Genomic DNA, 66838 nt, shown 5'->3' on the forward strand with positions numbered 1-66838 from the left:
TTAATGTTAGGGTTAGGGTTAGATTAGGGTTACGGTTTGTTTTAGGGTTAGGGTCAGGGATAAGTTTAGGGATAGCATTAGGTTTAGGGTTGGGGATACGGTTAGGGGTTAGTGTGAGAGTTAGGGTTAGGTTTACAGTTCAGGTGAGGGTTTAGGGTAAGTGTTAGGGTTAGGGTTAGAGTTAGAGTTAGGGTTAGGGTTAGGGTGAAGTTTCAGTTAATAGTGAGGGTTAGGTTTAGTTTTAGGGTTAAGGTTAGGCTGGGTTTAGGGTGAAGTTTAGGTTAAGGATGTGTTAGAGTTAGCGTTAGGGTTAGGTGTTTGGGTTAAGGTTAGGGTCTGGTTTAGGGTTAGATTTAGGGTGAGGGTTCAGTTTAGGGTTAGGGTTAGGGTGAAGTTGAAGTTAAGGGGGAGGGTTGAGCTTAGGGTTAGGGTTAGGGTTTAGGGGTTAGTTTTAGGTTTAAGGTTAGGATTAGGTATAGAATTGAGGTTAGATTGAGGGTTTGGTTTAGGGTAAGTGTTAGGGTTAAGTCATGGTTAGGGTTTGGGCTAGGTTAACGTTAGAGAGAGGGTTAGGTTAAGGGTTGAGGTTAGGTTTAGAAGTTACGGTGAGGGCTAGTGCTAGGTTTTCATTTAACCTGAGAGTTTAGGGTAAGTTTTAGCATTAGGATTAGGGTTAGAGTAAGAGTTAAGGTCAGGGTTAGGGTTAAGGTTCGGGTTAGGGTTAGGTTTATGGTTAGGATTAGGGTTAGGGTCAGGGTTAGGGGGAGATTTAGTGTTATGTTTAGTGTTAGGGTTAGGATGAAGTTTATGTTAAGTGTGAGGGTTAGGGTTAGGGGTTAGGGTTCAGGTTAAGGTCAGGGTTAGGGTTAGGTTTAGGATTAGGATCAGTGTTAGGGGTCGAGTTAGGTGTTGGGTTAGTTTTAGTTTTGGTTAGGATTAGAGTTTGAATGAAGTTAGGGTAGGTTTAGGGTTATGTTTCGGGTGAAATTTTGGTTAAGAGTGAGGGTTCGGGTTAGGGTTAGGGTTAGAGTTAGGGAAAGTGGTTAGGGTTAGGTTTAGGCTTAAGGTTAGGTTTAGGCTAAGGATTAGTGTTAGACTTAGGGTTCGGGGTTAGTGTTTCAGTTAGGTTTAGGGCAGGGTTATATTTAGGATTAAGTTTAGGGTTAGGGTAAGATTTAGAGTTACGTTTGCAGTTAAGGTGAGGGTTTTGTGCAAGTGTTACGGTTAGGGTTAGGGTTAGGTTTACGTTTATGGTAGCGTTAAAGTTAGGGTAAAGGTAAGGTTAGGGTTAGGGTCAGGGTTAGGATTAGTATTAGGTTGAGGTTGAGGGTTAGGGTCAGAGTTATTTTAAGGGTTAGGCTTAGGGTTCCAGGTGCGCCAAGGTTAAGGTTAGGGTTAGGTTTAGGGGTAGGGTTAAGCTTATAGGTAGTGTTTGCTTTAGGTTAGGGATAGCGTGAAGTTTAAAATAGGGTGAGGGTTAGGGTTAGTGTTATGGCGAAGGTTTAGGTTAGTTTTCAGGTTAGTGTTAAGGTTATGTTTCGGGTTAAGTTTACGGGTTCCGTTTAGTTTTAGGGTTAGGGTTCGATTTTAGGTCAGGGTTAAGTTTAGTGTTACGGTTAGGGTTAGGGTTCCGGTTTGTGTTAGGCATTGTGGTTGGGCTGAGGGTTAGATTTAGGGTGAGGGTTGGGTAGGGTTAGGATTATGGTTATGGTAAGGTGTTAGGGGTTAGAGGTGTAGTTTAGGGTTAGGATTTGGGTGAGGATTCTGGTTAGGCATTGTGGTTTGGGTCATGGTTAGGTTTGGTTTAGGGTTAGGGTTAGGTTTATGATTAGGTTTAGGGTTTAGTGTTAGAGTTAGGGTGAAATTTTGGGTTAAGGTTTGGGTTAGGTTTTGGTGTAAGGGGTTAGGGTTTGGGTTAGGGTTATTGTTAGGGCTTAGGGGTGCAGGTTAGTGTTAGGGTTAGGGTTAGGGATAGCATTAGGGTTAGGGTTATGGTTGGCGATTAGTTTTACAGTTAAGGTCAGAGTTTAGTGTAAGTATTATGATTAGGGTTAGAGTTAGAGTTAGGGTTAGGGTTAGGTGTAGGGTAAGATTTAGGTTTAGGTTCAGGTTTAGGGTTAGAGTTAGTGTTCTATTTAGGGTCGAGGTTAGAGTTAGGGTTATGGTTACGATTAGGTCTAGGGTTAGGATTAGGATTAGGATTAGGTTTAGGGTTAGGTTCAGGGCTATTGTATGAGTTAGGTTCAGGGTTCTTGTGGACTAGCATTAAGGTTAGAGATAGGTTTAGGGTTAGGTTTTGGGTTTGGTGTAGGTTTAGGGTTAAGGTTAGGGTTAGGGTGTGGATGAAGTTTAGGATAGGGTGAGGGTTATTTTTTGGGTTAGGGCTACAGTTTGGGTTTGTGTTCAGGTTAGTGTTCAGGTTAGTTTTAGGGTTCGGGTTAGGATTAGGGTTTATGTTTAAGGTTGGGGTAGGTTTAGGGTTAGTGTGAAGTTTAGGTTAAGGGTGAGGGTTAGGATAAGAGTTAGGATTAGTTGTAGGTTTATAGTTAGTGGTAGAGGTTAGGTTTAGGGTGTTAGGTTTAGGTTTATGGTTAGGGTAGGGTTAAGTTTAGGTTAATGTTAGGGTTAGGGTTAGATTAGGGTTACGGTTTGTTTTAGGGTTAGGGTCAGGGATAAGTTTAGGGATAGCATTAGGTTTAGGGTTGGGGATACGGTTAGGGGTTAGTGTGAGAGTTAGGGTTAGGTTTACAGTTCAGGTGAGGGTTTAGGGTAAGTGTTAGGGTTAGGGTTAGAGTTAGAGTTAGGGTTAGGGTTAGGGTGAAGTTTCAGTTAATAGTGAGGGTTAGGTTTAGTTTTAGGGTTAAGGTTAGGCTGGGTTTAGGGTGAAGTTTAGGTTAAGGATGTGTTAGAGTTAGCGTTAGGGTTAGGTGTTTGGGTTAAGGTTAGGGTCTGGTTTAGGGTTAGATTTAGGGTGAGGGTTCAGTTTAGGGTTAGGGTTAGGGTGAAGTTGAAGTTAAGGGGGAGGGTTGAGCTTAGGGTTAGGGTTAGGGTTTAGGGGTTAGTTTTAGGTTTAAGGTTAGGATTAGGTATAGAATTGAGGTTAGATTGAGGGTTTGGTTTAGGGTAAGTGTTAGGGTTAAGTCATGGTTAGGGTTTGGGCTAGGTTAACGTTAGAGAGAGGGTTAGGTTAAGGGTTGAGGTTAGGTTTAGAAGTTACGGTGAGGGCTAGTGCTAGGTTTTCATTTAACCTGAGAGTTTAGGGTAAGTTTTAGCATTAGGATTAGGGTTAGAGTAAGAGTTAGGGTCAGGGTTAGGGTTAAGGTTCGGGTTAGGGTTAGGTTTATGGTTAGGATTAGGGTTAGGGTCAGGGTTAGGGGGAGATTTAGTGTTATGTTTAGTGTTAGGGTTAGGATGAAGTTTATGTTAAGTGTGAGGGTTAGGGTTAGGGGTTAGGGTTCAGGTTAAGGTCAGGGTTAGGGTTAGGTTTAGGATTAGGATCAGTGTTAGGGGTCGAGTTAGGTGTTGGGTTAGTTTTAGTTTTGGTTAGGATTAGAGTTTGAATGAAGTTAGGGTAGGTTTAGGGTTATGTTTCGGGTGAAATTTTGGTTAAGAGTGAGGGTTCGGGTTAGGGTTAGGGTTAGAGTTAGGGAAAGTGGTTAGGGTTAGGTTTAGGCTTAAGGTTAGGTTTAGGCTAAGGATTAGTGTTAGACTTAGGGTTCGGGGTTAGTGTTTCAGTTAGGTTTAGGGCAGGGTTATATTTAGGATTAAGTTTAGGGTTAGGGTAAGATTTAGAGTTACGTTTGCAGTTAAGGTGAGGGTTTTGTGCAAGTGTTACGGTTAGGGTTAGGGTTAGGTTTACGTTTATGGTAGCGTTAAAGTTAGGGTAAAGGTAAGGTTAGGGTTAGGGTCAGGGTTAGGATTAGTATTAGGTTGAGGTTGAGGGTTAGGGTCAGAGTTATTTTAAGGGTTAGGCTTAGGGTTCCAGGTGCGCCAAGGTTAAGGTTAGGGTTAGGTTTAGGGGTAGGGTTAAGCTTATAGGTAGTGTTTGCTTTAGGTTAGGGATAGCGTGAAGTTTAAAATAGGGTGAGGGTTAGGGTTAGTGTTATGGCGAAGGTTTAGGTTAGTTTTCAGGTTAGTGTTAAGGTTATGTTTCGGGTTAAGTTTACGGGTTCCGTTTAGTTTTAGGGTTAGGGTTCGATTTTAGGTCAGGGTTAAGTTTAGTGTTACGGTTAGGGTTAGGGTTCCGGTTTGTGTTAGGCATTGTGGTTGGGCTGAGGGTTAGATTTAGGGTGAGGGTTGGGTAGGGTTAGGATTATGGTTATGGTAAGGTGTTAGGGGTTAGAGGTGTAGTTTAGGGTTAGGATTTGGGTGAGGATTCTGGTTAGGCATTGTGGTTTGGGTCATGGTTAGGTTTGGTTTAGGGTTAGGGTTAGGTTTATGATTAGGTTTAGGGTTTAGTGTTAGAGTTAGGGTGAAATTTTGGGTTAAGGTTTGGGTTAGGTTTTGGTGTAAGGGGTTAGGGTTTGGGTTAGGGTTATTGTTAGGGCTTAGGGGTGCAGGTTAGTGTTAGGGTTAGGGTTAGGGATAGCATTAGGGTTAGGGTTATGGTTGGCGATTAGTTTTACAGTTAAGGTCAGAGTTTAGTGTAAGTATTATGATTAGGGTTAGAGTTAGAGTTAGGGTTAGGGTTAGGTGTAGGGTAAGATTTAGGTTTAGGATCAGGTTTAGGGTTAGAGTTAGTGTTCTATTTAGGGTCGAGGTTAGAGTTAGGGTTATGGTTACGATTAGGTCTAGGGTTAGGATTAGGATTAGGATTAGGTTTAGGGTTAGGTTCAGGGCTATTGTATGAGTTAGGTTCAGGGTTCTTGTGGACTAGCATTAAGGTTAGAGATAGGTTTAGGGTTAGGTTTTGGGTTTGGTGTAGGTTTAGGGTTAAGGTTAGGGTTAGGGTGTGGATGAAGTTTAGGATAGGGTGAGGGTTATTTTTTGGGTTAGGGCTACAGTTTGGGTTTGTGTTCAGGTTAGTGTTCAGGTTAGTTTTAGGGTTCGGGTTAGGATTAGGGTTTATGTTTAAGGTTGGGGTAGGTTTAGGGTTAGTGTGAAGTTTAGGTTAAGGGTGAGGGTTAGGATAAGAGTTAGGATTAGTTGTAGGTTTATAGTTAGTGGTAGAGGTTAGGTTTAGGGTGTTAGGTTTAGGTTTATGGTTAGGGTAGGGTTAAGTTTAGGTTAATGTTAGGGTTAGGGTTAGATTAGGGTTACGGTTTGTTTTAGGGTTAGGGTCAGGGATAAGTTTAGGGATAGCATTAGGTTTAGGGTTGGGGATACGGTTAGGGGTTAGTGTGAGAGTTAGGGTTAGGTTTACAGTTCAGGTGAGGGTTTAGGGTAAGTGTTAGGGTTAGGGTTAGAGTTAGAGTTAGGGTTAGGGTTAGGGTGAAGTTTCAGTTAATAGTGAGGGTTAGGTTTAGTTTTAGGGTTAAGGTTAGGCTGGGTTTAGGGTGAAGTTTAGGTTAAGGATGTGTTAGAGTTAGCGTTAGGGTTAGGTGTTTGGGGTAAGGTTAGGGTCTGGTTTAGGGTTAGATTTAGGGTGAGGGTTCAGTTTAGGGTTAGGGTTAGGGTGAAGTTGAAGTTAAGGGGGAGGGTTGAGCTTAGGGTTAGGGTTAGGGTTTAGGGGTTAGTTTTAGGTTTAAGGTTAGGATTAGGTATAGAATTGAGGTTAGATTGAGGGTTTGGTTTAGGGTAAGTGTTAGGGTTAAGTCATGGTTAGGGTTTGGGCTAGGTTAACGTTAGAGAGAGGGTTAGGTTAAGGGTTGAGGTTAGGTTTAGAAGTTACGGTGAGGGCTAGTGCTAGGTTTTCATTTAACCTGAGAGTTTAGGGTAAGTTTTAGCATTAGGATTAGGGTTAGAGTAAGAGTTAGGGTCAGGGTTAGGGTTAAGGTTCGGGTTAGGGTTAGGTTTATGGTTAGGATTAGGGTTAGGGTCAGGGTTAGGGGGAGATTTAGTGTTATGTTTAGTGTTAGGGTTAGGATGAAGTTTATGTTAAGTGTGAGGGTTAGGGTTAGGGGTTAGGGTTCAGGTTAAGGTCAGGGTTAGGGTTAGGTTTAGGATTAGGATCAGTGTTAGGGGTCGAGTTAGGTGTTGGGTTAGTTTTAGTTTTGGTTAGGATTAGAGTTTGAATGAAGTTAGGGTAGGTTTAGGGTTATGTTTCGGGTGAAATTTTGGTTAAGAGTGAGGGTTCGGGTTAGGGTTAGGGTTAGAGTTAGGGAAAGTGGTTAGGGTTAGGTTTAGGCTTAAGGTTAGGTTTAGGCTAAGGATTAGTGTTAGACTTAGGGTTCGGGGTTAGTGTTTCAGTTAGGTTTAGGGCAGGGTTATATTTAGGATTAAGTTTAGGGTTAGGGTAAGATTTAGAGTTACGTTTGCAGTTAAGGTGAGGGTTTTGTGCAAGTGTTACGGTTAGGGTTAGGGTTAGGTTTACGTTTATGGTAGCGTTAAAGTTAGGGTAAAGGTAAGGTTAGGGTTAGGGTCAGGGTTAGGATTAGTATTAGGTTGAGGTTGAGGGTTAGGGTCAGAGTTATTTTAAGGGTTAGGCTTAGGGTTCCAGGTGCGCCAAGGTTAAGGTTAGGGTTAGGTTTAGGGGTAGGGTTAAGCTTATAGGTAGTGTTTGCTTTAGGTTAGGGATAGCGTGAAGTTTAAAATAGGGTGAGGGTTAGGGTTAGTGTTATGGCGAAGGTTTAGGTTAGTTTTCAGGTTAGTGTTAAGGTTATGTTTCGGGTTAAGTTTACGGGTTCCGTTTAGTTTTAGGGTTAGGGTTCGATTTTAGGTCAGGGTTAAGTTTAGTGTTACGGTTAGGGTTAGGGTTCCGGTTTGTGTTAGGCATTGTGGTTGGGCTGAGGGTTAGATTTAGGGTGAGGGTTGGGTAGGGTTAGGATTATGGTTATGGTAAGGTGTTAGGGGTTAGAGGTGTAGTTTAGGGTTAGGATTTGGGTGAGGATTCTGGTTAGGCATTGTGGTTTGGGTCATGGTTAGGTTTGGTTTAGGGTTAGGGTTAGGTTTATGATTAGGTTTAGGGTTTAGTGTTAGAGTTAGGGTGAAATTTTGGGTTAAGGTTTGGGTTAGGTTTTGGTGTAAGGGGTTAGGGTTTGGGTTAGGGTTATTGTTAGGGCTTAGGGGTGCAGGTTAGTGTTAGGGTTAGGGTTAGGGATAGCATTAGGGTTAGGGTTATGGTTGGCGATTAGTTTTACAGTTAAGGTCAGAGTTTAGTGTAAGTATTATGATTAGGGTTAGAGTTAGAGTTAGGGTTAGGGTTAGGTGTAGGGTAAGATTTAGGTTTAGGTTCAGGTTTAGGGTTAGAGTTAGTGTTCTATTTAGGGTCGAGGTTAGAGTTAGGGTTATGGTTACGATTAGGTCTAGGGTTAGGATTAGGATTAGGATTAGGTTTAGGGTTAGGTTCAGGGCTATTGTATGAGTTAGGTTCAGGGTTCTTGTGGACTAGCATTAAGGTTAGAGATAGGTTTAGGGTTAGGTTTTGGGTTTGGTGTAGGTTTAGGGTTAAGGTTAGGGTTAGGGTGTGGATGAAGTTTAGGATAGGGTGAGGGTTATTTTTTGGGTTAGGGCTACAGTTTGGGTTTGTGTTCAGGTTAGTGTTCAGGTTAGTTTTAGGGTTCGGGTTAGGATTAGGGTTTATGTTTAAGGTTGGGGTAGGTTTAGGGTTAGTGTGAAGTTTAGGTTAAGGGTGAGGGTTAGGATAAGAGTTAGGATTAGTTGTAGGTTTATAGTTAGTGGTAGAGGTTAGGTTTAGGGTGTTAGGTTTAGGTTTATGGTTAGGGTAGGGTTAAGTTTAGGTTAATGTTAGGGTTAGGGTTAGATTAGGGTTACGGTTTGTTTTAGGGTTAGGGTCAGGGATAAGTTTAGGGATAGCATTAGGTTTAGGGTTGGGGATACGGTTAGGGGTTAGTGTGAGAGTTAGGGTTAGGTTTACAGTTCAGGTGAGGGTTTAGGGTAAGTGTTAGGGTGAGGGTTAGAGTTAGAGTTAGGGTTAGGGTTAGGGTGAAGTTTCAGTTAATAGTGAGGGTTAGGTTTAGTTTTAGGGTTAAGGTTAGGCTGGGTTTAGGGTGAAGTTTAGGTTAAGGATGTGTTAGAGTTAGCGTTAGGGTTAGGTGTTTGGGTTAAGGTTAGGGTCTGGTTTAGGGTTAGATTTAGGGTGAGGGTTCAGTTTAGGGTTAGGGTTAGGGTGAAGTTGAAGTTAAGGGGGAGGGTTGAGCTTAGGGTTAGGGTTAGGGTTTAGGGGTTAGTTTTAGGTTTAAGGTTAGGATTAGGTATAGAATTGAGGTTAGATTGAGGGTTTGGTTTAGGGTAAGTGTTAGGGTTAAGTCATGGTTAGGGTTTGGGCTAGGTTAACGTTAGAGAGAGGGTTAGGTTAAGGGTTGAGGTTAGGTTTAGAAGTTACGGTGAGGGCTAGTGCTAGGTTTTCATTTAACCTGAGAGTTTAGGGTAAGTTTTAGCATTAGGATTAGGGTTAGAGTAAGAGTTAAGGTCAGGGTTAGGGTTAAGGTTCGGGTTAGGGTTAGGTTTATGGTTAGGATTAGGGTTAGGGTCAGGGTTAGGGGGAGATTTAGTGTTATGTTTAGTGTTAGGGTTAGGATGAAGTTTATGTTAAGTGTGAGGGTTAGGGTTAGGGGTTAGGGTTCAGGTTAAGGTCAGGGTTAGGGTTAGGTTTAGGATTAGGATCAGTGTTAGGGGTCGAGTTAGGTGTTGGGTTAGTTTTAGTTTTGGTTAGGATTAGAGTTTGAATGAAGTTAGGGTAGGTTTAGGGTTATGTTTCGGGTGAAATTTTGGTTAAGAGTGAGGGTTCGGGTTAGGGTTAGGGTTAGAGTTAGGGAAAGTGGTTAGGGTTAGGTTTAGGCTTAAGGTTAGGTTTAGGCTAAGGATTAGTGTTAGACTTAGGGTTCGGGGTTAGTGTTTCAGTTAGGTTTAGGGCAGGGTTATATTTAGGATTAAGTTTAGGGTTAGGGTAAGATTTAGAGTTACGTTTGCAGTTAAGGTGAGGGTTTTGTGCAAGTGTTACGGTTAGGGTTAGGGTTAGGTTTACGTTTATGGTAGCGTTAAAGTTAGGGTAAAGGTAAGGTTAGGGTTAGGGTCAGGGTTAGGATTAGTATTAGGTTGAGGTTGAGGGTTAGGGTCAGAGTTATTTTAAGGGTTAGGCTTAGGGTTCCAGGTGCGCCAAGGTTAAGGTTAGGGTTAGGTTTAGGGGTAGGGTTCAGCTTATAGGTAGTGTTTGCTTTAGGTTAGGGATAGCGTGAAGTTTAAAATAGGGTGAGGGTTAGGGTTAGTGTTATGGCGAAGGTTTAGGTTAGTTTTCAGGTTAGTGTTAAGGTTATGTTTCGGGTTAAGTTTACGGGTTCCGTTTAGTTTTAGGGTTAGGGTTCGATTTTAGGTCAGGGTTAAGTTTAGTGTTACGGTTAGGGTTAGGGTTCCGGTTTGTGTTAGGCATTGTGGTTGGGCTGAGGGTTAGATTTAGGGTGAGGGTTGGGTAGGGTTAGGATTATGGTTATGGTAAGGTGTTAGGGGTTAGAGGTGTAGTTTAGGGTTAGGATTTGGGTGAGGATTCTGGTTAGGCATTGTGGTTTGGGTCATGGTTAGGTTTGGTTTAGGGTTAGGGTTAGGTTTATGATTAGGTTTAGGGTTTAGTGTTAGAGTTAGGGTGAAATTTTGGGTTAAGGTTTGGGTTAGGTTTTGGTGTAAGGGGTTAGGGTTTGGGTTAGGGTTATTGTTAGGGCTTAGGGGTGCAGGTTAGTGTTAGGGTTAGGGTTAGGGATAGCATTAGGGTTAGGGTTATGGTTGGCGATTAGTTTTACAGTTAAGGTCAGAGTTTAGTGTAAGTATTATGATTAGGGTTAGAGTTAGAGTTAGGGTTAGGGTTAGGTGTAGGGTAAGATTTAGGTTTAGGTTCAGGTTTAGGGTTAGAGTTAGTGTTCTATTTAGGGTCGAGGTTAGAGTTAGGGTTATGGTTACGATTAGGTCTAGGGTTAGGATTAGGATTAGGATTAGGTTTAGGGTTAGGTTCAGGGCTATTGTATGAGTTAGGTTCAGGGTTCTTGTGGACTAGCATTAAGGTTAGAGATAGGTTTAGGGTTAGGTTTTGGGTTTGGTGTAGGTTTAGGGTTAAGGTTAGGGTTAGGGTGTGGATGAAGTTTAGGATAGGGTGAGGGTTATTTTTTGGGTTAGGGCTACAGTTTGGGTTTGTGTTCAGGTTAGTGTTCAGGTTAGTTTTAGGGTTCGGGTTAGGATTAGGGTTTATGTTTAAGGTTGGGGTAGGTTTAGGGTTAGTGTGAAGTTTAGGTTAAGGGTGAGGGTTAGGATAAGAGTTAGGATTAGTTGTAGGTTTATAGTTAGTGGTAGAGGTTAGGTTTAGGGTGTTAGGTTTAGGTTTATGGTTAGGGTAGGGTTAAGTTTAGGTTAATGTTAGGGTTAGGGTTAGATTAGGGTTACGGTTTGTTTTAGGGTTAGGGTCAGGGATAAGTTTAGGGATAGCATTAGGTTTAGGGTTGGGGATACGGTTAGGGGTTAGTGTGAGAGTTAGGGTTAGGTTTACAGTTCAGGTGAGGGTTTAGGGTAAGTGTTAGGGTTAGGGTTAGAGTTAGAGTTAGGGTTAGGGTTAGGGTGAAGTTTCAGTTAATAGTGAGGGTTAGGTTTAGTTTTAGGGTTAAGGTTAGGCTGGGTTTAGGGTGAAGTTTAGGTTAAGGATGTGTTAGAGTTAGCGTTAGGGTTAGGTGTTTGGGTTAAGGTTAGGGTCTGGTTTAGGGTTAGATTTAGGGTGAGGGTTCAGTTTAGGGTTAGGGTTAGGGTGAAGTTGAAGTTAAGGGGGAGGGTTGAGCTTAGGGTTAGGGTTAGGGTTTAGGGGTTAGTTTTAGGTTTAAGGTTAGGATTAGGTATAGAATTGAGGTTAGATTGAGGGTTTGGTTTAGGGTAAGTGTTAGGGTTAAGTCATGGTTAGGGTTTGGGCTAGGTTAACGTTAGAGAGAGGGTTAGGTTAAGGGTTGAGGTTAGGTTTAGAAGTTACGGTGAGGGCTAGTGCTAGGTTTTCATTTAACCTGAGAGTTTAGGGTAAGTTTTAGCATTAGGATTAGGGTTAGAGTAAGAGTTAGGGTCAGGGTTAGGGTTAAGGTTCGGGTTAGGGTTAGGTTTATGGTTAGGATTAGGGTTAGGGTCAGGGTTAGGGGGAGATTTAGTGTTATGTTTAGTGTTAGGGTTAGGATGAAGTTTATGTTAAGTGTGAGGGTTAGGGTTAGGGGTTAGGGTTCAGGTTAAGGTCAGGGTTAGGGTTAGGTTTAGGATTAGGATCAGTGTTAGGGGTCGAGTTAGGTGTTGGGTTAGTTTTAGTTTTGGTTAGGATTAGAGTTTGAATGAAGTTAGGGTAGGTTTAGGGTTATGTTTCGGGTGAAATTTTGGTTAAGAGTGAGGGTTCGGGTTAGGGTTAGGGTTAGAGTTAGGGAAAGTGGTTAGGGTTAGGTTTAGGCTTAAGGTTAGGTTTAGGCTAAGGATTAGTGTTAGACTTAGGGTTCGGGGTTAGTGTTTCAGTTAGGTTTAGGGCAGGGTTATATTTAGGATTAAGTTTAGGGTTAGGGTAAGATTTAGAGTTACGTTTGCAGTTAAGGTGAGGGTTTTGTGCAAGTGTTACGGTTAGGGTTAGGGTTAGGTTTACGTTTATGGTAGCGTTAAAGTTAGGGTAAAGGTAAGGTTAGGGTTAGGGTCAGGGTTAGGATTAGTATTAGGTTGAGGTTGAGGGTTAGGGTCAGAGTTATTTTAAGGGTTAGGCTTAGGGTTCCAGGTGCGCCAAGGTTAAGGTTAGGGTTAGGTTTAGGGGTAGGGTTAAGCTTATAGGTAGTGTTTGCTTTAGGTTAGGGATAGCGTGAAGTTTAAAATAGGGTGAGGGTTAGGGTTAGTGTTATGGCGAAGGTTTAGGTTAGTTTTCAGGTTAGTGTTAAGGTTATGTTTCGGGTTAAGTTTACGGGTTCCGTTTAGTTTTAGGGTTAGGGTTCGATTTTAGGTCAGGGTTAAGTTTAGTGTTACGGTTAGGGTTAGGGTTCCGGTTTGTGTTAGGCATTGTGGTTGGGCTGAGGGTTAGATTTAGGGTGAGGGTTGGGTAGGGTTAGGATTATGGTTATGGTAAGGTGTTAGGGGTTAGAGGTGTAGTTTAGGGTTAGGATTTGGGTGAGGATTCTGGTTAGGCATTGTGGTTTGGGTCATGGTTAGGTTTGGTTTAGGGTTAGGGTTAGGTTTATGATTAGGTTTAGGGTTTAGTGTTAGAGTTAGGGTGAAATTTTGGGTTAAGGTTTGGGTTAGGTTTTGGTGTAAGGGGTTAGGGTTTGGGTTAGGGTTATTGTTAGGGCTTAGGGGTGCAGGTTAGTGTTAGGGTTAGGGTTAGGGATAGCATTAGGGTTAGGGTTATGGTTGGCGATTAGTTTTACAGTTAAGGTCAGAGTTTAGTGTAAGTATTATGATTAGGGTTAGAGTTAGAGTTAGGGTTAGGGTTAGGTGTAGGGTAAGATTTAGGTTTAGGTTCAGGTTTAGGGTTAGAGTTAGTGTTCTATTTAGGGTCGAGGTTAGAGTTAGGGTTATGGTTACGATAAGGTCTAGGGTTAGGATTAGGATTAGGATTAGGTTTTGGGTTAGGTTCAGGGCTATTGTATGAGTTAGGTTCAGGGTTCTTGTGGACTAGCATTAAGGTTAGAGATAGGTTTAGGGTTAGGTTTTGGGTTTGGTGTAGGTTTAGGGTTAAGGTTAGGGTTAGGGTGTGGATGAAGTTTAGGATAGGGTGAGGGTTATTTTTTGGGTTAGGGCTACAGTTTGGGTTTGTGTTCAGGTTAGTGTTCAGGTTAGTTTCAGGGTTCGGGTTAGGATTAGGGTTTATGTTTAAGGTTGGGGTAGGTTTAGGGTTAGTGTGAAGTTTAGGTTAAGGGTGAGGGTTAGGATAAGAGTTAGGATTAGTTGTAGGTTTATAGTTAGTGGTAGAGGTTAGGTTTAGGGTGTTAGGTTTAGGTTTATGGTTAGGGTAGGGTTAAGTTTAGGTTAATGTTAGGGTTAGGGTTAGATTAGGGTTACGGTTTGTTTTAGGGTTAGGGTCAGGGATAAGTTTAGGGATAGCATTAGGTTTAGGGTTGGGGATACGGTTAGGGGTTAGTGTGAGAGTTAGGGTTAGGTTTACAGTTCAGGTGAGGGTTTAGGGTAAGTGTTAGGGTTAGGGTTAGAGTTAGAGTTAGGGTTAGGGTTAGGGTGAAGTTTCAGTTAATAGTGAGGGTTAGGTTTAGTTTTAGGGTTAAGGTTAGGCTGGGTTTAGGGTGAAGTTTAGGTTAAGGATGTGTTAGAGTTAGCGTTAGGGTTAGGTGTGTGGGTTAAGGTTAGGGTCTGGTTTAGGGTTAGATTTAGGGTGAGGGTTCAGTTTAGGGTTAGGGTTAGGGTGAAGTTGAAGTTAAGGGGGAGGGTTGAGCTTAGGGTTAGGGTTAGGGTTTAGGGGTTAGTTTTAGGTTTAAGGTTAGGATTAGGTATAGAATTGAGGTTAGATTGAGGGTTTGGTTTAGGGTAAGTGTTAGGGTTAAGTCATGGTTAGGGTTTGGGCTAGGTTAACGTTAGAGAGAGGGTTAGGTTAAGGGTTGAGGTTAGGTTTAGAAGTTACGGTGAGGGCTAGTGCTAGGTTTTCATTTAACCTGAGAGTTTAGGGTAAGTTTTAGCATTAGGATTAGGGTTAGAGTAAGAGTTAGGGTCAGGGTTAGGGTTAAGGTTCGGGTTAGGGTTAGGTTTATGGTTAGGATTAGGGTTAGGGTCAGGGTTAGGGGGAGATTTAGTGTTATGTTTAGTGTTAGGGTTAGGATGAAGTTTATGTTAAGTGCGAGGGTTAGGGTTAGGGGTTAGGGTTCAGGTTAAGGTCAGGGTTAGGGTTAGGTTTAGGATTAGGATCAGTGTTAGGGGTCGAGTTAGGTGTTGGGTTAGTTTTAGTTTTGGTTAGGATTAGAGTTTGAATGAAGTTAGGGTAGGTTTAGGGTTATGTTTCGGGTGAAATTTTGGTTAAGAGTGAGGGTTCGGGTTAGGGTTAGGGTTAGAGTTAGGGAAAGTGGTTAGGGTTAGGTTTAGGCTTAAGGTTAGGTTTAGGCTAAGGATTAGTGTTAGACTTAGGGTTCGGGGTTAGTGTTTCAGTTAGGTTTAGGGCAGGGTTATATTTAGGATTAAGTTTAGGGTTAGGGTAAGATTTAGAGTTACGTTTGCAGTTAAGGTGAGGGTTTTGTGCAAGTGTTACGGTTAGGGTTAGGGTTAGGTTTACGTTTATGGTAGCGTTAAAGTTAGGGTAAAGGTAAGGTTAGGGTTAGGGTCAGGGTTAGGATTAGTATTAGGTTGAGGTTGAGGGTTAGGGTCAGAGTTATTTTAAGGGTTAGGCTTAGGGTTCCAGGTGCGCCAAGGTTAAGGTTAGGGTTAGGTTTAGGGGTAGGGTTAAGCTTATAGGTAGTGTTTGCTTTAGGTTAGGGATAGCGTGAAGTTTAAAATAGGGTGAGGGTTAGGGTTAGTGTTATGGCGAAGGTTTAGGTTAGTTTTCAGGTTAGTGTTAAGGTTATGTTTCGGGTTAAGTTTACGGGTTCCGTTTAGTTTTAGGGTTAGGGTTCGATTTTAGGTCAGGGTTAAGTTTAGTGTTACGGTTAGGGTTAGGGTTCCGGTTTGTGTTAGGCATTGTGGTTGGGCTGAGGGTTAGATTTAGGGTGAGGGTTGGGTAGGGTTAGGATTATGGTTATGGTAAGGTGTTAGGGGTTAGAGGTGTAGTTTAGGGTTAGGATTTGGGTGAGGATTCTGGTTAGGCATTGTGGTTTGGGTCATGGTTAGGTTTGGTTTAGGGTTAGGGTTAGGTTTATGATTAGGTTTAGGGTTTAGTGTTAGAGTTAGGGTGAAATTTTGGGTTAAGGTTTGGGTTAGGTTTTGGTGTAAGGGGTTAGGGTTTGGGTTAGGGTTATTGTTAGGGCTTAGGGGTGCAGGTTAGTGTTAGGGTTAGGGTTAGGGATAGCATTAGGGTTAGGGTTATGGTTGGCGATTAGTTTTACAGTTAAGGTCAGAGTTTAGTGTAAGTATTATGATTAGGGTTAGAGTTAGAGTTAGGGTTAGGGTTAGGTGTAGGGTAAGATTTAGGTTTAGGTTCAGGTTTAGGGTTAGAGTTAGTGTTCTATTTAGGGTCGAGGTTAGAGTTAGGGTTATGGTTACGATTAGGTCTAGGGTTAGGATTAGGATTAGGATTAGGTTTAGGGTTAGGTTCAGGGCTATTGTATGAGTTAGGTTCAGGGTTCTTGTGGACTAGCATTAAGGTTAGAGATAGGTTTAGGGTTAGGTTTTGGGTTTGGTGTAGGTTTAGGGTTAAGGTTAGGGTTAGGGTGTGGATGAAGTTTAGGATAGGGTGAGGGTTATTTTTTGGGTTAGGGCTACAGTTTGGGTTTGTGTTCAGGTTAGTGTTCAGGTTAGTTTCAGGGTTCGGGTTAGGATTAGGGTTTATGTTTAAGGTTGGGGTAGGTTTAGGGTTAGTGTGAAGTTTAGGTTAAGGGTGAGGGTTAGGATAAGAGTTAGGATTAGTTGTAGGTTTATAGTTAGTGGTAGAGGTTAGGTTTAGGGTGTTAGGTTTAGGTTTATGGTTAGGGTAGGGTTAAGTTTAGGTTAATGTTAGGGTTAGGGTTAGATTAGGGTTACGGTTTGTTTTAGGGTTAGGGTCAGGGATAAGTTTAGGGATAGCATTAGGTTTAGGGTTGGGGATACGGTTAGGGGTTAGTGTGAGAGTTAGGGTTAGGTTTACAGTTCAGGTGAGGGTTTAGGGTAAGTGTTAGGGTTAGGGTTAGAGTTAGAGTTAGGGTTAGGGTTAGGGTGAAGTTTCAGTTAATAGTGAGGGTTAGGTTTAGTTTTAGGGTTAAGGTTAGGCTGGGTTTAGGGTGAAGTTTAGGTTAAGGATGTGTTAGAGTTAGCGTTAGGGTTAGGTGTGTGGGTTAAGGTTAGGGTCTGGTTTAGGGTTAGATTTAGGGTGAGGGTTCAGTTTAGGGTTAGGGTTAGGGTGAAGTTGAAGTTAAGGGGGAGGGTTGAGCTTAGGGTTAGGGTTAGGGTTTAGGGGTTAGTTTTAGGTTTAAGGTTAGGATTAGGTATAGAATTGAGGTTAGATTGAGGGTTTGGTTTAGGGTAAGTGTTAGGGTTAAGTCATGGTTAGGGTTTGGGCTAGGTTAACGTTAGAGAGAGGGTTAGGTTAAGGGTTGAGGTTAGGTTTAGAAGTTACGGTGAGGGCTAGTGCTAGGTTTTCATTTAACCTGAGAGTTTAGGGTAAGTTTTAGCATTAGGATTAGGGTTAGAGTAAGAGTTAGGGTCAGGGTTAGGGTTAAGGTTCGGGTTAGGGTTAGGTTTATGGTTAGGATTAGGGTTAGGGTCAGGGTTAGGGGGAGATTTAGTGTTATGTTTAGTGTTAGGGTTAGGATGAAGTTTATGTTAAGTGCGAGGGTTAGGGTTAGGGGTTAGGGTTCAGGTTAAGGTCAGGGTTAGGGTTAGGTTTAGGATTAGGATCAGTGTTAGGGGTCGAGTTAGGTGTTGGGTTAGTTTTAGTTTTGGTTAGGATTAGAGTTTGAATGAAGTTAGGGTAGGTTTAGGGTTATGTTTCGGGTGAAATTTTGGTTAAGAGTGAGGGTTCGGGTTAGGGTTAGGGTTAGAGTTAGGGAAAGTGGTTAGGGTTAGGTTTAGGCTTAAGGTTAGGTTTAGGCTAAGGATTAGTGTTAGACTTAGGGTTCGGGGTTAGTGTTTCAGTTAGGTTTAGGGCAGGGTTATATTTAGGATTAAGTTTAGGGTTAGGGTAAGATTTAGAGTTACGTTTGCAGTTAAGGTGAGGGTTTTGTGCAAGTGTTACGGTTAGGGTTAGGGTTAGGTTTACGTTTATGGTAGCGTTAAAGTTAGGGTAAAGGTAAGGTTAGGGTTAGGGTCAGGGTTAGGATTAGTATTAGGTTGAGGTTGAGGGTTAGGGTCAGAGTTATTTTAAGGGTTAGGCTTAGGGTTCCAGGTGCGCCAAGGTTAAGGTTAGGGTTAGGTTTAGGGGTAGGGTTCAGCTTATAGGTAGTGTTTGCTTTAGGTTAGGGATAGCGTGAAGTTTAAAATAGGGTGAGGGTTAGGGTTAGTGTTATGGCGAAGGTTTAGGTTAGTTTTCAGGTTAGTGTTAAGGTTATGTTTCGGGTTAAGTTTACGGGTTCCGTTTAGTTTTAGGGTTAGGGTTCGATTTTAGGTCAGGGTTAAGTTTAGTGTTACGGTTAGGGTTAGGGTTCCGGTTTGTGTTAGGCATTGTGGTTGGGCTGAGGGTTAGATTTAGGGTGAGGGTTGGGTAGGGTTAGGATTATGGTTATGGTAAGGTGTTAGGGGTTAGAGGTGTAGTTTAGGGTTAGGATTTGGGTGAGGATTCTGGTTAGGCATTGTGGTTTGGGTCATGGTTAGGTTTGGTTTAGGGTTAGGGTTAGGTTTATGATTAGGTTTAGGGTTTAGTGTTAGAGTTAGGGTGAAATTTTGGGTTAAGGTTTGGGTTAGGTTTTGGTGTAAGGGGTTAGGGTTTGGGTTAGGGTTATTGTTAGGGCTTAGGGGTGCAGGTTAGTGTTAGGGTTAGGGTTAGGGATAGCATTAGGGTTAGGGTTATGGTTGGCGATTAGTTTTACAGTTAAGGTCAGAGTTTAGTGTAAGTATTATGATTAGGGTTAGAGTTAGAGTTAGGGTTAGGGTTAGGTGTAGGGTAAGATTTAGGTTTAGGTTCAGGTTTAGGGTTAGAGTTAGTGTTCTATTTAGGGTCGAGGTTAGAGTTAGGGTTATGGTTACGATTAGGTCTAGGGTTAGGATTAGGATTAGGATTAGGTTTAGGGTTAGGTTCAGGGCTATTGTATGAGTTAGGTTCAGGGTTCTTGTGGACTAGCATTAAGGTTAGAGATAGGTTTAGGGTTAGGTTTTGGGTTTGGTGTAGGTTTAGGGTTAAGGTTAGGGTTAGGGTGTGGATGAAGTTTAGGATAGGGTGAGGGTTATTTTTTGGGTTAGGGCTACAGTTTGGGTTTGTGTTCAGGTTAGTGTTCAGGTTAGTTTTAGGGTTCGGGTTAGGATTAGGGTTTATGTTTAAGGTTGGGGTAGGTTTAGGGTTAGTGTGAAGTTTAGGTTAAGGGTGAGGGTTAGGATAAGAGTTAGGATTAGTTGTAGGTTTATAGTTAGTGGTAGAGGTTAGGTTTAGGGTGTTAGGTTTAGGTTTATGGTTAGGGTAGGGTTAAGTTTAGGTTAATGTTAGGGTTAGGGTTAGATTAGGGTTACGGTTTGTTTTAGGGTTAGGGTCAGGGATAAGTTTAGGGATAGCATTAGGTTTAGGGTTGGGGATACGGTTAGGGGTTAGTGTGAGAGTTAGGGTTAGGTTTACAGTTCAGGTGAGGGTTTAGGGTAAGTGTTAGGGTTAGGGTTAGAGTTAGAGTTAGGGTTAGGGTTAGGGTGAAGTTTCAGTTAATAGTGAGGGTTAGGTTTAGTTTTAGGGTTAAGGTTAGGCTGGGTTTAGGGTGAAGTTTAGGTTAAGGATGTGTTAGAGTTAGCGTTAGGGTTAGGTGTTTGGGTTAAGGTTAGGGTCTGGTTTAGGGTTAGATTTAGGGTGAGGGTTCAGTTTAGGGTTAGGGTTAGGGTGAAGTTGAAGTTAAGGGGGAGGGTTGAGCTTAGGGTTAGGGTTAGGGTTTAGGGGTTAGTTTTAGGTTTAAGGTTAGGATTAGGTATAGAATTGAGGTTAGATTGAGGGTTTGGTTTAGGGTAAGTGTTAGGGTTAAGTCATGGTTAGGGTTTGGGCTAGGTTAACGTTAGAGAGAGGGTTAGGTTAAGGGTTGAGGTTAGGTTTAGAAGTTACGGTGAGGGCTAGTGCTAGGTTTTCATTTAACCTGAGAGTTTAGGGTAAGTTTTAGCATTAGGATTAGGGTTAGAGTAAGAGTTAGGGTCAGGGTTAGGGTTAAGGTTCGGGTTAGGGTTAGGTTTATGGTTAGGATTAGGGTTAGGGTCAGGGTTAGGGGGAGATTTAGTGTTATGTTTAGTGTTAGGGTTAGGATGAAGTTTATGTTAAGTGTGAGGGTTAGGGTTAGGGGTTAGGGTTCAGGTTAAGGTCAGGGTTAGGGTTAGGTTTAGGATTAGGATCAGTGTTAGGGGTCGAGTTAGGTGTTGGGTTAGTTTTAGTTTTGGTTAGGATTAGAGTTTGAATGAAGTTAGGGTAGGTTTAGGGTTATGTTTCGGGTGAAATTTTGGTTAAGAGTGAGGGTTCGGGTTAGGGTTAGGGTTAGAGTTAGGGAAAGTGGTTAGGGTTAGGTTTAGGCTTAAGGTTAGGTTTAGGCTAAGGATTAGTGTTAGACTTAGGGTTCGGGGTTAGTGTTTCAGTTAGGTTTAGGGCAGGGTTATATTTAGGATTAAGTTTAGGGTTAGGGTAAGATTTAGAGTTACGTTTGCAGTTAAGGTGAGGGTTTTGTGCAAGTGTTACGGTTAGGGTTAGGGTTAGGTTTACGTTTATGGTAGCGTTAAAGTTAGGGTAAAGGTAAGGTTAGGGTTAGGGTCAGGGTTAGGATTAGTATTAGGTTGAGGTTGAGGGTTAGGGTCAGAGTTATTTTAAGGGTTAGGCTTAGGGTTCCAGGTGCGCCAAGGTTAAGGTTAGGGTTAGGTTTAGGGGTAGGGTTAAGCTTATAGGTAGTGTTTGCTTTAGGTTAGGGATAGCGTGAAGTTTAAAATAGGGTGAGGGTTAGGGTTAGTGTTATGGCGAAGGTTTAGGTTAGTTTTCAGGTTAGTGTTAAGGTTATGTTTCGGGTTAAGTTTACGGGTTCCGTTTAGTTTTAGGGTTAGGGTTCGATTTTAGGTCAGGGTTAAGTTTAGTGTTACGGTTAGGGTTAGGGTTCCGGTTTGTGTTAGGCATTGTGGTTGGGCTGAGGGTTAGATTTAGGGTGAGGGTTGGGTAGGGTTAGGATTATGGTTATGGTAAGGTGTTAGGGGTTAGAGGTGTAGTTTAGGGTTAGGATTTGGGTGAGGATTCTGGTTAGGCATTGTGGTTTGGGTCATGGTTAGGTTTGGTTTAGGGTTAGGGTTAGGTTTATGATTAGGTTTAGGGTTTAGTGTTAGAGTTAGGGTGAAATTTTGGGTTAAGGTTTGGGTTAGGTTTTGGTGTAAGGGGTTAGGGTTTGGGTTAGGGTTATTGTTAGGGCTTAGGGGTGCAGGTTAGTGTTAGGGTTAGGGTTAGGGATAGCATTAGGGTTAGGGTTATGGTTGGCGATTAGTTTTACAGTTAAGGTCAGAGTTTAGTGTAAGTATTATGATTAGGGTTAGAGTTAGAGTTAGGGTTAGGGTTAGGTGTAGGGTAAGATTTAGGTTTAGGTTCAGGTTTAGGGTTAGAGTTAGTGTTCTATTTAGGGTCGAGGTTAGAGTTAGGGTTATGGTTACGATTAGGTCTAGGGTTAGGATTAGGATTAGGATTAGGTTTAGGGTTAGGTTCAGGGCTATTGTATGAGTTAGGTTCAGGGTTCTTGTGGACTAGCATTAAGGTTAGAGATAGGTTTAGGGTTAGGTTTTGGGTTTGGTGTAGGTTTAGGGTTAAGGTTAGGGTTAGGGTGTGGATGAAGTTTAGGATAGGGTGAGGGTTATTTTTTGGGTTAGGGCTACAGTTTGGGTTTGTGTTCAGGTTAGTGTTCAGGTTAGTTTTAGGGTTCGGGTTAGGATTAGGGTTTATGTTTAAGGTTGGGGTAGGTTTAGGGTTAGTGTGAAGTTTAGGTTAAGGGTGAGGGTTAGGATAAGAGTTAGGATTAGTTGTAGGTTTATAGTTAGTGGTAGAGGTTAGGTTTAGGGTGTTAGGTTTAGGTTTATGGTTAGGGTAGGGTTAAGTTTAGGTTAATGTTAGGGTTAGGGTTAGATTAGGGTTACGGTTTGTTTTAGGGTTAGGGTCAGGGATAAGTTTAGGGATAGCATTAGGTTTAGGGTTGGGGATACGGTTAGGGGTTAGTGTGAGAGTTAGGGTTAGGTTTACAGTTCAGGTGAGGGTTTAGGGTAAGTGTTAGGGTTAGGGTTAGAGTTAGAGTTAGGGTTAGGGTTAGGGTGAAGTTTCAGTTAATAGTGAGGGTTAGGTTTAGTTTTAGGGTTAAGGTTAGGCTGGGTTTAGGGTGAAGTTTAGGTTAAGGACGTGTTAGAGTTAGCGTTAGGGTTAGGTGTTTGGGTTAAGGTTAGGGTCTGGTTTAGGGTTAGATTTAGGGTGAGGGTTCAGTTTAGGGTTAGGGTTAGGGTGAAGTTGAAGTTAAGGGGGAGGGTTGAGCTTAGGGTTAGGGTTAGGGTTTAGGGGTTAGTTTTAGGTTTAAGGTTAGGATTAGGTATAGAATTGAGGTTAGATTGAGGGTTTGGTTTAGGGTAAGTGTTAGGGTTAAGTCATGGTTAGGGTTTGGGCTAGGTTAACGTTAGAGAGAGGGTTAGGTTAAGGGTTGAGGTTAGGTTTAGAAGTTACGGTGAGGGCTAGTGCTAGGTTTTCATTTAACCTGAGAGTTTAGGGTAAGTTTTAGCATTAGGATTAGGGTTAGAGTAAGAGTTAGGGTCAGGGTTAGGGTTAAGGTTCGGGTTAGGGTTAGGTTTATGGTTAGGATTAGGGTTAGGGTCAGGGTTAGGGGGAGATTTAGTGTTATGTTTAGTGTTAGGGTTAGGATGAAGTTTATGTTAAGTGCGAGGGTTAGGGTTAGGGGTTAGGGTTCAGGTTAAGGTCAGGGTTAGGGTTAGGTTTAGGATTAGGATCAGTGTTAGGGGTCGAGTTAGGTGTTGGGTTAGTTTTAGTTTTGGTTAGGATTAGAGTTTGAATGAAGTTAGGGTAGGTTTAGGGTTATGTTTCGGGTGAAATTTTGGTTAAGAGTGAGGGTTCGGGTTAGGGTTAGGGTTAGAGTTAGGGAAAGTGGTTAGGGTTAGGTTTAGGCTTAAGGTTAGGTTTAGGCTAAGGATTAGTGTTAGACTTAGGGTTCGGGGTTAGTGTTTCAGTTAGGTTTAGGGCAGGGTTATATTTAGGATTAAGTTTAGGGTTAGGGTAAGATTTAGAGTTACGTTTGCAGTTAAGGTGAGGGTTTTGTGCAAGTGTTACGGTTAGGGTTAGGGTTAGGTTTACGTTTATGGTAGCGTTAAAGTTAGGGTAAAGGTAAGGTTAGGGTTAGGGTCAGGGTTAGGATTAGTATTAGGTTGAGGTTGAGGGTTAGGGTCAGAGTTATTTTAAGGGTTAGGCTTAGGGTTCCAGGTGCGCCAAGGTTAAGGTTAGGGTTAGGTTTAGGGGTAGGGTTAAGCTTATAGGTAGTGTTTGCTTTAGGTTAGGGATAGCGTGAAGTTTAAAATAGGGTGAGGGTTAGGGTTAGTGTTATGGCGAAGGTTTAGGTTAGTTTTCAGGTTAGTGTTAAGGTTATGTTTCGGGTTAAGTTTACGGGTTCCGTTTAGTTTTAGGGTTAGGGTTCGATTTTAGGTCAGGGTTAAGTTTAGTGTTACGGTTAGGGTTAGGGTTCCGGTTTGTGTTAGGCATTGTGGTTGGGCTGAGGGTTAGATTTAGGGTGAGGGTTGGGTAGGGTTAGGATTATGGTTATGGTAAGGTGTTAGGGGTTAGAGGTGTAGTTTAGGGTTAGGATTTGGGTGAGGATTCTGGTTAGGCATTGTGGTTTGGGTCATGGTTAGGTTTGGTTTAGGGTTAGGGTTAGGTTTATGATTAGGTTTAGGGTTTAGTGTTAGAGTTAGGGTGAAATTTTGGGTTAAGGTTTGGGTTAGGTTTTGGTGTAAGGGGTTAGGGTTTGGGTTAGGGTTATTGTTAGGGCTTAGGGGTGCAGGTTAGTGTTAGGGTTAGGGTTAGGGATAGCATTAGGGTTAGGGTTATGGTTGGCGATTAGTTTTACAGTTAAGGTCAGAGTTTAGTGTAAGTATTATGATTAGGGTTAGAGTTAGAGTTAGGGTTAGGGTTAGGTGTAGGGTAAGATTTAGGTTTAGGTTCAGGTTTAGGGTTAGAGTTAGTGTTCTATTTAGGGTCGAGGTTAGAGTTAGGGTTATGGTTACGATTAGGTCTAGGGTTAGGATTAGGATTAGGATTAGGTTTAGGGTTAGGTTCAGGGCTATTGTATGAGTTAGGTTCAGGGTTCTTGTGGACTAGCATTAAGGTTAGAGATAGGTTTAGGGTTAGGTTTTGGGTTTGGTGTAGGTTTAGGGTTAAGGTTAGGGTTAGGGTGTGGATGAAGTTTAGGATAGGGTGAGGGTTATTTTTTGGGTTAGGGCTACAGTTTGGGTTTGTGTTCAGGTTAGTGTTCAGGTTAGTTTTAGGGTTCGGGTTAGGATTAGGGTTTATGTTTAAGGTTGGGGTAGGTTTAGGGTTAGTGTGAAGTTTAGGTTAAGGGTGAGGGTTAGGATAAGAGTTAGGATTAGTTGTAGGTTTATAGTTAGTGGTAGAGGTTAGGTTTAGGGTGTTAGGTTTAGGTTTATGGTTAGGGTAGGGTTAAGTTTAGGTTAATGTTAGGGTTAGGGTTAGATTAGGGTTACGGTTTGTTTTAGGGTTAGGGTCAGGGATAAGTTTAGGGATAGCATTAGGTTTAGGGTTGGGGATACGGTTAGGGGTTAGTGTGAGAGTTAGGGTTAGGTTTACAGTTCAGGTGAGGGTTTAGGGTAAGTGTTAGGGTTAGGGTTAGAGTTAGAGTTAGGGTTAGGGTTAGGGTGAAGTTTCAGTTAATAGTGAGGGTTAGGTTTAGTTTTAGGGTTAAGGTTAGGCTGGGTTTAGGGTGAAGTTTAGGTTAAGGATGTGTTAGAGTTAGCGTTAGGGTTAGGTGTTTGGGTTAAGGTTAGGGTCTGGTTTAGGGTTAGATTTAGGGTGAGGGTTCAGTTTAGGGTTAGGGTTAGGGTGAAGTTGAAGTTAAGGGGGAGGGTTGAGCTTAGGGTTAGGGTTAGGGTTTAGGGGTTAGTTTTAGGTTTAAGGTTAGGATTAGGTATAGAATTGAGGTTAGATTGAGGGTTTGGTTTAGGGTAAGTGTTAGGGTTAAGTCATGGTTAGGGTTTGGGCTAGGTTAACGTTAGAGAGAGGGTTAGGTTAAGGGTTGAGGTTAGGTTTAGAAGTTACGGTGAGGGCTAGTGCTAGGTTTTCATTTAACCTGAGAGTTTAGGGTAAGTTTTAGCATTAGGATTAGGGTTAGAGTAAGAGTTAGGGTCAGGGTTAGGGTTAAGGTTCGGGTTAGGGTTAGGTTTATGGTTAGGATTAGGGTTAGGGTCAGGGTTAGGGGGAGATTTAGTGTTATGTTTAGTGTTAGGGTTAGGATGAAGTTTATGTTAAGTGTGAGGGTTAGGGTTAGGGGTTAGGGTTCAGGTTAAGGTCAGGGTTAGGGTTAGGTTTAGGATTAGGATCAGTGTTAGGGGTCGAGTTAGGTGTTGGGTTAGTTTTAGTTTTGGTTAGGATTAGAGTTTGAATGAAGTTAGGGTAGGTTTAGGGTTATGTTTCGGGTGAAATTTTGGTTAAGAGTGAGGGTTCGGGTTAGGGTTAGGGTTAGAGTTAGGGAAAGTGGTTAGGGTTAGGTTTAGGCTTAAGGTTAGGTTTAGGCTAAGGATTAGTGTTAGACTTAGGGTTCGGGGTTAGTGTTTCAGTTAGGTTTAGGGCAGGGTTATATTTAGGATTAAGTTTAGGGTTAGGGTAAGATTTAGAGTTACGTTTGCAGTTAAGGTGAGGGTTTTGTGCAAGTGTTACGGTTAGGGTTAGGGTTAGGTTTACGTTTATGGTAGCGTTAAAGTTAGGGTAAAGGTAAGGTTAGGGTTAGGGTCAGGGTTAGGATTAGTATTAGGTTGAGGTTGAGGGTTAGGGTCAGAGTTATTTTAAGGGTTAGGCTTAGGGTTCCAGGTGCGCCAAGGTTAAGGTTAGGGTTAGGTTTAGGGGTAGGGTTCAGCTTATAGGTAGTGTTTGCTTTAGGTTAGGGATAGCGTGAAGTTTAAAATAGGGTGAGGGTTAGGGTTAGTGTTATGGCGAAGGTTTAGGTTAGTTTTCAGGTTAGTGTTAAGGTTATGTTTCGGGTTAAGTTTACGGGTTCCGTTTAGTTTTAGGGTTAGGGTTCGATTTTAGGTCAGGGTTAAGTTTAGTGTTACGGTTAGGGTTAGGGTTCCGGTTTGTGTTAGGCATTGTGGTTGGGCTGAGGGTTAGATTTAGGGTGAGGGTTGGGTAGGGATAGGATTATGGTTATGGTAAGGTGTTAGGGGTTAGAGGTGTAGTTTAGGGTTAGGATTTGGGTGAGGATTCTGGTTAGGCATTGTGGTTTGGGTCATGGTTAGGTTTGGTTTAGGGTTAGGGTTAGGTTTATGATTAGGTTTAGGGTTTAGTGTTAGAGTTAGGGTGAAATTTTGGGTTAAGGTTTGGGTTAGGTTTTGGTGTAAGGGGTTAGGGTTTGGGTTAGGGTTATTGTTAGGGCTTAGGGGTGCAGGTTAGTGTTAGGGTTAGGGTTAGGGATAGCATTAGGGTTAGGGTTATGGTTGGCGATTAGTTTTACAGTTAAGGTCAGAGTTTAGTGTAAGTATTATGATTAGGGTTAGAGTTAGAGTTAGGGTTAGGGTTAGGTGTAGGGTAAGATTTAGGTTTAGGTTCAGGTTTAGGGTTAGAGTTAGTGTTCTATTTAGGGTCGAGGTTAGAGTTAGGGTTATGGTTACGATTAGGTCTAGGGTTAGGATTAGGATTAGGATTAGGTTTAGGGTTAGGTTCAGGGCTATTGTATGAGTTAGGTTCAGGGTTCTTGTGGACTAGCATTAAGGTTAGAGATAGGTTTAGGGTTAGGTTTTGGGTTTGGTGTAGGTTTAGGGTTAAGGTTAGGGTTAGGGTGTGGATGAAGTTTAGGATAGGGTGAGGGTTATTTTTTGGGTTAGGGCTACAGTTTGGGTTTGTGTTCAGGTTAGTGTTCAGGTTAGTTTTAGGGTTCGGGTTAGGATTAGGGTTTATGTTTAAGGTTGGGGTAGGTTTAGGGTTAGTGTGAAGTTTAGGTTAAGGGTGAGGGTTAGGATAAGAGTTAGGATTAGTTGTAGGTTTATAGTTAGTGGTAGAGGTTAGGTTTAGGGTGTTAGGTTTAGGTTTATGGTTAGGGTAGGGTTAAGTTTAGGTTAATGTTAGGGTTAGGGTTAGATTAGGGTTACGGTTTGTTTTAGGGTTAGGGTCAGGGATAAGTTTAGGGATAGCATTAGGTTTAGGGTTGGGGATACGGTTAGGGGTTAGTGTGAGAGTTAGGGTTAGGTTTACAGTTCAGGTGAGGGTTTAGGGTAAGTGTTAGGGTTAGGGTTAGAGTTAGAGTTAGGGTTAGGGTTAGGGTGAAGTTTCAGTTAATAGTGAGGGTTAGGTTTAGTTTTAGGGTTAAGGTTAGGCTGGGTTTAGGGTGAAGTTTAGGTTAAGGATGTGTTAGAGTTAGCGTTAGGGTTAGGTGTTTGGGTTAAGGTTAGGGTCTGGTTTAGGGTTAGATTTAGGGTGAGGGTTCAGTTTAGGGTTAGGGTTAGGGTGAAGTTGAAGTTAAGGGGGAGGGTTGAGCTTAGGGTTAGGGTTAGGGTTTAGGGGTTAGTTTTAGGTTTAAGGTTAGGATTAGGTATAGAATTGAGGTTAGATTGAGGGTTTGGTTTAGGGTAAGTGTTAGGGTTAAGTCATGGTTCGGGTTTGGGCTAGGTTAACGTTAGAGAGAGGGTTAGGTTAAGGGTTGAGGTTAGGTTTAGAAGTTACGGTGAGGGCTAGTGCTAGGTTTTCATTTAACCTGAGAGTTTAGGGTAAGTTTTAGCATTAGGATTAGGGTTAGAGTAAGAGTTAGGGTCAGGGTTAGGGTTAAGGTTCGGGTTAGGGTTAGGTTTATGGTTAGGATTAGGGTTAGGGTCAGGGTTAGGGGGAGATTTAGTGTTATGTTTAGTGTTAGGGTTAGGATGAAGTTTATGTTAAGTGCGAGGGTTAGGGTTAGGGGTTAGGGTTCAGGTTAAGGTCAGGGTTAGGGTTAGGTTTAGGATTAGGATCAGTGTTAGGGGTCGAGTTAGGTGTTGGGTTAGTTTTAGTTTTGGTTAGGATTAGAGTTTGAATGAAGTTAGGGTAGGTTTAGGGTTATGTTTCGGGTGAAATTTTGGTTAAGAGTGAGGGTTCGGGTTAGGGTTAGGGTTAGAGTTAGGGAAAGTGGTTAGGGTTAGGTTTAGGCTTAAGGTTAGGTTTAGGCTAAGGATTAGTGTTAGACTTAGGGTTCGGGGTTAGTGTTTCAGTTAGGTTTAGGGCAGGGTTATATTTAGGATTAAGTTTAGGGTTAGGGTAAGATTTAGAGTTACGTTTGCAGTTAAGGTGAGGGTTTTGTGCAAGTGTTACGGTTAGGGTTAGGGTTAGGTTTACGTTTATGGTAGCGTTAAAGTTAGGGTAAAGGTAAGGTTAGGGTTAGGGTCAGGGTTAGGATTAGTATTAGGTTGAGGTTGAGGGTTAGGGTCAGAGTTATTTTAAGGGTTAGGCTTAGGGTTCCAGGTGCGCCAAGGTTAAGGTTAGGGTTAGGTTTAGGGGTAGGGTTAAGCTTATAGGTAGTGTTTGCTTTAGGTTAGGGGTAGCGTGAAGTTTAAAATAGGGTGAGGGTTAGGGTTAGTGTTATGGCGAAGGTTTAGGTTAGTTTTCAGGTTAGTGTTAAGGTTATGTTTCGGGTTAAGTTTACGGGTTCTGTTTAGTTTTAGGGTTAGGGTTCGATTTTAGGTCAGGGTTAAGTTTAGTGTTACGGTTAGGGTTAGGGTTCCGGTTTGTGTTAGGCATTGTGGTTGGGCTGAGGGTTAGATTTAGGGTGAGGGTTGGGTAGGGTTAGGATTATGGTTATGGTAAGGTGTTAGGGGTTAGAGGTGTAGTTTAGGGTTAGGATTTGGGTGAGGATTCTGGTTAGGCATTGTGGTTTGGGTCATGGTTAGGTTTGGTTTAGGGTTAGGGTTAGGTTTATGATTAGGTTTAGGGTTTAGTGTTAGAGTTAGGGTGAAATTTTGGGTTAAGGTTTGGGTTAGGTTTTGGTGTAAGGGGTTAGGGTTTGGGTTAGGGTTATTGTTAGGGCTTAGGGGTGCAGGTTAGTGTTAGGGTTAGGGTTAGGGATAGCATTAGGGTTAGGGTTATGGTTGGCGATTAGTTTTACAGTTAAGGTCAGAGTTTAGTGTAAGTATTATGATTAGGGTTAGAGTTAGAGTTAGGGTTAGGGTTAGGTGTAGGGTAAGATTTAGGTTTAGGTTCAGGTTTAGGGTTAGAGTTAGTGTTCTATTTAGGGTCGAGGTTAGAGTTAGGGTTATGGTTACGATTAGGTCTAGGGTTAGGATTAGGATTAGGATTAGGTTTAGGGTTAGGTTCAGGGCTATTGTATGAGTTAGGTTCAGGGTTCTTGTGGACTAGCATTAAGGTTAGAGATAGGTTTAGGGTTAGGTTTTGGGTTTGGTGTAGGTTTAGGGTTAAGGTTAGGGTTAGGGTGTGGATGAAGTTTAGGATAGGGTGAGGGTTATTTTTTGGGTTAGGGCTACAGTTTGGGTTTGTGTTCAGGTTAGTGTTCAGGTTAGTTTTAGGGTTCGGGTTAGGATTAGGGTTTATGTTTAAGGTTGGGGTAGGTTTAGGGTTAGTGTGAAGTTTAGGTTAAGGGTGAGGGTTAGGATAAGAGTTAGGATTAGTTGTAGGTTTATAGTTAGTGGTAGAGGTTAGGTTTAGGGTGTTAGGTTTAGGTTTATGGTTAGGGTAGGGTTAAGTTTAGGTTAATGTTAGGGTTAGGGTTAGATTAGGGTTACGGTTTGTTTTAGGGTTAGGGTCAGGGATAAGTTTAGGGATAGCATTAGGTTTAGGGTTGGGGATACGGTTAGGGGTTAGTGTGAGAGTTAGGGTTAGGTTTACAGTTCAGGTGAGGGTTTAGGGTAAGTGTTAGGGTTAGGGTTAGAGTTAGAGTTAGGGTTAGGGTTAGGGTGAAGTTTCAGTTAATAGTGAGGGTTAGGTTTAGTTTTAGGGTTAAGGTTAGGCTGGGTTTAGGGTGAAGTTTAGGTTAAGGACGTGTTAGAGTTAGCGTTAGGGTTAGGTGTTTGGGTTAAGGTTAGGGTCTGGTTTAGGGTTAGATTTAGGGTGAGGGTTCAGTTTAGGGTTAGGGTTAGGGTGAAGTTGAAGTTAAGGGGGAGGGTTGAGCTTAGGGTTAGGGTTAGGGTTTAGGGGTTAGTTTTAGGTTTAAGGTTAGGATTAGGTATAGAATTGAGGTTAGATTGAGGGTTTGGTTTAGGGTAAGTGTTAGGGTTAAGTCATGGTTAGGGTTTGGGCTAGGTTAACGTTAGAGAGAGGGTTAGGTTAAGGGTTGAGGTTAGGTTTAGAAGTTACGGTGAGGGCTAGTGCTAGGTTTTCATTTAACCTGAGAGTTTAGGGTAAGTTTTAGCATTAGGATTAGGGTTAGAGTAAGAGTTAGGGTCAGGGTTAGGGTTAAGGTTCGGGTTAGGGTTAGGTTTATGGTTAGGATTAGGGTTAGGGTCAGGGTTAGGGGGAGATTTAGTGTTATGTTTAGTGTTAGGGTTAGGATGAAGTTTATGTTAAGTGGGAGGGTTAGGGTTAGGGGTTAGGGTTCAGGTTAAGGTCAGGGTTAGGGTTAGGTTTAGGATTAGGATCAGTGTTAGGGGTCGAGTTAGGTGTTGGGTTAGTTTTAGTTTTGGTTAGGATTAGAGTTTGAATGAAGTTAGGGTAGGTTTAGGGTTATGTTTCGGGTGAAATTTTGGTTAAGAGTGAGGGTTCGGGTTAGGGTTAGGGTTAGAGTTAGGGAAAGTGGTTAGGGTTAGGTTTAGGCTTAAGGTTAGGTTTAGGCTAAGGATTAGTGTTAGACTTAGGGTTCGGGGTTAGTGTTTCAGTTAGGTTTAGGGCAGGGTTATATTTAAGATTAAGTTTAGGGTTAGGGTAAGATTTAGAGTTACGTTTGCAGTTAAGGTGAGGGTTTTGTGCAAGTGTTACGGTTAGGGTTAGGGTTAGGTTTACGTTTATGGTAGCGTTAAAGTTAGGGTAAAGGTAAGGTTAGGGTTAGGGTCAGGGTTAGGATTAGTATTAGGTTGAGGTTGAGGGTTAGGGTCAGAGTTATTTTAAGGGTTAGGCTTAGGGTTCCAGGTGCGCCAAGGTTAAGGTTAGGGTTAGGTTTAGGGGTAGGGTTAAGCTTATAGGTAGTGTTTGCTTTAGGTTAGGGATAGCGTGAAGTTTAAAATAGGGTGAGGGTTAGGGTTAGTGTTATGGCGAAGGTTTAGGTTAGTTTTCAGGTTAGTGTTAAGGTTATGTTTCGGGTTAAGTTTACGGGTTCCGTTTAGTTTTAGGGTTAGGGTTCGATTTTAGGTCAGGGTTAAGTTTAGTGTTACGGTTAGGGTTAGGGTTCCGGTTTGTGTTAGGCATTGTGGTTGGGCTGAGGGTTAGATTTAGGGTGAGGGTTGGGTAGGGTTAGGATTATGGTTATGGTAAGGTGTTAGGGGTTAGAGGTGTAGTTTAGGGTTAGGATTTGGGTGAGGATTCTGGTTAGGCATTGTGGTTTGGGTCATGGTTAGGTTTGGTTTAGGGTTAGGGTTAGGTTTATGATTAGGTTTAGGGTTTAGTGTTAGAGTTAGGGTGAAATTTTGGGTTAAGGTTTGGGTTAGGTTTTGGTGTAAGGGGTTAGGGTTTGGGTTAGGGTTATTGTTAGGGCTTAGGGGTGCAGGTTAGTGTTAGGGTTAGGGTTAGGGATAGCATTAGGGTTAGGGTTATGGTTGGCGATTAGTTTTACAGTTAAGGTCAGAGTTTAGTGTAAGTATTATGATTAGGGTTAGAGTTAGGGTTAGGGTTAGGTGTAGGGTAAGATTTAGGTTTAGGTTCAGGTTTAGGGTTAGAGTTAGTGTTCTATTTAGGGTCGAGGTTAGAGTTAGGGTTATGGTTACGATTAGGTCTAGGGTTAGGATTAGGATTAGGATTAGGTTTAGGGTTAGGTTCAAGGCTATTGTATGAGTTAGGTTCAGGGTTCTTGTGGACTAGCATTAAGGTTAGAGATAGGTTTAGGGTTAGGTTTTGGGTTTGGTGTAGGTTTAGGGTTAAGGTTAGGGTTAGGGTGTGGATGAAGTTTAGGATAGGGTGAGGGTTATTTTTTGGGTTAGGGCTACAGTTTGGGTTTGTGTTCAGGTTAGTGTTCAGGTTAGTTTCAGGGTTCGGGTTAGGATTAGGGTTTATGTTTAAGGTTGGGGTAGGTTTAGGGTTAGTGTGAAGTTTAGGTTAAGGGTGAGGGTTAGGATAAGAGTTAGGATTAGTTGTAGGTTTATAGTTAGTGGTAGAGGTTAGGTTTAGGGTGTTAGGTTTAGGTTTATGGTTAGGGTAGGGTTAAGTTTAGGTTAATGTTAGGGTTAGGGTTAGATTAGGGTTACGGTTTGTTTTAGGGTTAGGGTCAGGGATAAGTTTAGGGATAGCATTAGGTTTAGGGTTGGGGATACGGTTAGGGGTTAGTGTGAGAGTTAGGGTTAGGTTTACAGTTCAGGTGAGGGTTTAGGGTAAGTGTTAGGGTTAGGGTTAGAGTTAGAGTTAGGGTTAGGGTTAGGGTGAAGTTTCAGTTAATAGTGAGGGTTAGGTTTAGTTTTAGGGTTAAGGTTAGGCTGGGTTTAGGGTGAAGTTTAGGTTAAGGATGTGTTAGAGTTAGCGTTAGGGTTAGGTGTTTGGGTTAAGGTTAGGGTCTGGTTTAGGGTTAGATTTAGGGTGAGGGTTCAGTTTAGGGTTAGGGTTAGGGTGAAGTTGAAGTTAAGGGGGAGGGTTGAGCTTAGGGTTAGGGTTAGGGTTTAGGGGTTAGTTTTAGGTTTAAGGTTAGGATTAGGTATAGAATTGAGGTTAGATTGAGGGTTTGGTTTAGGGTAAGTGTTAGGGTTAAGTCATGGTTAGGGTTTGGGCTAGGTTAACGTTAGAGAGAGGGTTAGGTTAAGGGTTGAGGTTAGGTTTAGAAGTTACGGTGAGGGCTAGTGCTAGGTTTTCATTTAACCTGAGAGTTTAGGGTAAGTTTTAGCATTAGGATTAGGGTTAGAGTAAGAGTTAGGGTCAGGGTTAGGGTTAAGGTTCGGGTTAGGGTTAGGTTTATGGTTAGGATTAGGGTTAGGGTCAGGGTTAGGGGGAGATTTAGTGTTATGTTTAGTGTTAGGGTTAGGATGAAGTTTATGTTAAGTGTGAGGGTTAGGGTTAGGGGTTAGGGTTCAGGTTAAGGTCAGGGTTAGGGTTAGGTTTAGGATTAGGATCAGTGTTAGGGGTCGAGTTAGGTGTTGGGTTAGTTTTAGTTTTGGTTAGGATTAGAGTTTGAATGAAGTTAGGGTAGGTTTAGGGTTATGTTTCGGGTGAAATTTTGGTTAAGAGTGAGGGTTTGGGTTAGGGTTAGGGTTAGAGTTAGGGAAAGTGGTTAGGGTTAGGTTTAGGCTTAAGGTTAGGTTTAGGCTAAGGATTAGTGTTAGACTTAGGGTTCGGGGTTAGTGTTTCAGTTAGGTTTAGGGCAGGGTTATATTTAGGATTAAGTTTAGGGTTAGGGTAAGATTTAGAGTTACGTTTGCAGTTAAGGTGAGGGTTTTGTGCAAGTGTTACGGTTAGGGTTAGGGTTAGGTTTACGTTTATGGTAGCGTTAAAGTTAGGGTAAAGGTAAGGTTAGGGTTAGGGTCAGGGTTAGGATTAGTATTAGGTTGAGGTTGAGGGTTAGGGTCAGAGTTATTTTAAGGGTTAGGCTTAGGGTTCCAGGTGCGCCAAGGTTAAGGTTAGGGTTAGGTTTAGGGGTAGGGTTAAGCTTATAGGTAGTGTTTGCTTTAGGTTAGGGATAGCGTGAAGTTTAAAATAGGGTGAGGGTTAGGGTTAGTGTTATGGCGAAGGTTTAGGTTAGTTTTCAGGTTAGTGTTAAGGTTATGTTTCGGGTTAAGTTTACGGGTTCCGTTTAGTTTTAGGGTTAGGGTTCGATTTTAGGTCAGGGTTAAGTTTAGTGTTACGGTTAGGGTTAGGGTTCCGGTTTGTGTTAGGCATTGTGGTTGGGCTGAGGGTTAGATTTAGGGTGAGGGTTGGGTAGGGATAGGATTATGGTTATGGTAAGGTGTTAGGGGTTAGAGGTGTAGTTTAGGGTTAGGATTTGGGTGAGGATTCTGGTTAGGCATTGTGGTTTGGGTCATGGTTAGGTTTGGTTTAGGGTTAGGGTTAGGTTTATGATTAGGTTTAGGGTTTAGTGTTAGAGTTAGGGTGAAATTTTGGGTTAAGGTTTGGGTTAGGTTTTGGTGTAAGGGGTTAGGGTTTGGGTTAGGGTTATTGTTAGGGCTTAGGGGTGCAGGTTAGTGTTAGGGTTAGGGTTAGGGATAGCATTAGGGTTAGGGTTATGGTTGGCGATTAGTTTTACAGTTAAGGTCAGAGTTTAGTGTAAGTATTATGATTAGGGTTAGAGTTAGAGTTAGGGTTAGGGTTAGGTGTAGGGTAAGATTTAGGTTTAGGTTCAGGTTTAGGGTTAGAGTTAGTGTTCTATTTAGGGTCGAGGTTAGAGTTAGGGTTATGGTTACGATTAGGTCTAGGGTTAGGATTAGGATTAGGATTAGGTTTAGGGTTAGGTTCAGGGCTATTGTATGAGTTAGGTTCAGGGTTCTTGTGGACTAGCATTAAGGTTAGAGATAGGTTTAGGGTTAGGTTTTGGGTTTGGTGTAGGTTTAGGGTTAAGGTTAGGGTTAGGGTGTGGATGAAGTTTAGGATAGGGTGAGGGTTATTTTTTGGGTTAGGGCTACAGTTTGGGTTTGTGTTCAGGTTAGTGTTCAGGTTAGTTTTAGGGTTCGGGTTAGGATTAGGGTTTATGTTTAAGGTTGGGGTAGGTTTAGGGTTAGTGTGAAGTTTAGGTTAAGGGTGAGGGTTAGGATAAGAGTTAGGATTAGTTGTAGGTTTATAGTTAGTGGTAGAGGTTAGGTTTAGGGTGTTAGGTTTAGGTTTATGGTTAGGGTAGGGTTAAGTTTAGGTTAATGTTAGGGTTAGGGTTAGATTAGGGTTACGGTTTGTTTTAGGGTTAGGGTCAGGGATAAGTTTAGGGATAGCATTAGGTTTAGGGTTGGGGATACGGTTAGGGGTTAGTGTGAGAGTTAGGGTTAGGTTTACAGTTCAGGTGAGGGTTTAGGGTAAGTGTTAGGGTTAGGGTTAGAGTTAGAGTTAGGGTTAGGGTTAGGGTGAAGTTTCAGTTAATAGTGAGGGTTAGGTTTAGTTTTAGGGTTAAGGTTAGGCTGGGTTTAGGGTGAAGTTTAGGTTAAGGATGTGTTAGAGTTAGCGTTAGGGTTAGGTGTTTGGGTTAAGGTTAGGGTCTGGTTTAGGGTTAGATTTAGGGTGAGGGTTCAGTTTAGGGTTAGGGTTAGGGTGAAGTTGAAGTTAAGGGGGAGGGTTGAGCTTAGGGTTAGGGTTAGGGTTTAGGGGTTAGTTTTAGGTTTAAGGTTAGGATTAGGTATAGAATTGAGGTTAGATTGAGGGTTTGGTTTAGGGTAAGTGTTAGGGTTAAGTCATGGTTCGGGTTTGGGCTAGGTTAACGTTCGAGAGAGGGTTAGGTTAAGGGTTGAGGTTAGGTTTAGAAGTTACGGTGAGGGCTAGTGCTAGGTTTTCATTTAACCTGAGAGTTTAGGGTAAGTTTTAGCATTAGGATTAGGGTTAGAGTAAGAGTTAGGGTCAGGGTTAGGGTTAAGGTTCGGGTTAGGGTTAGGTTTATGGTTAGGATTAGGGTTAGGGTCAGGGTTAGGGGGAGATTTAGTGTTATGTTTAGTGTTAGGGTTAGGATGAAGTTTATGTTAAGTGCGAGGGTTAGGGTTAGGGGTTAGGGTTCAGGTTAAGGTCAGGGTTAGGGTTAGGTTTAGGATTAGGATCAGTGTTAGGGGTCGAGTTAGGTGTTGGGTTAGTTTTAGTTTTGGTTAGGATTAGAGTTTGAATGAAGTTAGGGTAGGTTTAGGGTTATGTTTCGGGTGAAATTTTGGTTAAGAGTGAGGGTTCGGGTTAGGGTTAGGGTTAGAGTTAGGGAAAGTGGTTAGGGTTAGGTTTAGGCTTAAGGTTAGGTTTAGGCTAAGGATTAGTGTTAGACTTAGGGTTCGGGGTTAGTGTTTCAGTTAGGTTTAGGGCAGGGTTATATTTAGGATTAAGTTTAGGGTTAGGGTAAGATTTAGAGTTACGTTTGCAGTTAAGGTGAGGGTTTTGTGCAAGTGTTACGGTTAGGGTTAGGGTTAGGTTTACGTTTATGGTAGCGTTAAAGTTAGGGTAAAGGTAAGGTTAGGGTTAGGGTCAGGGTTAGGATTAGTATTAGGTTGAGGTTGAGGGTTAGGGTCAGAGTTATTTTAAGGGTTAGGCTTAGGGTTCCAGGTGCGCCAAGGTTAAGGTTAGGGTTAGGTTTAGGGGTAGGGTTAAGCTTATAGGTAGTGTTTGCTTTAGGTTAGGGGTAGCGTGAAGTTTAAAATAGGGTGAGGGTTAGGGTTAGTGTTATGGCGAAGGTTTAGGTTAGTTTTCAGGTTAGTGTTAAGGTTATGTTTCGGGTTAAGTTTACGGGTTCTGTTTAGTTTTAGGGTTAGGGTTAGATTTTAGGTCAGGGTTAAGTTTAGTGTTACGGTTAGGGTTAGGGTTCCGGTTTGTGTTAGGCATTGTGGTTGGGCTGAGGGTTAGATTTAGGGTGAGGGTTGGGTAGGGTTAGGATTATGGTTATGGTAAGGTGTTAGGGGTTAGAGGTGTAGTTTAGGGTTAGGATTTGGGTGAGGATTCTGGTTAGGCATTGTGGTTTGGGTCATGGTTAGGTTTGGTTTAGGGTTAGGGTTAGGTTTATGATTAGGTTTAGGGTTTAGTGTTAGAGTTAGGGTGAAATTTTGGGTTAAGGTTTGGGTTAGGTTTTGGTGTAAGGGGTTAGGGTTTGGGTTAGGGTTATTGTTAGGGCTTAGGGGTGCAGGTTAGTGTTAGGGTTAGGGTTAGGGATAGCATTAGGGTTAGGGTTATGGTTGGCGATTAGTTTTACAGTTAAGGTCAGAGTTTAGTGTAAGTATTATGATTAGGGTTAGAGTTAGAGTTAGGGTTAGGGTTAGGTGTAGGGTAAGATTTAGGTTTAGGTTCAGGTTTAGGGTTAGAGTTAGTGTTCTATTTAGGGTCGAGGTTAGAGTTAGGGTTATGGTTACGATTAGGTCTAGGGTTAGGATTAGGATTAGGATTAGGTTTAGGGTTAGGTTCAGGGCTATTGTATGAGTTAGGTTCAGGGTTCTTGTGGACTAGCATTAAGGTTAGAGATAGGTTTAGGGTTAGGTTTTGGGTTTGGTGTAGGTTTAGGGTTAAGGTTAGGGTTAGGGTGTGGATGAAGTTTAGGATAGGGTGAGGGTTATTTTTTGGGTTAGGGCTACAGTTTGGGTTTGTGTTCAGGTTAGTGTTCAGGTTAGTTTTAGGGTTCGGGTTAGGATTAGGGTTTATGTTTAAGGTTGGGGTAGGTTTAGGGTTAGTGTGAAGTTTAGGTTAAGGGTGAGGGTTAGGATAAGAGTTAGGATTAGTTGTAGGTTTATAGTTAGTGGTAGAGGTTAGGTTTAGGGTGTTAGGTTTAGGTTTATGGTTAGGGTAGGGTTAAGTTTAGGTTAATGTTAGGGTTAGGGTTAGATTAGGGTTACGGTTTGTTTTAGGGTTAGGGTCAGGGATAAGTTTAGGGATAGCATTAGGTTTAGGGTTGGGGATACGGTTAGGGGTTAGTGTGAGAGTTAGGGTTAGGTTTACAGTTCAGGTGAGGGTTTAGGGTAAGTGTTAGGGTTAGGGTTAGAGTTAGAGTTAGGGTTAGGGTTAGGGTGAAGTTTCAGTTAATAGTGAGGGTTAGGTTTAGTTTTAGGGTTAAGGTTAGGCTGGGTTTAGGGTGAAGTTTAGGTTAAGGATGTGTTAGAGTTAGCGTTAGGGTTAGGTGTTTGGGTTAAGGTTAGGGTCTGGTTTAGGGTTAGATTTAGGGTGAGGGTTCAGTTTAGGGTTAGGGTTAGGGTGAAGTTGAAGTTAAGGGGGAGGGTTGAGCTTAGGGTTAGGGTTAGGGTTTAGGGGTTAGTTTTAGGTTTAAGGTTAGGATTAGGTATAGAATTGAGGTTAGATTGAGGGTTTGGTTTAGGGTAAGTGTTAGGGTTAAGTCATGGTTAGGGTTTGGGCTAGGTTAACGTTAGAGAGAGGGTTAGGTTAAGGGTTGAGGTTAGGTTTAGAAGTTACGGTGAGGGCTAGTGCTAGGTTTTCATTTAACCTGAGAGTTTAGGGTAAGTTTTAGCATTAGGATTAGGGTTAGAGTAAGAGTTAGGGTCAGGGTTAGGGTTAAGGTTCGGGTTAGGGTTAGGTTTATGGTTAGGATTAGGGTTAGGGTCAGGGTTAGGGGGAGATTTAGTGTTATGTTTAGTGTTAGGGTTAGGATGAAGTTTATGTTAAGTGCGAGGGTTAGGGTTAGGGGTTAGGGTTCAGGTTAAGGTCAGGGTTAGGGTTAGGTTTAGGATTAGGATCAGTGTTAGGGGTCGAGTTAGGTGTTGGGTTAGTTTTAGTTTTGGTTAGGATTAGAGTTTGAATGAAGTTAGGGTAGGTTTAGGGTTATGTTTCGGGTGAAATTTTGGTTAAGAGTGAGGGTTCGGGTTAGGGTTAGGGTTAGAGTTAGGGAAAGTGGTTAGGGTTAGGTTTAGGCTTAAGGTTAGGTTTAGGCTAAGGATTAGTGTTAGACTTAGGGTTCGGGGTTAGTGTTTCAGTTAGGTTTAGGGCAGGGTTATATTTAGGATTAAGTTTAGGGTTAGGGTAAGATTTAGAGTTACGTTTGCAGTTAAGGTGAGGGTTTTGTGCAAGTGTTACGGTTAGGGTTAGGGTTAGGTTTACGTTTATGGTAGCGTTAAAGTTAGGGTAAAGGTAAGGTTAGGGTTAGGGTCAGGGTTAGGATTAGTATTAGGTTGAGGTTGAGGGTTAGGGTCAGAGTTATTTTAAGGGTTAGGCTTAGGGTTCCAGGTGCGCCAAGGTTAAGGTTAGGGTTAGGTTTAGGGGTAGGGTTAAGCTTATAGGTAGTGTTTGCTTTAGGTTAGGGATAGCGTGAAGTTTAAAATAGGGTGAGGGTTAGGGTTAGTGTTATGGCGAAGGTTTAGGTTAGTTTTCAGGTTAGTGTTAAGGTTATGTTTCGGGTTAAGTTTACGGGTTCTGTTTAGTTTTAGGGTTAGGGTTCGATTTTAGGTCAGGGTTAAGTTTAGTGTTACGGTTAGGGTTAGGGTTCCGGTTTGTGTTAGGCATTGTGGTTGGGCTGAGGGTTAGATTTAGGGTGAGGGTTGGGTAGGGTTAGGATTATGGTTATGGTAAGGTGTTAGGGGTTAGAGGTGTAGTTTAGGGTTAGGATTTGGGTGAGGATTCTGGTTAGGCATTGTGGTTTGGGTCATGGTTAGGTTTGGTTTAGGGTTAGGGTTAGGTTTATGATTAGGTTTAGGGTTTAGTGTTAGAGTTAGGGTGAAATTTTGGGTTAAGGTTTGGGTTAGGTTTTGGTGTAAGGGGTTAGGGTTTGGGTTAGGGTTATTGTTAGGGCTTAGGGGTGCAGGTTAGTGTTAGGGTTAGGGTTAGGGATAGCATTAGGGTTAGGGTTATGGTTGGCGATTAGTTTTACAGTTAAGGTCAGAGTTTAGTGTAAGTATTATGATTAGGGTTAGAGTTAGAGTTAGGGTTAGGGTTAGGTGTAGGGTAAGATTTAGGTTTAGGTTCAGGTTTAGGGTTAGAGTTAGTGTTCTATTTAGGGTCGAGGTTAGAGTTAGGGTTATGGTTACGATTAGGTCTAGGGTTAGGATTAGGATTAGGATTAGGTTTAGGGTTAGGTTCAGGGCTATTGTATGAGTTAGGTTCAGGGTTCTTGTGGACTAGCATTAAGGTTAGAGATAGGTTTAGGGTTAGGTTTTGGGTTTGGTGTAGGTTTAGGGTTAAGGTTAGGGTTAGGGTGTGGATGAAGTTTAGGATAGGGTGAGGGTTATTTTTTGGGTTAGGGCTACAGTTTGGGTTTGTGTTCAGGTTAGTGTTCAGGTTAGTTTTAGGGTTCGGGTTAGGATTAGGGTTTATGTTTAAGGTTGGGGTAGGTTTAGGGTTAGTGTGAAGTTTAGGTTAAGGGTGAGGGTTAGGATAAGAGTTAGGATTAGTTGTAGGTTTATAGTTAGTGGTAGAGGTTAGGTTTAGGGTGTTAGGTTTAGGTTTATGGTTAGGGTAGGGTTAAGTTTAGGTTAATGTTAGGGTTAGGGTTAGATTAGGGTTACGGTTTGTTTTAGGGTTAGGGTCAGGGATAAGTTTAGGGATAGCATTAGGTTTAGGGTTGGGGATACGGTTAGGGGTTAGTGTGAGAGTTAGGGTTAGGTTTACAGTTCAGGTGAGGGTTTAGGGTAAGTGTTAGGGTTAGGGTTAGAGTTAGAGTTAGGGTTAGGGTTAGGGTGAAGTTTCAGTTAATAGTGAGGGTTAGGTTTAGTTTTAGGGTTAAGGTTAGGCTGGGTTTAGGGTGAAGTTTAGGTTAAGGATGTGTTAGAGTTAGCGTTAGGGTTAGGTGTTTGGGTTAAGGTTAGGGTCTGGTTTAGGGTTAGATTTAGGGTGAGGGTTCAGTTTAGGGTTAGGGTTAGGGTGAAGTTGAAGTTAAGGGGGAGGGTTGAGCTTAGGGTTAGGGTTAGGGTTTAGGGGTTAGTTTTAGGTTTAAGGTTAGGATTAGGTATAGAATTGAGGTTAGATTGAGGGTTTGGTTTAGGGTAAGTGTTAGGGTTAAGTCATGGTTAGGGTTTGGGCTAGGTTAACGTTAGAGAGAGGGTTAGGTTAAGGGTTGAGGTTAGGTTTAGAAGTTACGGTGAGGGCTAGTGCTAGGTTTTCATTTAACCTGAGAGTTTAGGGTAAGTTTTAGCATTAGGATTAGGGTTAGAGTAAGAGTTAGGGTCAGGGTTAGGGTTAAGGTTCGGGTTAGGGTTAGGTTTATGGTTAGGATTAGGGTTAGGGTCAGGGTTAGGGGGAGATTTAGTGTTATGTTTAGTGTTAGGGTTAGGATGAAGTTTATGTTAAGTGCGAGGGTTAGGGTTAGGGGTTAGGGTTCAGGTTAAGGTCAGGGTTAGGGTTAGGTTTAGGATTAGGATCAGTGTTAGGGGTCGAGTTAGGTGTTGGGTTAGTTTTAGTTTTGGTTAGGATTAGAGTTTGAATGAAGTTAGGGTAGGTTTAGGGTTATGTTTCGGGTGAAATTTTGGTTAAGAGTGAGGGTTCGGGTTAGGGTTAGGGTTAGAGTTAGGGAAAGTGGTTAGGGTTAAGTTTAGGCTTAAGGTTAGGTTTAGGCTAAGGATTAGTGTTAGACTTAGGGTTCGGGGTTAGTGTTTCAGTTAGGTTTAGGGCAGGGTTATATTTAGGATTAAGTTTAGGGTTAGGGTAAGATTTAGAGTTACGTTTGCAGTTAAGGTGAGGGTTTTGTGCAAGTGTTACGGTTAGGGTTAGGGTTAGGTTTACGTTTATGGTAGCGTTAAAGTTAGGGTAAAGGTAAGGTTAGGGTTAGGGTCAGGGTTAGGATTAGTATTAGGTTGAGGTTGAGGGTTAGGGTCAGAGTTATTTTAAGGGTTAGGCTTAGGGTTCCAGGTGCGCCAAGGTTAAGGTTAGGGTTAGGTTTAGGGGTAGGGTTAAGCTTATAGGTAGTGTTTGCTTTAGGTTAGGGATAGCGTGAAGTTTAAAATAGGGTGAGGGTTAGGGTTAGTGTTATGGCGAAGGTTTAGGTTAGTTTTCAGGTTAGTGTTAAGGTTATGTTTCGGGTTAAGTTTACGGGTTCCGTTTAGTTTTAGGGTTAGGGTTCGATTTTAGGTCAGGGTTAAGTTTAGTGTTACGGTTAGGGTTAGGGTTCCGGTTTGTGTTAGGCATTGTGGTTGGGCTGAGGGTTAGATTTAGGGTGAGGGTTGGGTAGGGTTAGGATTATGGTTATGGTAAGGTGTTAGGGGTTAGAGGTGTAGTTTAGGGTTAGGATTTGGGTGAGGATTCTGGTTAGGCATTGTGGTTTGGGTCATGGTTAGGTTTGGTTTAGGGTTAGGGTTAGGTTTATGATTAGGTTTAGGGTTTAGTGTTAGAGTTAGGGTGAAATTTTGGGTTAAGGTTTGGGTTAGGTTTTGGTGTAAGGGGTTAGGGTTTGGGTTAGGGTTATTGTTAGGGCTTAGGGGTGCAGGTTAGTGTTAGGGTTAGGGTTAGGGATAGCATTAGGGTTAGGGTTATGGTTGGCGATTAGTTTTACAGTTAAGGTCAGAGTTTAGTGTAAGTATTATGATTAGGGTTAGAGTTAGAGTTAGGGTTAGGGTTAGGTGTAGGGTAAGATTTAGGTTTAGGTTCAGGTTTAGGGTTAGAGTTAGTGTTCTATTTAGGGTCGAGGTTAGAGTTAGGGTTATGGTTACGATTAGGTCTAGGGTTAGGATTAGGATTAGGATTAGGATTAGGTTTAGGGTTAGGTTCAGGGCTATTGTATGAGTTAGGTTCAGGGTTCTTGTGGACTAGCATTAAGGTTAGAGATAGGTTTAGGGTTAGGTTTTGGGTTTGGTGTAGGTTTAGGGTTAAGGTTAGGGTTAGGGTGTGGATGAAGTTTAGGATAGGGTGAGGGTTATCTTTTGGGTTAGGGCTACAGTTTGGGTTTGTGTTCAGGTTAGTGTTCAGGTTAGTTTTAGGGTTCGGGTTAGGATTAGGGTTTATGTTTAAGGTTAGGGGTAGGTTTAGGGTTAGTGTGAAGTTTAGGTTAAGGGTGAGGGTTAGGATAAGAGTTAGGATTAGTTGTAGGTTTATAGTTAGTGGTAGAGGTTAGGTTTAGGGTGTTAGGTTTAGGTTTATGGTTAGGGTAGGGTTAAGTTTAGGTTAATGTTAGGGTTAGGGTTAGATTAGGGTTACGGTTTGTTTTAGGGTTAGGGTCAGGGATAAGTTTAGGGATAGCATTAGGTTTAGGGTTGGGGATACGGTTAGGGGTTAGTGTGAGAGTTAGGGTTAGGTTTACAGTTCAGGTGAGGGTTTAGGGTAAGTGTTAGGGTTAGGGTTAGAGTTAGAGTTAGGGTTAGGGTTAGGGTGAAGTTTCAGTTAATAGTGAGGGTTAGGTTTAGTTTTAGGGTTAAGGTTAGGCTGGGTTTAGGGTGAAGTTTAGGTTAAGGATGTGTTAGAGTTAGCGTTAGGGTTAGGTGTTTGGGTTAAGGTTAGGGTCTGGTTTAGGGTTAGATTTAGGGTGAGGGTTCAGTTTAGGGTTAGGGTTAGGGTGAAGTTGAAGTTAAGGGGGAGGGTTGAGCTTAGGGTTAGGGTTAGGGTTTAGGGGTTAGTTTTAGGTTTAAGGTTAGGATTAGGTATAGAATTGAGGTTAGATTGAGGGTTTGGTTTAGGGTAAGTGTTAGGGTTAAGTCATGGTTAGGGTTTGGGCTAGGTTAACGTTAGAGAGAGGGTTAGGTTAAGGGTTGAGGTTAGGTTTAGAAGTTACGGTGAGGGCTAGTGCTAGGTTTTCATTTAACCTGAGAGTTTAGGGTAAGTTTTAGCATTAGGATTAGGGTTAGAGTAAGAGTTAGGGTCAGGGTTAGGGTTAAGGTTCGGGTTAGGGTTAGGTTTATGGTTAGGATTAGGGTTAGGGTCAGGGTTAGGGGGAGATTTAGTGTTATGTTTAGTGTTAGGGTTAGGATGAAGTTTATGTTAAGTGTGAGGGTTAGGGTTAGGGGTTAGGGTTCAGGTTAAGGTCAGGGTTAGGGTTAGGTTTAGGATTAGGATCAGTGTTAGGGGTCGAGTTAGGTGTTGGGTTAGTTTTAGTTTTGGTTAGGATTAGAGTTTGAATGAAGTTAGGGTAGGTTTAGGGTTATGTTTCGGGTGAAATTTTGGTTAAGAGTGAGGGTTCGGGTTAGGGTTAGGGTTAGAGTTAGGGAAAGTGGTTAGGGTTAGGTTTAGGCTTAAGGTTAGGTTTAGGCTAAGGATTAGTGTTAGACTTAGGGTTCGGGGTTAGTGTTTCAGTTAGGTTTAGGGCAGGGTTATATTTAGGATTAAGTTTAGGGTTAGGGTAAGATTTAGAGTTACGTTTGCAGTTAAGGTGAGGGTTTTGTGCAAGTGTTACGGTTAGGGTTAGGGTTAGGTTTACGTTTATGGTAGCGTTAAAGTTAGGGTAAAGGTAAGGTTAGGGTTAGGGTCAGGGTTAGGATTAGTATTAGGTTGAGGTTGAGGGTTAGGGTCAGAGTTATTTTAAGGGTTAGGCTTAGGGTTCCAGGTGCGCCAAGGTTAAGGTTAGGGTTAGGTTTAGGGGTAGGGTTAAGCTTATAGGTAGTGTTTGCTTTAGGTTAGGGATAGCGTGAAGTTTAAAATAGGGTGAGGGTTAGGGTTAGTGTTATGGCGAAGGTTTAGGTTAGTTTTCAGGTTAGTGTTAAGGTTATGTTTCGGGTTAAGTTTACGGGTTCCGTTTAGTTTTAGGGTTAGGGTTCGATTTTAGGTCAGGGTTAAGTTTAGTGTTACGGTTAGGGTTAGGGTTCCGGTTTGTGTTAGGCATTGTGGTTGGGCTGAGGGTTAGATTTAGGGTGAGGGTTGGGTAGGGTTAGGATTATGGTTATGGTAAGGTGTTAGGGGTTAGAGGTGTAGTTTAGGGTTAGGATTTGGGTGAGGATTCTGGTTAGGCATTGTGGTTTGGGTCATGGTTAGGTTTGGTTTAGGGTTAGGGTTAGGTTTATGATTAGGTTTAGGGTTTAGTGTTAGAGTTAGGGTGAAATTTTGGGTTAAGGTTTGGGTTAGGTTTTGGTGTAAGGGGTTAGGGTTTGGGTTAGGGTTATTGTTAGGGCTTAGGGGTGCAGGTTAGTGTTAGGGTTAGGGTTAGGGATAGCATTAGGGTTAGGGTTATGGTTGGCGATTAGTTTTACAGTTAAGGTCAGAGTTTAGTGTAAGTATTATGATTAGGGTTAGAGTTAGAGTTAGGGTTAGGGTTAGGTGTAGGGTAAGATTTAGGTTTAGGTTCAGGTTTAGGGTTAGAGTTAGTGTTCTATTTAGGGTCGAGGTTAGAGTTAGGGTTATGGTTACGATTAGGTCTAGGGTTAGGATTAGGATTAGGATTAGGTTTAGGGTTAGGTTCAGGGCTATTGTATGAGTTAGGTTCAGGGTTCTTGTGGACTAGCATTAAGGTTAGAGATAGGTTTAGGGTTAGGTTTTGGGTTTGGTGTAGGTTTAGGGTTAAGGTTAGGGTTAGGGTGTGGATGAAGTTTAGGATAGGGTGAGGGTTATCTTTTGGGTTAGGGCTACAGTTTGGGTTTGTGTTCAGGTTAGTGTTCAGGTTAGTTTTAGGGTTCGGGTTAGGATTAGGGTTTATGTTTAAGGTTAGGGGTAGGTTTAGGGTTAGTGTGAAGTTTAGGTTAAGGGTGAGGGTTAGGATAAGAGTTAGGATTAGTTGTAGGTTTATAGTTAGTGGTAGAGGTTAGGTTTAGGGTGTTAGGTTTAGGTTTATGGTTAGGGTAGGGTTAAGTTTAGGTTAATGTTAGGGTTAGGGTTAGATTAGGGTTACGGTTTGTTTTAGGGTTAGGGTCAGGGATAAGTTTAGGGATAGCATTAGGTTTAGGGTTGGGGATACGGTTAGGGGTTAGTGTGAGAGTTAGGGTTAGGTTTACAGTTCAGGTGAGGGTTTAGGGTAAGTGTTAGGGTTAGGGTTAGAGTTAGAGTTAGGGTTAGGGTTAGGGTGAAGTTTCAGTTAATAGTGAGGGTTAGGTTTAGTTTTAGGGTTAAGGTTAGGCTGGGTTTAGGGTGAAGTTTAGGTTAAGGATGTGTTAGAGTTAGCGTTAGGGTTAGGTGTTTGGGTTAAGGTTAGGGTCTGGTTTAGGGTTAGATTTAGGGTGAGGGTTCAGTTTAGGGTTAGGGTTAGGGTGAAGTTGAAGTTAAGGGGGAGGGTTGAGCTTAGGGTTAGGGTTAGGGTTTAGGGGTTAGTTTTAGGTTTAAGGTTAGGATTAGGTATAGAATTGAGGTTAGATTGAGGGTTTGGTTTAGGGTAAGTGTTAGGGTTAAGTCATGGTTAGGGTTTGGGCTAGGTTAACGTTAGAGAGAGGGTTAGGTTAAGGGTTGAGGTTAGGTTTAGAAGTTACGGTGAGGGCTAGTGCTAGGTTTTCATTTAACCTGAGAGTTTAGGGTAAGTTTTAGCATTAGGATTAGGGTTAGAGTAAGAGTTAGGGTCAGGGTTAGGGTTAAGGTTCGGGTTAGGGTTAGGTTTATGGTTAGGATTAGGGTTAGGGTCAGGGTTAGGGGGAGATTTAGTGTTATGTTTAGTGTTAGGGTTAGGATGAAGTTTATGTTAAGTGTGAGGGTTAGGGTTAGGGGTTAGGGTTCAGGTTAAGGTCAGGGTTAGGGTTAGGTTTAGGATTAGGATCAGTGTTAGGGGTCGAGTTAGGTGTTGGGTTAGTTTTAGTTTTGGTTAGGATTAGAGTTTGAATGAAGTTAGGGTAGGTTTAGGGTTATGTTTCGGGTGAAATTTTGGTTAAGAGTGAGGGTTCGGGTTAGGGTTAGGGTTAGAGTTAGGGAAAGTGGTTAGGGTTAGGTTTAGGCTTAAGGTTAGGTTTAGGCTAAGGATTAGTGTTAGACTTAGGGTTCGGGGTTAGTGTTTCAGTTAGGTTTAGGGCAGGGTTATATTTAGGATTAAGTTTAGGGTTAGGGTAAGATTTAGAGTTACGTTTGCAGTTAAGGTGAGGGTTTTGTGCAAGTGTTACGGTTAGGGTTAGGGTTAGGTTTACGTTTATGGTAGCGTTAAAGTTAGGGTAAAGGTAAGGTTAGGGTTAGGGTCAGGGTTAGGATTAGTATTAGGTTGAGGTTGAGGGTTAGGGTCAGAGTTATTTTAAGGGTTAGGCTTAGGGTTCCAGGTGCGCCAAGGTTAAGGTTAGGGTTAGGTTTAGGGGTAGGGTTCAGCTTATAGGTAGTGTTTGCTTTAGGTTAGGGATAGCGTGAAGTTTAAAATAGGGTGAGGGTTAGGGTTAGTGTTATGGCGAAGGTTTAGGTTAGTTTTCAGGTTAGTGTTAAGGTTATGTTTCGGGTTAAGTTTACGGGTTCCGTTTAGTTTTAGGGTTAGGGTTCGATTTTAGGTCAGGGTTAAGTTTAGTGTTACGGTTAGGGTTAGGGTTCCGGTTTGTGTTAGGCATTGTGGTTGGGCTGAGGGTTAGATTTAGGGTGAGGGTTGGGTAGGGTTAGGATTATGGTTATGGTAAGGTGTTAGGGGTTAGAGGTGTAGTTTAGGGTTAGGATTTGGGTGAGGATTCTGGTTAGGCATTGTGGTTTGGGTCATGGTTAGGTTTGGTTTAGGGTTAGGGTTAGGTTTATGATTAGGTTTAGGGTTTAGTGTTAGAGTTAGGGTGAAATTTTGGGTTAAGGTTTGGGTTAGGTTTTGGTGTAAGGGGTTAGGGTTTGGGTTAGGGTTATTGTTAGGGCTTAGGGGTGCAGGTTAGTGTTAGGGTTAGGGTTAGGGATAGCATTAGGGTTAGGGTTATGGTTGGCGATTAGTTTTACAGTTAAGGTCAGAGTTTAGTGTAAGTATTATGATTAGGGTTAGAGTTAGAGTTAGGGTTAGGGTTAGGTGTAGGGTAAGATTTAGGTTTAGGTTCAGGTTTAGGGTTAGAGTTAGTGTTCTATTTAGGGTCGAGGTTAGAGTTAGGGTTATGGTTACGATTAGGTCTAGGGTTAGGATTAGGATTAGGATTAGGATTAGGTTTAGGGTTAGGTTCAGGGCTATTGTATGAGTTAGGTTCAGGGTTCTTGTGGACTGGCATTAAGGTTAGAGATAGGTTTAGGGTTAGGTTTTGGGTTTGGTGTAGGTTTAGGGTTAAGGTTAGGGTTAGGGTGTGGATGAAGTTTAGGATAGGGTGAGGGTTATTTTTTGGGTTAGGGCTACAGTTTGGGTTTGTGTTCAGGTTAGTGTTCAGGTTAGTTTTAGGGTTCGGGTTAGGATTAGGGTTTATGTTTAAGGTTGGGGTAGGTTTAGGGTTAGTGTGAAGTTTAGGTTAAGGGTGAGGGTTAGGATAAGAGTTAGGATTAGTTGTAGGTTTATAGTTAGTGGTAGAGGTTAGGTTTAGGGTGTTAGGTTTAGGTTTATGGTTAGGGTAGGGTTAAGTTTAGGTTAATGTTAGGGTTAGGGTTAGATTAGGGTTACGGTTTGTTTTAGGGTTAGGGTCAGGGATAAGTTTAGGGATAGCATTAGGTTTAGGGTTGGGGATACGGTTAGGGGTTAGTGTGAGAGTTAGGGTTAGGTTTACAGTTCAGGTGAGGGTTTAGGGTAAGTGTTAGGGTTAGGGTTAGAGTTAGAGTTAGGGTTAGGGTTAGGGTGAAGTTTCAGTTAATAGTGAGGGTTAGGTTTAGTTTTAGGGTTAAGGTTAGGCTGGGTTTAGGGTGAAGTTTAGGTTAAGGATGTGTTAGAGTTAGCGTTAGGGTTAGGTGTTTGGGTTAAGGTTAGGGTCTGGTTTAGGGTTAGATTTAGGGTGAGGGTTCAGTTTAGGGTTAGGGTTAGGGTGAAGTTGAAGTTAAGGGGGAGGGTTGAGCTTAGGGTTAGGGTTAGGGTTTAGGGGTTAGTTTTAGGTTTAAGGTTAGGATTAGGTATAGAATTGAGGTTAGATTGAGGGTTTGGTTTAGGGTAAGTGTTAGGGTTAAGTCATGGTTAGGGTTTGGGCTAGGTTAACGTTAGAGAGAGGGTTAGGTTAAGGGTTGAGGTTAGGTTTAGAAGTTACGGTGAGGGCTAGTGCTAGGTTTTCATTTAACCTGAGAGTTTAGGGTAAGTTTTAGCATTAGGATTAGGGTTAGAGTAAGAGTTAGGGTCAGGGTTAGGGTTAAGGTTCGGGTTAGGGTTAGGTTTATGGTTAGGATTAGGGTTAGGGTCAGGGTTAGGGGGAGATTTAGTGTTATGTTTAGTGTTAGGGTTAGGATGAAGTTTATGTTAAGTGTGAGGGTTAGGGTTAGGGGTTAGGGTTCAGGTTAAGGTCAGGGTTAGGGTTAGGTTTAGGATTAGGATCAGTGTTAGGGGTCGAGTTAGGTGTTGGGTTAGTTTTAGTTTTGGTTAGGATTAGAGTTTGAATGAAGTTAGGGTAGGTTTAGGGTTATGTTTCGGGTGAAATTTTGGTTAAGAGTGAGGGTTCGGGTTAGGGTTAGGGTTAGAGTTAGGGAAAGTGGTTAGGGTTAGGTTTAGGCTTAAGGTTAGGTTTAGGCTAAGGATTAGTGTTAGACTTAGGGTTCGGGGTTAGTGTTTCAGTTAGGTTTAGGGCAGGGTTATATTTAGGATTAAGTTTAGGGTTAGGGTAAGATTTAGAGTTACGTTTGCAGTTAAGGTGAGGGTTTTGTGCAAGTGTTACGGTTAGGGTTAGGGTTAGGTTTACGTTTATGGTAGCGTTAAAGTTAGGGTAAAGGTAAGGTTAGGGTTAGGGTCAGGGTTAGGATTAGTATTAGGTTGAGGTTGAGGGTTAGGGTCAGAGTTATTTTAAGGGTTAGGCTTAGGGTTCCAGGTGCGCCAAGGTTAAGGTTAGGGTTAGGTTTAGGGGTAGGGTTAAGCTTATAGGTAGTGTTTGCTTTAGGTTAGGGATAGCGTGAAGTTTAAAATAGGGTGAGGGTTAGGGTTAGTGTTATGGCGAAGGTTTAGGTTAGTTTTCAGGTTAGTGTTAAGGTTATGTTTCGGGTTAAGTTTACGGGTTCCGTTTAGTTTTAGGGTTAGGGTTCGATTTTAGGTCAGGGTTAAGTTTAGTGTTACGGTTAGGGTTAGGGTTCCGGTTTGTGTTAGGCATTGTGGTTGGGCTGAGGGTTAGATTTAGGGTGAGGGTTGGGTAGGGTTAGGATTATGGTTATGGTAAGGTGTTAGGGGTTAGAGGTGTAGTTTAGGGTTAGGATTTGGGTGAGGATTCTGGTTAGGCATTGTGGTTTGGGTCATGGTTAGGTTTGGTTTAGGGTTAGGGTTAGGTTTATGATTAGGTTTAGGGTTTAGTGTTAGAGTTAGGGTGAAATTTTGGGTTAAGGTTTGGGTTAGGTTTTGGTGTAAGGGGTTAGGGTTTGGGTTAGGGTTATTGTTAGGGCTTAGGGGTGCAGGTTAGTGTTAGGGTTAGGGTTAGGGATAGCATTAGGGTTAGGGTTATGGTTGGCGATTAGTTTTACAGTTAAGGTCAGAGTTTAGTGTAAGTATTATGATTAGGGTTAGAGTTAGAGTTAGGGTTAGGGTTAGGTGTAGGGTAAGATTTAGGTTTAGGTTCAGGTTTAGGGTTAGAGTTAGTGTTCTATTTAGGGTCGAGGTTAGAGTTAGGGTTATGGTTACGATTAGGTCTAGGGTTAGGATTAGGATTAGGATTAGGATTAGGTTTAGGGTTAGGTTCAGGGCTATTGTATGAGTTAGGTTCAGGGTTCTTGTGGACTAGCATTAAGGTTAGAGATAGGTTTAGGGTTAGGTTTTGGGTTTGGTGTAGGTTTAGGGTTAAGGTTAGGGTTAGGGTGTGGATGAAGTTTAGGATAGGGTGAGGGTTATCTTTTGGGTTAGGGCTACAGTTTGGGTTTGTGTTCAGGTTAGTGTTCAGGTTAGTTTTAGGGTTCGGGTTAGGATTAGGGTTTATGTTTAAGGTTGGGGTAGGTTTAGGGTTAGTGTGAAGTTTAGGTTAAGGGTGAGGGTTAGGATAAGAGTTAGGATTAGTTGTAGGTTTATAGTTAGTGGTAGAGGTTAGGTTTAGGGTGTTAGGTTTAGGTTTATGGTTAGGGTAGGGTTAAGTTTAGGTTAATGTTAGGGTTAGGGTTAGATTAGGGTTACGGTTTGTTTTAGGGTTAGGGTCAGGGATAAGTTTAGGGATAGCATTAGGTTTAGGGTTGGGGATACGGTTAGGGGTTAGTGTGAGAGTTAGGGTTAGGTTTACAGTTCAGGTGAGGGTTTAGGGTAAGTGTTAGGGTTAGGGTTAGAGTTAGAGTTAGGGTTAGGGTTAGGGTGAAGTTTCAGTTAATAGTGAGGGTTAGGTTTAGTTTTAGGGTTAAGGTTAGGCTGGGTTTAGGGTGAAGTTTAGGTTAAGGATGTGTTAGAGTTAGCGTTAGGGTTAGGTGTTTGGGTTAAGGTTAGGGTCTGGTTTAGGGTTAGATTTAGGGTGAGGGTTCAGTTTAGGGTTAGGGTTAGGGTGAAGTTGAAGTTAAGGGGGAGGGTTGAGCTTAGGGTTAGGGTTAGGGTTTAGGGGTTAGTTTTAGGTTTAAGGTTAGGATTAGGTATAGAATTGAGGTTAGATTGAGGGTTTGGTTTAGGGTAAGTGTTAGGGTTAAGTCATGGTTAGGGTTTGGGCTAGGTTAACGTTAGAGAGAGGGTTAGGTTAAGGGTTGAGGTTAGGTTTAGAAGTTACGGTGAGGGCTAGTGCTAGGTTTTCATTTAACCTGAGAGTTTAGGGTAAGTTTTAGCATTAGGATTAGGGTTAGAGTAAGAGTTAGGGTCAGGGTTAGGGTTAAGGTTCGGGTTAGGGTTAGGTTTATGGTTAGGATTAGGGTTAGGGTCAGGGTTAGGGGGAGATTTAGTGTTATGTTTAGTGTTAGGGTTAGGATGAAGTTTATGTTAAGTGTGAGGGTTAGGGTTAGGGGTTAGGGTTCAGGTTAAGGTCAGGGTTAGGGTTAGGTTTAGGATTAGGATCAGTGTTAGGGGTCGAGTTAGGTGTTGGGTTAGTTTTAGTTTTGGTTAGGATTAGAGTTTGAATGAAGTTAGGGTAGGTTTAGGGTTATGTTTCGGGTGAAATTTTGGTTAAGAGTGAGGGTTCGGGTTAGGGTTAGGGTTAGAGTTAGGGAAAGTGGTTAGGGTTAGGTTTAGGCTTAAGGTTAGGTTTAGGCTAAGGATTAGTGTTAGACTTAGGGTTCGGGGTTAGTGTTTCAGTTAGGTTTAGGGCAGGGTTATATTTAGGATTAAGTTTAGGGTTAGGGTAAGATTTAGAGTTACGTTTGCAGTTAAGGTGAGGGTTTTGTGCAAGTGTTACGGTTAGGGTTAGGGTTAGGTTTACGTTTATGGTAGCGTTAAAGTTAGGGTAAAGGTAAGGTTAGGGTTAGGGTCAGGGTTAGGATTAGTATTAGGTTGAGGTTGAGGGTTAGGGTCAGAGTTATTTTAAGGGTTAGGCTTAGGGTTCCAGGTGCGCCAAGGTTAAGGTTAGGGTTAGGTTTAGGGGTAGGGTTAAGCTTATAGGTAGTGTTTGCTTTAGGTTAGGGATAGCGTGAAGTTTAAAATAGGGTGAGGGTTAGGGTTAGTGTTATGGCGAAGGTTTAGGTTAGTTTTCAGGTTAGTGTTAAGGTTATGTTTCGGGTTAAGTTTACGGGTTCCGTTTAGTTTTAGGGTTAGGGTTCGATTTTAGGTCAGGGTTAAGTTTAGTGTTACGGTTAGGGTTAGGGTTCCGGTTTGTGTTAGGCATTGTGGTTGGGCTGAGGGTTAGATTTAGGGTGAGGGTTGGGTAGGGTTAGGATTATGGTTATGGTAAGGTGTTAGGGGTTAGAGGTGTAGTTTAGGGTTAGGATTTGGGTGAGGATTCTGGTTAGGCATTGTGGTTTGGGTCATGGTTAGGTTTGGTTTAGGGTTAGGGTTAGGTTTATGATTAGGTTTAGGGTTTAGTGTTAGAGTTAGGGTGAAATTTTGGGTTAAGGTTTGGGTTAGGTTTTGGTGTAAGGGGTTAGGGTTTGGGTTAGGGTTATTGTTAGGGCTTAGGGGTGCAGGTTAGTGTTAGGGTTAGGGTTAGGGATAGCATTAGGGTTAGGGTTATGGTTGGCGATTAGTTTTACAGTTAAGGTCAGAGTTTAGTGTAAGTATTATGATTAGGGTTAGAGTTAGAGTTAGGGTTAGGGTTAGGTGTAGGGTAAGATTTAGGTTTAGGTTCAGGTTTAGGGTTAGAGTTAGTGTTCTATTTAGGGTCGAGGTTAGAGTTAGGGTTATGGTTACGATTAGGTCTAGGGTTAGGATTAGGATTAGGATTAGGTTTAGGGTTAGGTTCAGGGCTATTGTATGAGTTAGGTTCAGGGTTCTTGTGGACTAGCATTAAGGTTAGAGATAGGTTTAGGGTTAGGTTTTGGGTTTGGTGTAGGTTTAGGGTTAAGGTTAGGGTTAGGGTGTGGATGAAGTTTAGGATAGGGTGAGGGTTATTTTTTGGGTTAGGGCTACAGTTTGGGTTTGTGTTCAGGTTAGTGTTCAGGTTAGTTTTAGGGTTCGGGTTAGGATTAGGGTTTATGTTTAAGGTTGGGGTAGGTTTAGGGTTAGTGTGAAGTTTAGGTTAAGGGTGAGGGTTAGGATAAGAGTTAGGATTAGTTGTAGGTTTATAGTTAGTGGTAGAGGTTAGGTTTAGGGTGTTAGGTTTAGGTTTATGGTTAGGGTAGGGTTAAGTTTAGGTTAATGTTAGGGTTAGGGTTAGATTAGGGTTACGGTTTGTTTTAGGGTTAGGGTCAGGGATAAGTTTAGGGATAGCATTAGGTTTAGGGTTGGGGATACGGTTAGGGGTTAGTGTGAGAGTTAGGGTTAGGTTTACAGTTCAGGTGAGGGTTTAGGGTAAGTGTTAGGGTTAGGGTTAGAGTTAGAGTTAGGGTTAGGGTTAGGGTGAAGTTTCAGTTAATAGTGAGGGTTAGGTTTAGTTTTAGGGTTAAGGTTAGGCTGGGTTTAGGGTGAAGTTTAGGTTAAGGATGTGTTAGAGTTAGCGTTAGGGTTAGGTGTTTGGGTTAAGGTTAGGGTCTGGTTTAGGGTTAGATTTAGGGTGAGGGTTCAGTTTAGGGTTAGGGTTAGGGTGAAGTTGAAGTTAAGGGGGAGGGTTGAGCTTAGGGTTAGGGTTAGGGTTTAGGGGTTAGTTTTAGGTTTAAGGTTAGGATTAGGTATAGAATTGAGGTTAGATTGAGGGTTTGGTTTAGGGTAAGTGTTAGGGTTAAGTCATGGTTAGGGTTTGGGCTAGGTTAACGTTAGAGAGAGGGTTAGGTTAAGGGTTGAGGTTAGGTTTAGAAGTTACGGTGAGGGCTAGTGCTAGGTTTTCATTTAACCTGAGAGTTTAGGGTAAGTTTTAGCATTAGGATTAGGGTTAGAGTAAGAGTTAGGGTCAGGGTTAGGGTTAAGGTTCGGGTTAGGGTTAGGTTTATGGTTAGGATTAGGGTTAGGGTCAGGGTTAGGGGGAGATTTAGTGTTATGTTTAGTGTTAGGGTTAGGATGAAGTTTATGTTAAGTGTGAGGGTTAGGGTTAGGGGTTAGGGTTCAGGTTAAGGTCAGGGTTAGGGTTAGGTTTAGGATTAGGATCAGTGTTAGGGGTCGAGTTAGGTGTTGGGTTAGTTTTAGTTTTGGTTAGGATTAGAGTTTGAATGAAGTTAGGGTAGGTTTAGGGTTATGTTTCGGGTGAAATTTTGGTTAAGAGTGAGGGTTCGGGTTAGGGTTAGGGTTAGAGTTAGGGAAAGTGGTTAGGGTTACGTTTAGGCTTAAGGTTAGGTTTAGGCTAAGGATTAGTGTTAGACTTAGGGTTCGGGGTTAGTGTTTCAGTTAGGTTTAGGGCAGGGTTATATTTAGGATTAAGTTTAGGGTTAGGGTAAGATTTAGAGTTACGTTTGCAGTTAAGGTGAGGGTTTTGTGCAAGTGTTACGGTTAGGGTTAGGGTTAGGTTTACGTTTATGGTAGCGTTAAAGTTAGGGTAAAGGTAAGGTTAGGGTTAGGGTCAGGGTTAGGATTAGTATTAGGTTGAGGTTGAGGGTTAGGGTCAGAGTTATTTTAAGGGTTAGGCTTAGGGTTCCAGGTGCGCCAAGGTTAAGGTTAGGGTTAGGTTTAGGGGTAGGGTTCAGCTTATAGGTAGTGTTTGCTTTAGGTTAGGGATAGCGTGAAGTTTAAAATAGGGTGAGGGTTAGGGTTAGTGTTATGGCGAAGGTTTAGGTTAGTTTTCAGGTTAGTGTTAAGGTTATGTTTCGGGTTAAGTTTACGGGTTCCGTTTAGTTTTAGGGTTAGGGTTCGATTTTAGGTCAGGGTTAAGTTTAGTGTTACGGTTAGGGTTAGGGTTCCGGTTTGTGTTAGGCATTGTGGTTGGGCTGAGGGTTAGATTTAGGGTGAGGGTTGGGTAGGGTTAGGATTATGGTTATGGTAAGGTGTTAGGGGTTAGAGGTGTAGTTTAGGGTTAGGATTTGGGTGAGGATTCTGGTTAGGCATTGTGGTTTGGGTCATGGTTAGGTTTGGTTTAGGGTTAGGGTTAGGTTTATGATTAGGTTTAGGGTTTAGTGTTAGAGTTAGGGTGAAATTTTGGGTTAAGGTTTGGGTTAGGTTTTGGTGTAAGGGGTTAGGGTTTGGGTTAGGGTTATTGTTAGGGCTTAGGGGTGCAGGTTAGTGTTAGGGTTAGGGTTAGGGATAGCATTAGGGTTAGGGTTATGGTTGGCGATTAGTTTTACAGTTAAGGTCAGAGTTTAGTGTAAGTATTATGATTAGGGTTAGAGTTAGAGTTAGGGTTAGGGTTAGGTGTAGGGTAAGATTTAGGTTTAGGTTCAGGTTTAGGGTTAGAGTTAGTGTTCTATTTAGGGTCGAGGTTAGAGTTAGGGTTATGGTTACGATTAGGTCTAGGGTTAGGATTAGGATTAGGATTAGGTTTAGGGTTAGGTTCAGGGCTATTGTATGAGTTAGGTTCAGGGTTCTTGTGGACTAGCCTTAAGGTTAGAGATAGGTTTAGGGTTAGGTTTTGGGTTTGGTGTAGGTTTAGGGTTAAGGTTAGGGTTAGGGTGTGGATGAAGTTTAGGATAGGGTGAGGGTTATTTTTTGGGTTAGGGCTACAGTTTGGGTTTGTGTTCAGGTTAGTGTTCAGGTTAGTTTTAGGGTTCGGGTTAGGATTAGGGTTTATGTTTAAGGTTGGGGTAGGTTTAGGGTTAGTGTGAAGTTTAGGTTAAGGGTGAGGGTTAGGATAAGAGTTAGGATTAGTTGTAGGTTTATAGTTAGTGGTAGAGGTTAGGTTTAGGGTGTTAGGTTTAGGTTTATGGTTAGGGTAGGGTTAAGTTTAGGTTAATGTTAGGGTTAGGGTTAGATTAGGGTTACGGTTTGTTTTAGGGTTAGGGTCAGGGATAAGTTTAGGGATAGCATTAGGTTTAGGGTTGGGGATACGGTTAGGGGTTAGTGTGAGAGTTAGGGTTAGGTTTACAGTTCAGGTGAGGGTTTAGGGTAAGTGTTAGGGTTAGGGTTAGAGTTAGAGTTAGGGTTAGGGTTAGGGTGAAGTTTCAGTTAATAGTGAGGGTTAGGTTTAGTTTTAGGGTTAAGGTTAGGCTGGGTTTAGGGTGAAGTTTAGGTTAAGGATGTGTTAGAGTTAGCGTTAGGGTTAGGTGTTTGGGTTAAGGTTAGGGTCTGGTTTAGGGTTAGATTTAGGGTGAGGGTTCAGTTTAGGGTTAGGGTTAGGGTGAAGTTGAAGTTAAGGGGGAGGGTTGAGCTTAGGGTTAGGGTTAGGGTTTAGGGGTTAGTTTTAGGTTTAAGGTTAGGATTAGGTATAGAATTGAGGTTAGATTGAGGGTTTGGTTTAGGGTAAGTGTTAGGGTTAAGTCATGGTTAGGGTTTGGGCTAGGTTAACGTTAGAGAGAGGGTTAGGTTAAGGGTTGAGGTTAGGTTTAGAAGTTACGGTGAGGGCTAGTGCTAGGTTTTCATTTAACCTGAGAGTTTAGGGTAAGTTTTAGCATTAGGATTAGGGTTAGAGTAAGAGTTAGGGTCAGGGTTAGGGTTAAGGTTCGGGTTAGGGTTAGGTTTATGGTTAGGATTAGGGTTAGGGTCAGGGTTAGGGGGAGATTTAGTGTTATGTTTAGTGTTAGGGTTAGGATGAAGTTTATGTTAAGTGTGAGGGTTAGGGTTAGGGGTTAGGGTTCAGGTTAAGGTCAGGGTTAGGGTTAGGTTTAGGATTAGGATCAGTGTTAGGGGTCGAGTTAGGTGTTGGGTTAGTTTTAGTTTTGGTTAGGATTAGAGTTTGAATGAAGTTAGGGTAGGTTTAGGGTTATGTTTCGGGTGAAATTTTGGTTAAGAGTGAGGGTTCGGGTTAGGGTTAGGGTTAGAGTTAGGGAAAGTGGTTAGGGTTAGGTTTAGGCTTAAGGTTAGGTTTAGGCTAAGGATTAGTGTTAGACTTAGGGTTCGGGGTTAGTGTTTCAGTTAGGTTTAGGGCAGGGTTATATTTAGGATTAAGTTTAGGGTTAGGGTAAGATTTAGAGTTACGTTTGCAGTTAAGGTGAGGGTTTTGTGCAAGTGTTACGGTTAGGGTTAGGGTTAGGTTTACGTTTATGGTAGCGTTAAAGTTAGGGTAAAGGTAAGGTTAGGGTTAGGGTCAGGGTTAGGATTAGTATTAGGTTGAGGTTGAGGGTTAGGGTCAGAGTTATTTTAAGGGTTAGGCTTAGGGTTCCAGGTGCGCCAAGGTTAAGGTTAGGGTTAGGTTTAGGGGTAGGGTTAAGCTTATAGGTAGTGTTTGCTTTAGGTTAGGGATAGCGTGAAGTTTAAAATAGGGTGAGGGTTAGGGTTAGTGTTATGGCGAAGGTTTAGGTTAGTTTTCAGGTTAGTGTTAAGGTTATGTTTCGGGTTAAGTTTACGGGTTCCGTTTAGTTTTAGGGTTAGGGTTCGATTTTAGGTCAGGGTTAAGTTTAGTGTTACGGTTAGGGTTAGGGTTCCGGTTTGTGTTAGGCATTGTGGTTGGGCTGAGGGTTAGATTTAGGGTGAGGGTTGGGTAGGGTTAGGATTATGGTTATGGTAAGGTGTTAGGGGTTAGAGGTGTAGTTTAGGGTTAGGATTTGGGTGAGGATTCTGGTTAGGCATTGTGGTTTGGGTCATGGTTAGGTTTGGTTTAGGGTTAGGGTTAGGTTTATGATTAGGTTTAGGGTTTAGTGTTAGAGTTAGGGTGAAATTTTGGGTTAAGGTTTGGGTTAGGTTTTGGTGTAAGGGGTTAGGGTTTGGGTTAGGGTTATTGTTAGGGCTTAGGGGTGCAGGTTAGTGTTAGGGTTAGGGTTAGGGATAGCATTAGGGTTAGGGTTATGGTTGGCGATTAGTTTTACAGTTAAGGTCAGAGTTTAGTGTAAGTATTATGATTAGGGTTAGAGTTAGAGTTAGGGTTAGGGTTAGGTGTAGGGTAAGATTTAGGTTTAGGTTCAGGTTTAGGGTTAGAGTTAGTGTTCTATTTAGGGTCGAGGTTAGAGTTAGGGTTATGGTTACGATTAGGTCTAGGGTTAGGATTAGGATTAGGATTAGGTTTAGGGTTAGGTTCAGGGCTATTGTATGAGTTAGGTTCAGGGTTCTTGTGGACTAGCCTTAAGGTTAGAGATAGGTTTAGGGTTAGGTTTTGGGTTTGGTGTAGGTTTAGGGTTAAGGTTAGGGTTAGGGTGTGGATGAAGTTTAGGATAGGGTGAGGGTTATTTTTTGGGTTAGGGCTACAGTTTGGGTTTGTGTTCAGGTTAGTGTTCAGGTTAGTTTTAGGGTTCGGGTTAGGATTAGGGTTTATGTTTAAGGTTAGGGGTAGGTTTAGGGTTAGTGTGAAGTTTAGGTTAAGGGTGAGGGTTAGGATAAGAGTTAGGATTAGTTGTAGGTTTATAGTTAGTGGTAGAGGTTAGGTTTAGGGTGTTAGGTTTAGGTTTATGGTTAGGGTAGGGTTAAGTTTAGGTTAATGTTAGGGTTAGGGTTAGATTAGGGTTACGGTTTGTTTTAGGGTTAGGGTCAGGGATAAGTTTAGGGATAGCATTAGGTTTAGGGTTGGGGATACGGTTAGGGGTTAGTGTGAGAGTTAGGGTTAGGTTTACAGTTCAGGTGAGGGTTTAGGGTAAGTGTTAGGGTTAGGGTTAGAGTTAGAGTTAGGGTTAGGGTTAGGGTGAAGTTTCAGTTAATAGTGAGGGTTAGGTTTAGTTTTAGGGTTAAGGTTAGGCTGGGTTTAGGGTGAAGTTTAGGTTAAGGATGTGTTAGAGTTAGCGTTAGGGTTAGGTGTTTGGGTTAAGGTTAGGGTCTGGTTTAGGGTTAGATTTAGGGTGAGGGTTCAGTTTAGGGTTAGGGTTAGGGTGAAGTTGAAGTTAAGGGGGAGGGTTGAGCTTAGGGTTAGGGTTAGGGTTTAGGGGTTAGTTTTAGGTTTAAGGTTAGGATTAGGTATAGAATTGAGGTTAGATTGAGGGTTTGGTTTAGGGTAAGTGTTAGGGTTAAGTCATGGTTAGGGTTTGGGCTAGGTTAACGTTAGAGAGAGGGTTAGGTTAAGGGTTGAGGTTAGGTTTAGAAGTTACGGTGAGGGCTAGTGCTAGGTTTTCATTTAACCTGAGAGTTTAGGGTAAGTTTTAGCATTAGGATTAGGGTTAGAGTAAGAGTTAGGGTCAGGGTTAGGGTTAAGGTTCGGGTTAGGGTTAGGTTTATGGTTAGGATTAGGGTTAGGGTCAGGGTTAGGGGGAGATTTAGTGTTATGTTTAGTGTTAGGGTTAGGATGAAGTTTATGTTAAGTGTGAGGGTTAGGGTTAGGGGTTAGGGTTCAGGTTAAGGTCAGGGTTAGGGTTAGGTTTAGGATTAGGATCAGTGTTAGGGGTCGAGTTAGGTGTTGGGTTAGTTTTAGTTTTGGTTAGGATTAGAGTTTGAATGAAGTTAGGGTAGGTTTAGGGTTATGTTTCGGGTGAAATTTTGGTTAAGAGTGAGGGTTCGGGTTAGGGTTAGGGTTAGAGTTAGGGAAAGTGGTTAGGGTTAGGTTTAGGCTTAAGGTTAGGTTTAGGCTAAGGATTAGTGTTAGACTTAGGGTTCGGGGTTAGTGTTTCAGTTAGGTTTAGGGCAGGGTTATATTTAGGATTAAGTTTAGGGTTAGGGTAAGATTTAGAGTTACGTTTGCAGTTAAGGTGAGGGTTTTGTGCAAGTGTTACGGTTAGGGTTAGGGTTAGGTTTACGTTTATGGTAGCGTTAAAGTTAGGGTAAAGGTAAGGTTAGGGTTAGGGTCAGGGTTAGGATTAGTATTAGGTTGAGGTTGAGGGTTAGGGTCAGAGTTATTTTAAGGGTTAGGCTTAGGGTTCCAGGTGCGCCAAGGTTAAGGTTAGGGTTAGGTTTAGGGGTAGGGTTAAGCTTATAGGTAGTGTTTGCTTTAGGTTAGGGATAGCGTGAAGTTTAAAATAGGGTGAGGGTTAGGGTTAGTGTTATGGCGAAGGTTTAGGTTAGTTTTCAGGTTAGTGTTAAGGTTATGTTTCGGGTTAAGTTTACGGGTTCCGTTTAGTTTTAGGGTTAGGGTTCGATTTTAGGTCAGGGTTAAGTTTAGTGTTACGGTTAGGGTTAGGGTTCCGGTTTGTGTTAGGCATTGTGGTTGGGCTGAGGGTTAGATTTAGGGTGAGGGTTGGGTAGGGTTAGGATTATGGTTATGGTAAGGTGTTAGGGGTTAGAGGTGTAGTTTAGGGTTAGGATTTGGGTGAGGATTCTGGTTAGGCATTGTGGTTTGGGTCATGGTTAGGTTTGGTTTAGGGTTAGGGTTAGGTTTATGATTAGGTTTAGGGTTTAGTGTTAGAGTTAGGGTGAAATTTTGGGTTAAGGTTTGGGTTAGGTTTTGGTGTAAGGGGTTAGGGTTTGGGTTAGGGTTATTGTTAGGGCTTAGGGGTGCAGGTTAGTGTTAGGGTTAGGGTTAGGGATAGCATTAGGGTTAGGGTTATGGTTGGCGATTAGTTTTACAGTTAAGGTCAGAGTTTAGTGTAAGTATTATGATTAGGGTTAGAGTTAGAGTTAGGGTTAGGGTTAGGTGTAGGGTAAGATTTAGGTTTAGGTTCAGGTTTAGGGTTAGAGTTAGTGTTCTATTTAGGGTCGAGGTTAGAGTTAGGGTTATGGTTACGATTAGGTCTAGGGTTAGGATTAGGATTAGGATTAGGTTTAGGGTTAGGTTCAGGGCTATTGTATGAGTTAGGTTCAGGGTTCTTGTGGACTAGCCTTAAGGTTAGAGATAGGTTTAGGGTTAGGTTTTGGGTTTGGTGTAGGTTTAGGGTTAAGGTTAGGGTTAGGGTGTGGATGAAGTTTAGGATAGGGTGAGGGTTATTTTTTGGGTTAGGGCTACAGTTTGGGTTTGTGTTCAGGTTAGTGTTCAGGTTAGTTTTAGGGTTCGGGTTAGGATTAGGGTTTATGTTTAAGGTTAGGGGTAGGTTTAGGGTTAGTGTGAAGTTTAGGTTAAGGGTGAGGGTTAGGATAAGAGTTAGGATTAGTTGTAGGTTTATAGTTAGTGGTAGAGGTTAGGTTTAGGGTGTTAGGTTTAGGTTTATGGTTAGGGTAGGGTTAAGTTTAGGTTAATGTTAGGGTTAGGGTTAGATTAGGGTTACGGTTTGTTTTAGGGTTAGGGTCAGGGATAAGTTTAGGGATAGCATTAGGTTTAGGGTTGGGGATACGGTTAGGGGTTAGTGTGAGAGTTAGGGTTAGGTTTACAGTTCAGGTGAGGGTTTAGGGTAAGTGTTAGGGTTAGGGTTAGAGTTAGAGTTAGGGTTAGGGTTAGGGTGAAGTTTCAGTTAATAGTGAGGGTTAGGTTTAGTTTTAGGGTTAAGGTTAGGCTGGGTTTAGGGTGAAGTTTAGGTTAAGGATGTGTTAGAGTTAGCGTTAGGGTTAGGTGTTTGGGTTAAGGTTAGGGTCTGGTTTAGGGTTAGATTTAGGGTGAGGGTTCAGTTTAGGGTTAGGGTTAGGGTGAAGTTGAAGTTAAGGGGGAGGGTTGAGCTTAGGGTTAGGGTTAGGGTTTAGGGGTTAGTTTTAGGTTTAAGGTTAGGATTAGGTATAGAATTGAGGTTAGATTGAGGGTTTGGTTTAGGGTAAGTGTTAGGGTTAAGTCATGGTTAGGGTTTGGGCTAGGTTAACGTTAGAGAGAGGGTTAGGTTAAGGGTTGAGGTTAGGTTTAGAAGTTACGGTGAGGGCTAGTGCTAGGTTTTCATTTAACCTGAGAGTTTAGGGTAAGTTTTAGCATTAGGATTAGGGTTAGAGTAAGAGTTAGGGTCAGGGTTAGGGTTAAGGTTCGGGTTAGGGTTAGGTTTATGGTTAGGATTAGGGTTAGGGTCAGGGTTAGGGGGAGATTTAGTGTTATGTTTAGTGTTAGGGTTAGGATGAAGTTTATGTTAAGTGTGAGGGTTAGGGTTAGGGGTTAGGGTTCAGGTTAAGGTCAGGGTTAGGGTTAGGTTTAGGATTAGGATCAGTGTTAGGGGTCGAGTTAGGTGTTGGGTTAGTTTTAGTTTTGGTTAGGATTAGAGTTTGAATGAAGTTCGGGTAGGTTTAGGGTTATGTTTCGGGTGAAATTTTGGTTAAGAGTGAGGGTTCGGGTTAGGGTTAGGGTTAGAGTTAGGGAAAGTGGTTAGGGTTAGGTTTAGGCTTAAGGTTAGGTTTAGGCTAAGGATTAGTGTTAGACTTAGGGTTCGGGGTTAGTGTTTCAGTTAGGTTTAGGGCAGGGTTATATTTAGGATTAAGTTTAGGGTTAGGGTAAGATTTAGAGTTACGTTTGCAGTTAAGGTGAGGGTTTTGTGCAAGTGTTACGGTTAGGGTTAGGGTTAGGTTTACGTTTATGGTAGCGTTAAAGTTAGGGTAAAGGTAAGGTTAGGGTTAGGGTCAGGGTTAGGATTAGTATTAGGTTGAGGTTGAGGGTTAGGGTCAGAGTTATTTTAAGGGTTAGGCTTAGGGTTCCAGGTGCGCCAAGGTTAAGGTTAGGGTTAGGTTTAGGGGTAGGGTTAAGCTTATAGGTAGTGTTTGCTTTAGGTTAGGGATAGCGTGAAGTTTAAAATAGGGTGAGGGTTAGGGTTAGTGTTATGGCGAAGGTTTAGGTTAGTTTTCAGGTTAGTGTTAAGGTTATGTTTCGGGTTAAGTTTACGGGTTCCGTTTAGTTTTAGGGTTAGGGTTCGATTTTAGGTCAGGGTTAAGTTTAGTGTTACGGTTAGGGTTAGGGTTCCGGTTTGTGTTAGGCATTGTGGTTGGGCTGAGGGTTAGATTTAGGGTGAGGGTTGGGTAGGGTTAGGATTATGGTTATGGTAAGGTGTTAGGGGTTAGAGGTGTAGTTTAGGGTTAGGATTTGGGTGAGGATTCTGGTTAGGCATTGTGGTTTGGGTCATGGTTAGGTTTGGTTTAGGGTTAGGGTTAGGTTTATGATTAGGTTTAGGGTTTAGTGTTAGAGTTAGGGTGAAATTTTGGGTTAAGGTTTGGGTTAGGTTTTGGTGTAAGGGGTTAGGGTTTGGGTTAGGGTTATTGTTAGGGCTTAGGGGTGCAGGTTAGTGTTAGGGTTAGGGTTAGGGATAGCATTAGGGTTAGGGTTATGGTTGGCGATTAGTTTTACAGTTAAGGTCAGAGTTTAGTGTAAGTATTATGATTAGGGTTAGAGTTAGAGTTAGGGTTAGGGTTAGGTGTAGGGTAAGATTTAGGTTTAGGTTCAGGTTTAGGGTTAGAGTTAGTGTTCTATTTAGGGTCGAGGTTAGAGTTAGGGTTATGGTTACGATTAGGTCTAGGGTTAGGATTAGGATTAGGATTAGGATTAGGTTTAGGGTTAGGTTCAGGGCTATTGTATGAGTTAGGTTCAGGGTTCTTGTGGACTAGCCTTAAGGTTAGAGATAGGTTTAGGGTTAGGTTTTGGGTTTGGTGTAGGTTTAGGGTTAAGGTTAGGGTTAGGGTGTGGATGAAGTTTAGGATAGGGTGAGGGTTATTTTTTGGGTTAGGGCTACAGTTTGGGTTTGTGTTCAGGTTAGTGTTCAGGTTAGTTTTAGGGTTCGGGTTAGGATTAGGGTTTATGTTTAAGGTTGGGGTAGGTTTAGGGTTAGTGTGAAGTTTAGGTTAAGGGTGAGGGTTAGGATAAGAGTTAGGATTAGTTGTAGGTTTATAGTTAGTGGTAGAGGTTAGGTTTAGGGTGTTAGGTTTAGGTTTATGGTTAGGGTAGGGTTAAGTTTAGGTTAATGTTAGGGTTAGGGTTAGATTAGGGTTACGGTTTGTTTTAGGGTTAGGGTCAGGGATAAGTTTAGGGATAGCATTAGGTTTAGGGTTGGGGATACGGTTAGGGGTTAGTGTGAGAGTTAGGGTTAGGTTTACAGTTCAGGTGAGGGTTTAGGGTAAGTGTTAGGGTTAGGGTTAGAGTTAGAGTTAGGGTTAGGGTTAGGGTGAAGTTTCAGTTAATAGTGAGGGTTAGGTTTAGTTTTAGGGTTAAGGTTAGGCTGGGTTTAGGGTGAAGTTTAGGTTAAGGATGTGTTAGAGTTAGCGTTAGGGTTAGGTGTTTGGGTTAAGGTTAGGGTCTGGTTTAGGGTTAGATTTAGGGTGAGGGTTCAGTTTAGGGTTAGGGTTAGGGTGAAGTTGAAGTTAAGGGGGAGGGTTGAGCTTAGGGTTAGGGTTAGGGTTTAGGGGTTAGTTTTAGGTTTAAGGTTAGGATTAGGTATAGAATTGAGGTTAGATTGAGGGTTTGGTTTAGGGTAAGTGTTAGGGTTAAGTCATGGTTAGGGTTTGGGCTAGGTTAACGTTAGAGAGAGGGTTAGGTTAAGGGTTGAGGTTAGGTTTAGAAGTTACGGTGAGGGCTAGTGCTAGGTTTTCATTTAACCTGAGAGTTTAGGGTAAGTTTTAGCATTAGGATTAGGGTTAGAGTAAGAGTTAGGGTCAGGGTTAGGGTTAAGGTTCGGGTTAGGGTTAGGTTTATGGTTAGGATTAGGGTTAGGGTCAGGGTTAGGGGGAGATTTAGTGTTATGTTTAGTGTTAGGGTTAGGATGAAGTTTATGTTAAGTGTGAGGGTTAGGGTTAGGGGTTAGGGTTCAGGTTAAGGTCAGGGTTAGGGTTAGGTTTAGGATTAGGATCAGTGTTAGGGGTCGAGTTAGGTGTTGGGTTAGTTTTAGTTTTGGTTAGGATTAGAGTTTGAATGAAGTTCGGGTAGGTTTAGGGTTATGTTTCGGGTGAAATTTTGGTTAAGAGTGAGGGTTCGGGTTAGGGTTAGGGTTAGAGTTAGGGAAAGTGGTTAGGGTTAGGTTTAGGCTTAAGGTTAGGTTTAGGCTAAGGATTAGTGTTAGACTTAGGGTTCGGGGTTAGTGTTTCAGTTAGGTTTAGGGCAGGGTTATATTTAGGATTAAGTTTAGGGTTAGGGTAAGATTTAGAGTTACGTTTGCAGTTAAGGTGAGGGTTTTGTGCAAGTGTTACGGTTAGGGTTAGGGTTAGGTTTACGTTTATGGTAGCGTTAAAGTTAGGGTAAAGGTAAGGTTAGGGTTAGGGTCAGGGTTAGGATTAGTATTAGGTTGAGGTTGAGGGTTAGGGTCAGAGTTATTTTAAGGGTTAGGCTTAGGGTTCCAGGTGCGCCAAGGTTAAGGTTAGGGTTAGGTTTAGGGGTAGGGTTAAGCTTATAGGTAGTGTTTGCTTTAGGTTAGGGATAGCGTGAAGTTTAAAATAGGGTGAGGGTTAGGGTTAGTGTTATGGCGAAGGTTTAGGTTAGTTTTCAGGTTAGTGTTAAGGTTATGTTTCGGGTTAAGTTTACGGGTTCCGTTTAGTTTTAGGGTTAGGGTTAGATTTTAGGTCAGGGTTAAGTTTAGTGTTACGGTTAGGGTTAGGGTTCCGGTTTGTGTTAGGCATTGTGGTTGGGCTGAGGGTTAGATTTAGGGTGAGGGTTGGGTAGGGTTAGGATTATGGTTATGGTAAGGTGTTAGGGGTTAGAGGTGTAGTTTAGGGTTAGGATTTGGGTGAGGATTCTGGTTAGGCATTGTGGTTTGGGTCATGGTTAGGTTTGGTTTAGGGTTAGGGTTAGGTTTATGATTAGGTTTAGGGTTTAGTGTTAGAGTTAGGGTGAAATTTTGGGTTAAGGTTTGGGTTAGGTTTTGGTGTAAGGGGTTAGGGTTTGGGTTAGGGTTATTGTTAGGGCTTAGGGGTGCAGGTTAGTGTTAGGGTTAGGGTTAGGGATAGCATTAGGGTTAGGGTTATGGTTGGCGATTAGTTTTACAGTTAAGGTCAGAGTTTAGTGTAAGTATTATTATGATTAGGGTTAGAGTTAGAGTTAGGGTTAGGGTTAGGTGTAGGGTAAGATTTAGGTTTAGGTTCAGGTTTAGGGTTAGAGTTAGTGTTCTATTTAGGGTCGAGGTTAGAGTTAGGGTTATGGTTACGATTAGGTCTAGGGTTAGGATTAGGATTAGGATTAGGATTAGGTTTAGGGTTAGGTTCAGGGCTATTGTATGAGTTAGGTTCAGGGTTCTTGTGGACTAGCATTAAGGTTAGAGATAGGTTTAGGGTTAGGTTTTGGGTTTGGTGTAGGTTTAGGGTTAAGGTTAGGGTTAGGGTGTGGATGAAGTTTAGGATAGGGTGAGGGTTATTTTTTGGGTTAGGGCTACAGTTTGGGTTTGTGTTCAGGTTAGTGTTCAGGTTAGTTTTAGGGTTCGGGTTAGGATTAGGGTTTATGTTTAAGGTTAGGGGTAGGTTTAGGGTTAGTGTGAAGTTTAGGTTAAGGGTGAGGGTTAGGATAAGAGTTAGGATTAGTTGTAGGTTTATAGTTAGTGGTAGAGGTTAGGTTTAGGGTGTTAGGTTTAGGTTTATGGTTAGGGTAGGGTTAAGTTTAGGTTAATGTTAGGGTTAGGGTTAGATTAGGGTTACGGTTTGTTTTAGGGTTAGGGTCAGGGATAAGTTTAGGGATAGCATTAGGTTTAGGGTTGGGGATACGGTTAGGGGTTAGTGTGAGAGTTAGGGTTAGGTTTACAGTTCAGGTGAGGGTTTAGGGTAAGTGTTAGGGTTAGGGTTAGAGTTAGAGTTAGGGTTAGGGTTAGGGTGAAGTTTCAGTTAATAGTGAGGGTTAGGTTTAGTTTTAGGGTTAAGGTTAGGCTGGGTTTAGGGTGAAGTTTAGGTTAAGGATGTGTTAGAGTTAGCGTTAGGGTTAGGTGTTTGGGTTAAGGTTAGGGTCTGGTTTAGGGTTAGATTTAGGGTGAGGGTTCAGTTTAGGGTTAGGGTTAGGGTGAAGTTGAAGTTAAGGGGGAGGGTTGAGCTTAGGGTTAGGGTTAGGGTTTAGGGGTTAGTTTTAGGTTTAAGGTTAGGATTAGGTATAGAATTGAGGTTAGATTGAGGGTTTGGTTTAGGGTAAGTGTTAGGGTTAAGTCATGGTTAGGGTTTGGGCTAGGTTAACGTTAGAGAGAGGGTTAGGTTAAGGGTTGAGGTTAGGTTTAGAAGTTACGGTGAGGGCTAGTGCTAGGTTTTCATTTAACCTGAGAGTTTAGGGTAAGTTTTAGCATTAGGATTAGGGTTAGAGTAAGAGTTAGGGTCAGGGTTAGGGTTAAGGTTCGGGTTAGGGTTAGGTTTATGGTTAGGATTAGGGTTAGGGTCAGGGTTAGGGGGAGATTTAGTGTTATGTTTAGTGTTAGGGTTAGGATGAAGTTTATGTTAAGTGTGAGGGTTAGGGTTAGGGGTTAGGGTTCAGGTTAAGGTCAGGGTTAGGGTTAGGTTTAGGATTAGGATCAGTGTTAGGGGTCGAGTTAGGTGTTGGGTTAGTTTTAGTTTTGGTTAGGATTAGAGTTTGAATGAAGTTCGGGTAGGTTTAGGGTTATGTTTCGGGTGAAATTTTGGTTAAGAGTGAGGGTTCGGGTTAGGGTTAGGGTTAGAGTTAGGGAAAGTGGTTAGGGTTAGGTTTAGGCTTAAGGTTAGGTTTAGGCTAAGGATTAGTGTTAGACTTAGGGTTCGGGGTTAGTGTTTCAGTTAGGTTTAGGGCAGGGTTATATTTAGGATTAAGTTTAGGGTTAGGGTAAGATTTAGAGTTACGTTTGCAGTTAAGGTGAGGGTTTTGTGCAAGTGTTACGGTTAGGGTTAGGGTTAGGTTTACGTTTATGGTAGCGTTAAAGTTAGGGTAAAGGTAAGGTTAGGGTTAGGGTCAGGGTTAGGATTAGTATTAGGTTGAGGTTGTGGGTTAGGGTCAGAGTTATTTTAAGGGTTAGGCTTAGGGTTCCAGGTGCGCCAAGGTTAAGGTTAGGGTTAGGTTTAGGGGTAGGGTTAAGCTTATAGGTAGTGTTTGCTTTAGGTTAGGGATAGCGTGAAGTTTAAAATAGGGTGAGGGTTAG

Source organism: Elephas maximus, chromosome X (assembly GCF_024166365.1).
Source record: "Elephas maximus indicus isolate mEleMax1 chromosome X, mEleMax1 primary haplotype, whole genome shotgun sequence".
NCBI classification, from domain to species: Eukaryota; Metazoa; Chordata; class Mammalia; order Proboscidea; family Elephantidae; genus Elephas; species Elephas maximus.